Source organism: Hyla sarda, chromosome 12 (assembly GCF_029499605.1).
Source record: "Hyla sarda isolate aHylSar1 chromosome 12, aHylSar1.hap1, whole genome shotgun sequence".
NCBI classification, from domain to species: Eukaryota; Metazoa; Chordata; class Amphibia; order Anura; family Hylidae; genus Hyla; species Hyla sarda.
Genome location: NC_079200.1, coordinates 70,462,720 through 70,515,119, shown reverse-complemented (window position 1 = coordinate 70,515,119; position 52,400 = coordinate 70,462,720). Strand labels below are relative to the sequence as shown.

At 44.1% G+C, this 52,400-nt stretch overlaps 1 protein-coding gene across 1 annotated transcript; it reads right to left on the bottom strand.

Annotated features, from left to right (window-relative positions):
- Positions 1-27,012: 27,012 nt before the first annotated feature.
- CCM2L (CCM2 like scaffold protein) lies at positions 27,013-46,337 on the bottom strand. Its single transcript, XM_056549190.1, has 10 exons — positions 46,107-46,337; positions 45,838-46,005; positions 45,445-45,528; positions 41,918-42,101; positions 41,313-41,821; positions 40,926-41,058; positions 35,337-35,400; positions 35,095-35,242; positions 31,990-32,128; positions 27,013-28,663 (listed from the first exon to the last, which is right to left on the bottom strand). The coding sequence occupies exons 1-10, from the start codon at positions 46,134-46,136 to the stop codon at positions 28,395-28,397; spliced, it is 1,728 nt and encodes a 575-aa protein (XP_056405165.1). The 5' UTR covers positions 46,137-46,337; the 3' UTR covers positions 27,013-28,394.
- Between the last annotated feature and the right edge of the window lie 6,063 nt (positions 46,338-52,400).

The following is a 52,400-nucleotide window of genomic DNA, read 5'->3' as shown; positions in this document are numbered from 1 at the left end:
TATAATATGGGTAGATTTCTTAGCGTTTTTATGGTAACGGATTTTCTTAAGCGAAAGATTGCTCATTGTTGGATACAGTATTTTGGGAATTGCTTGTATGGCAATTCTGTAATCATCATTACACATCTTCTAATAGGCCACAAGTCCTTGTAGGATATTGCATTACCTGTGACTATTAAGAGATCTGGTGCAATATGCAGAAGGTAATGTTCATATAAGGCTTTGGATCTGCTCATGTGTGCAGTAGTAATAGGATGCCGAAATAAGATGCTTTATAATACAGAATGTAAAATCTGGGTCATCCCTGTCCTAAAAGTTAAATTGCAGTGGCTTGCTGGCTGTCGATGCCACATTGCCTGCAACCAATAGTTGTACAAGTTTTTTGCGTCATGATGTGCGTGTGTGGTTTTGCCTGCACAGGATGATTGGGACTGGTACTGGGAGCATTAGGATGCAAAACAGGTAAAAAAAATCTCTGGACAACCCATGTAACATCACCCACCCAGTGGCTCTTTTTTTTTTTTTTTGCATGGAAGACCCCTTTTAATTTTGCATATTAATCAAGCTTTAACATGTGGTGCCTCCGTACTTTAGATCTGTGCTGGGGCCCCTATAGCTTGCCTATAGGTACAGCATGTGGAAAAATCCAGGCTTTGGAGAAACTTGGTGTAAATAAGAAACCTGGGCTCTGCTCTGGGGGACACATTGCATATGCTTACACACCCTGCAGTATAGAAACGTAGGTATAGTAAACTGTTTTATTGCCCCTCATATCTGTTAGATTGTGTGGTGACGATCTCGGGTAATCCACAACCATGTACTTTAGTTTAGTTGAGTTGTACTTTAAATTAGAACAGGGTTTCCCAATCAGGGTGCCTCCAGCTGTAGTTTTGCAACAGCAGGAGGCACCCTGGTTGGGAAAAAGTTCAGAGTGACTGTCTGTCACAGGATCTGTTTAACTGGACCGAGGAAAATGTATTTTTGTCCTGGTATAATCCAGCTTGGGTTATGCACATAATAATGAAGAAAAAACCCGGCCCCAATGCATTAAAATAACAAACTGATACTGCTCTCCCCAGTCCCTCTGCATGGTTTTGACATTAGGACAGGTGTAGAAAGTAATTCAAGCATGTAATACTCTTGCTTGTTATGATTCCAAGCTGCACAGACACTGGTCCCAATGTTGGGTACCTAGATGGACACTAGATCATGACTATAGCCCAGTGTTTTCCCAACAGTGTCTATAGCTATTGCTCCCAGCCTGCCTGGGCAGCCTTCCACCTGCTGGGGAACCCCAGCGTTCTGATTATTTATATTCAGAATGCCAGCTGTGCTAGGCTTCAAGCAGCTGTGGTCGTCACCCCACCTCCATTAATGTCTATGGAATATATATTGAGGGGGTTTGACTGCTGTGGTCGCTCATAATCCAGCATGGAGCAGACTGCAACATGCATGCAGATTACTGGGGTGCCGGGCCAGAGATCATGGGGCCCTAGTGGCCAGACCCCCCTGCGATCAGACCTCTTATCCTCTATACTTTGGATAGGGTGTCTAGGGGCAGAATACCCCTTTTAAGAGAATTCTATATGTAGCAGATGTGCTGCGATCACAGATGTGTAGTAAGTGCTGATCTTAACAGCGAGGTGCTAGAAGCTTTATATAGACCATTTAGCTTTGTACTTTCACACTTTAAAAGGAGACCTATACAAGATAAATCTTATTGCAATACAAAACTCACTTAGGACGTATTCTATTTAGCCAGGGCTTAGTAATATGTTTCTTGCGGACAGTACAGCTCAAAGTTTGTCACCCACTTTTCTCAGAACCCTGACTGGCCTGATCATTAAGTGATACAACCATTGTCTGCACGTGTAGGCAGATTTGTTATTTAGGGCTCTGAAGATAGTCATTGCTGTATTGGTTGTTGCCCACTAACCGCTCTCAAACCCCTAAATGGCCTGTCTTTTGGAAGTGTGATTATACTTCTAAGGCGGGATTCAGACTGAAGAAGTTCCGGGTGTAATTACAGTTGCAAGAAAAAGTATATGGATTTCTGCACAGTTGGTCATAATGCAATCTGATCTTCATCTAAGTCACAACAATAGACATTCACAGTAGTGCTGGGCGATATACCGGTTCATACCGAATACCGGTTTGTTTTTTCCGTACAATATGAATTTTTCCCTATACCGCAATACCGGTCAGCCCCTTCGAATGAATGAATTATCAGCCGCATCGGCTGTCCTCACATCGGAAAACTAATCATAAGTGACCCGCGGGCGCTGCTCTGCTCCTCTACGCACCTCCCCCAATGAATTATCAGCCGCAGCACTGTGCGGACGTAGGGCGTACGGATACGCTCGTGGGATTTCCGGTCCCCGCCGCTAGCCGGTTATAGACCGGACCGGGATGCCTGCTGAAATCATTCAGCAGGCATCCCGGCACATTGCCATGCAAACCCCCCGCTCTGCCCACCCCTGGATGTGGGGCAGAACGGAAAGAGAAGATGCCGTGGGGACCGCCAATCGTCGGTGACATCAGTGGAGATCAGCGGCGCAGGTAGGGAGGCGACGGCGTGGAGCATCAAGGGAGGTGGCAGTAAAGCGATCTTTACTGCTGCCTTCCTAGTGGAAGCCAAACTGCCAAAGGCTGTCTGGGCATGCTGGGAGTTGTAGTTTTGCAACATCTGGAGGGTCACAGTTTGGAGACCACTATTACAGTTTGGAGACCACTATTACAGTTGCAAAACTACAACTCTCAGCATGCCTAGACTGCCCGGGCATGCTGGGAGTTGTAGTTCTGTAACATCTGTCCCTTCAGATTTTGCAATTTTCATGAAAATGATGAAAATTGCTGCTATACTTTGAAGCCCTCAAGTTTTCAAAAAGTAAAAATAGGTCCATTTTATGATGCCAACATAAAGTAGACATATGTAGACACATTTACTAATCTAGTCTATTCTGGGTATGCTTATAGACCAGCGTATGTGGTAGTCTCCTGTCTATTGTGCTCCTAATTTATCAAAGGTCTCACAGCCCTTGATAAATTCTGTGCTCAGACTTCAGGGTCTACAGTTTAAACTGCATTTAGACCTGCTCCAACATGGTCTGACACTTCAGCGTATTTTGGGCAGATGCGACTTGTCGCACAAAAGTTGCACTTGATAAATTCAGCACCAATGCATTTTCCAATGCATTTCCGTCTAAAATAGACTTGCATGCATCATGTTCTAAAAATCCTCTACAGCAAAAGTCGCAGAAAAGTCGCACATATTTAGACTGCGACTTTCTCTGCGACAAATTTAGACAGGAAAACACAGTCTAAATCGTTTGATAAATCTCCCCCATTGTATTTGTGAATCAATATAAAATTTATTTGGAATATCCATTTTCCTTTACAAGCAGAGAGTTTCAAAGTTAGAAAAATGCTAAATTTTCTAAATTTTTATGAAATTTGGGGATTTTTCACCAAGAAAGGATGCAGGTAATGACGAAAATAAATTAGAATATGTCACGAAAAAACAGTCTCAGCATGAGAATAATCAGTAAAAGCATCTTAGTTATTAATGCATAAAGTGACAGTGGTCAGAATTGCAAAAAAGAGCCGCGTCCTTAAGGTGAAAATGAGCTGCGTCCTTAACCTCTTAAGGACCCATGACGTACACGTACGTCATGAGTCCGCTCCTGATCTATAACGCGGGGCCACGGCGTGATAGCGGGTCAGGCCCGGCCTCTAACAACGGGCGGGACCTGTGGCAAATAGCGCGCGGCATTGATCGTGGTGCCGGACGCTATTAACCTTTTGAACGCCGCATCTAAAGTGAAAGTGAAAGCATGCCAGTTAGCTCAGGGAGCTGTTCGGGATAGCCGCGGCAATATCACGGCATCCCGAACAGCTTACAAGACAGCCGGAGGGTCCCTACCTGCCTCCTCACTGTCCGATCACAGAATGACTGCTCAGTGCCTGAGATCCAGACATGAGTAGTCAAGCGGCAGAATCATCGATCAGTGGTTTCTTATGAGAAACCAGTGATCTGTGTAAAAGATCAGTGTGTTCAGTGTTATAGGTCGCTATGGGAGCTATAACACTGCAAAAAGAAAGTGAATAAAGATCATTTAACCCCTCCCCTATTAAAAGTTTGAATTACACCCCTTTTCCCATAAAAAAAAACTGTGTAAATAAAAATAAACATATGTGGTATCACCGCGTGCGGAAATGTCCGAATTATAAAAATATATCGTTATTTAACCCCTTAAGGACGCAGGACGTAAATGTACGTCCTGGTGAGGTGGTACTTAACGCACCAGGACGTACATTTACGTCCTAAGCATAACCGCGGGCATCGGAACGATGCCCGTGTCATGCGCGGCTGATCCCGGCTGCTGATCGCAGCCAGGGACCCGCCGGCAATGGCCGACACCTGCGATCTCGCGGGCGTCCGCCATTAACCCCTCAGGTGCCGGGATCAATACAGATCCCGGCATCTGCGGCGGTTCGCGATTTAAATGAACGATCGGATCGCCCGCAGCGCTGCTGCGGGGATCCGATCATTCATAACGCCGCACGGAGGTCCCCTCTCCTTCCTCCGTGCGGCTCTCGGCATCTCCTGCTCTGGTCTGTGATCGAGCAGACCAGAGCAGGAGATGACCGATAATACTGATCTGTTCTATGTCCTATACATAGAACAGATCAGTATTAGCAATCATGGTATTGCTATGAATAGTCCCCTATGGGGACTATTCAAGTGTAAAAAAAAATGTAAAAGTAAAAGTAAAAAAAAAGTGAAAAATCCCCTCCCCCAATAAAAAAGTAAAACGTCAGTTTTTTCCTATTTTACCCCCAAAAAGCGTAAATTTTTTTTTTATATACATATTTGGTATCGCCGCATGTGTAAATGTCCGAACTATTAAAATAAAATGTTAATGATCCCGTACGGTGAACGGCGTGAACGAAAAAAAATAAAAAAAAGTCCAAAATTCCTACTTTTTTAATACATTTTATTTATATATATTTAAAAAGTTTTTTATATGCAAATGTGGTATCAAAAAAAAGTACAGATCATGGCGCAAAAAATGAGCCCTCATACCGCCGCTTATACGGAAAAATTAAAAAGTTAGAGGTCATCAAAATAAAGGGATTATAAACGTACTAATTTGGTTAAAAAGTTTGTGATTTTTTTTAAGCGCAACAATAATATAAAAGTATATAATAATGGGCATCATTTTAATCGTATTGACCCTCAGAATAAAGAACACATGTCACTTTTACCATAAATTGTATGGCGTGAAAACAAAACCTTCCAAAATTAGCAAAATTGCGTTTTTCGTTTTAATTTCCCCACAAAAAGTGTTTTTTGGTTGCGCCATACATTTTATGATATAATGAGTGATGTCATTACAAAGGACAACTGGTCGCGCAAAAAACAAGCACTCATACTAGTCTGTGGATGAAAATATAAAAGAGTTATGATTTTTAGAAGGCGAGGAGGAAAAAATGAAAACTTAAAAATTAAATTGTCTGAGTCCTTAAGGCCAAAATGGGCTGAGTCCTTAAGGGGTTAAACCGCACGGTCATTGGCGTACGCGCAAAAAAATTCCAAAGTCCAAAATAGTGCATTTTTGGTCACTTTTTATATCATGAAAAAATGAATAAAAAGCGATCAATAAGTCCTATCAATGCAGAAATGGTACCGATAAAAACTTCAGATCACGGCGCAAAAATGAGCCCTCATACCGCCCCATACGCGGAAAAAGTTATAGGGGTCAGAAGATTACAATTTTAAACGTATTAATTTTCCTGCATGTAATTATGATTTTTTCCAGAAGTACGACAAAATCAAACCTATATAAGTAGGGTATCATTTTAATCGTATGGACCTACAGAATAAAGGTAAGGTGTCATTTTTAACGAAAAATGTACTACGTAGAAACAGAAGCCCCCAAAATTTACAAAATGGTTTTTTTTTTTTCAATTTTGTCTCACAATGATTTTTTTTTCCTTTTCGCCATAGATTTTTGGGTAAAAGGACTGAAGTCATTACAAAGTAGAATTGGTGGCGTAAGAAATAAGCCATCATATGGATTTTTAGGTGCAACATTGAAAGAGTTATGATTTTTTAAAGGTGAGGAAAAAACGAAAAATGCTAAAACGGAAAACCCCCGGTCCTTAAGGGGTTAATAAAGGACATCTATACTGATGAATTTTACATATTCCTGCAAAAATAAAATAAACTGACTCTCCTTCCTACGTTCCCCCGTTGCTCCGGTATCTGCCTCACTGTTCTCAGCTGCGATCTTCATGCTGCTTCCTGGGGACGGGAACGTTACAGAGCCGTCGGCGTATCACCGGCCGCAGCGATGTCCCGCCTCGGCCGGCTGGCTCCTTACATGAGTGCGCTCAGCCTATCATGTCATGTAAGGAGCCATCCGGCTCCTTACATGACAGTGCGCTCAGCCTATCGCCGTAACGTTCCCATCCCCAGGAAGCAGCATGAAGATCGCAGTGGAGAACAGTGAGGCCCATACCGGCGGAACGTAGGAAAGTGAGTCACTTTATTTAGTTTGTTTTTGCAGCCCGGGCACAGGAATATGTAAAATTAATTAGTACAGATGTCCTTTATTAATCATTTCCTGCGCCGCAGCATGCAACTCATTCGTTTAAAGCACCAGCGGCTCAAAGGAGGACTTAGGGAGCAGCGCCCACGTGTCACATATGATTAGTTCCCCAGCATAGGGGGGGAATACCGTTAAATACCGCAGAGCCGCCATAACTTACAAAAATACCGTGATATACATTCTTGGTCATACCGCCCAGCACTAATTCACAGTCTGCTTAAACTAATAGCACACATAATTAAATGTTACCATGTAAACATTCACATTGCAGGTGGAAAAAGTATGTGAACCCTTGGATTTAAGGAGCATCCCATTTTCACCTTAAGGACTAGAGCATTTTTTGAACATCTGACACCTGTCACTTAAAGCATTAATAACTCTGGGATGCTTTTACTTATGAATTTGATTCTGAGATTGTTTTTTCGTGACATATTCTACTTTAACATAATGGTAAATTTTTGTTGATACTTGCATCATTTCTTGGTGAAAAATTCAAAAATTTCATGAAAAATGTTATTCATCATAAAGTTGACATGTTTTTACTTTTGGAAGACATCAGAGGGCTTCAAAGTTCAGCAGCAATTTTCAAATTTTTCAAAAATTTTTCAAAATTGGAATTTTTCAAGGACCAGTTCAGTTTCGAAGTGGATTTGAAGGGCCTTCATATTAGAAATACCCCATAAATTACCCCATTATAAAAACTGCACCCCTTAAAGTCTTCAAAATGACATTCAGAAAGTGTGTTAGCCCTTTAGGTGTTTCACCTGAATAGCAGCAAAGTGAAGGAGAAATTTCAAAATCTCAATTTTTTACACTAACATGTTCTTGTAGACCCAGTTTTTGAATTTTTACAAGGGGTAAAAGGAGAGAAATCTCTCTCCAAAATGTGTAACCCAATTTCTCTCAAGTAAGGAAATAACACAGAGTATGTGAAATGCTCCATGGGGGGCACTAGAGGGCTCTGAAGGGAAGGAGCGACAATGGGGGTTTGGAGAGTGAATTTTGCTGAAATGGTTTTTTGGGACGTATGTCACATTTAGGAAGCCCCTATGGTGCCAGAACAGAAAAAAAATAAACCACGTGGCATACTATTTTTGAAACGCCACCCTCATGGCATGTAACAAGGGGGGTACAGTGAGCCTTAACACCCCACAGGTGTTTGATAACTTTTCGGTAAATTTGGATGTGTAAATTTAAATAAATAAAAAATTTCACTAAAATGCAGTTTTTTTCACCAAATTAACTGTTTTTACAAGAGGTAATAGAAGAAATGGGGTTGCAACTTTTGGGGGGCATTTTGTCCTGAGTATGGAAATACCCCATGTGTGGACGTCAAGTGCACTGCAGGTGCTCTACAGTGCTCAGAAGAGAAGGAGCCACATTTGGCTTTTGGAAAGTAAATTTTGCGGAAATGGTTTTTGGCGGGCATGTCGCATTTAGGAAGCCCCCATGGTGCCACAACAGCAAAAAAAAATCCCCACATGGTGTACTGTTTGGGAAATAACACTCCTCAAGACACGTAACAAGGGGTGAAGTGAGCCTTTACACCCCACAGGTGTTTGACAAATTTCCACTAAAGTTGGACGTGAAAATGAAAAATGTAATTTATTTTTTTCACTAAAATGCTGGTGTTACCCCAAATTCTTCATTTTCATAAGGGGTAATAGAAGAAATGGGGTCAAAATTATGGGAGGCTTTTTCTCCTGAGTATGGAAATATCCCATATGTGGATGTAAAGGGCTCTGCGGGCAAACTACAATACTGCGCCGTTGGGCTTTTAGAGAGAGAATTTGTTTGGAATGGAAGTCAAGGCCATGTGCGTTTACAAAGCCCCCATGGTGCCAGAACAGTGGACCCTATTTTGGAAACTACACCCCTCACAGAATGTTATAAGGGGTGTGTGGAAACATTTACACCCCACTGGTTTCTTACAGATCTTTGTAACAGTGGGCTGTGCAAATGAAAATTTTAATTTTTCATTTTTACGGACGACCGTTCAAAAAATCTGTCTGTAAATGCTCACTGCACCCCTTTTAACATTCCGTGAGGGGTGTAGTTTCCAAAATGGGGTCACGTGGGGGGGGGTTCCACTGTTCTGGCACCATGGGGGCTTTGTAAACGCACATTTCCTTCAATCCAGACACTTTTTCTCTCCAAATGCCCAATGGCGCTCCTTCTCTTCTGAGCATTGTATTTCGCCCGTAGAGTACTTTACATCCACTTATGGGGTATTTTTATATAGTCCACAAAGTTTGTAGCCCAATTTTTTCTATCACCCCTTGTGAAAATGAAAAATTTGGGATTACACCATAATTTTAGTGAACATTTTTTCATTTTCATGTCCAACTTTAACGAAGATTCTTCAAACACCTGAGGGGGGGCTCACTATACCCCTTATTATGTTCCGTGAGGGGTGAAGTTTCCAAAATGGGGTCACATGTGGGTGTATTTTTTTTGCATTTATGTCAGAACCGCTGAAACGATCAGCCACCCCTGTGCAAGTCACCTCAAATGTACATGGCGCTCTCATTCCTGAGCCTTGTGCGTCCACAGATCATTTTACGTCCACATATGGGGTATTTCGTTACAAATTTTGGGGGTCCTAAATTTTAAACTTTTTTTCCTTTTACCTCTTGTGAAATGAAAAGTATGGGTCAACACCAGCATGTTAGTGTACATTTTTTTTATTTTTTTACAATAACATGCTGGAGTAGACCCCAACTTTACCTTTTCATAAGGGGTAAAAGGAGAACGCAATTTCTCCAGAGTACGGAAATACCCCATATGTGGCTCTAAACTGTTGCCTTGAAATACGACAGGGCTCTGAAGTGAGAGAGCGCCATGCACATTTGAGGCTTTATTAGGGATTTGCATAGGGGCGGACCCGGATGCAAGAATTACACTTGCCTCAGATACCAAAATTACCGTAATCCAGTGTTTCCCAAACAGGGTGCCTCCAGCTGTTTTGGAAACAGTGTCGTATGAGACATTTTTTTCTTTTTATTTGGGGGGACTCTGTAGGGGTATATGTAGTCTTCAACTTTTTTTTTTTTTTTTTTTTAGTGTAGTGTTTTTAGGGTACACTTACATGGACGGGGGTTTACAGCGAGTTTCCCACTGGGAGTTTGAGCTGCAGCTCTGTACATTCACATGGGGGGGTGGGTGTGCTAACCTCCAGCTGTTGCAAAACTACAATTACCAGCATTCCCATTGGCTGTCTATGCATGCTGGGGGTTGTAGTTATGCAAAAGCGGTAGGCACACTGGTTGCAAAACGCTGAGTTTGTTACTTAACTCAGTGTTTCGCAACCAGTGTGCCTCCAGCTGTTGCTAAACTACAACTCCCAGCATGCCCAGACAGCCAAAGGTCTTGTTGGGAGTTGTAGTTATGCAACAACTGGAGGAGAACAGTTTGAAGACCACTGTGTAGTGGTGTCCAAACTGTAGCCCTCCAGATGTTTTTAAAACTTCAACTCCAAGCATGCCCAGACTGTCCAGGCATGCTGGGAGTTGTAGTTCTGCAACATCTGAAGGGCTACAGTTTGGACACCACTGCACAGTGGTCTCCAAACTGTGGCCCTCCAGATGTTGCAAAACTACAACTCCCAGCATGTCCAGATGTCTGTCTGGGCATGCTGGAAGTTGTAGTTTGGCAACTCCTAGAATGCAGCAGTGAAGATCACGTACCACTGATCTTCACTGCGGCCTCCACCGCTGCCTGTCCTGCTGCGATCGCCAGTCCCTCGCCGCTCCAGCACCCGCCACCATCTTCCTCCCGCTCTGCCCGGATATCCAGGGCCGGGCAGAGCAGGGATTTCAACTTTAACCCCCCAACTGCCATTGGTCGGTCAGTCCTAACCGACCAGTGGCAGGGGATAGGGGGAGGTGGCACCCCTGCCACCTCACTCCTATCCTTTAGGATGATCAGGGCTGTCTGACAGCTCCGATCATCCCTATTTTCCGGGCTATCGGGTCATTAGAGACCCAATCAGCCCGGAATCTCCGATCCGACATGAGGGGGGTCTCAGGACCCCCCCCCCCCCAGGGGTTTGCACAGGGTGCCTGCTGAATGATTTCAGCAGGCTTCCCGGTCCAGTCCCCACCCAGCTCGCGGCGGGGACAGAAATTCCCATTGGCGTACAGGTACGTCCTTAACCTCTGCGCCCAGTCCCAGTATTTAAAACGGGGTCACGCCGTGACCCCGCATCATACCGGGTCGGTCCCGGCTCCTAATGATAGCCAGGACCCTGGGCTAATAGCGCACGGCACACTATTAATCCTTCATACGCGGCGATCAAAGTTGATCACCGTGTCCAAAACTAAAGTAAAATCTTCCCGGCAGCTCAGTCAGGCTGATTGGGATTATCGCGATAAAATCGCGATGTCCCAATCAGCTAGGACGCGAGCGGAGGCCCCCTTACCTTCCTCCGTTGCGTCCGATCGGCGTTTGATTGCTCCAAGCCTAAGCTACAGGCTTCAGCAATCGAGCCCCTAGAAAGCTGATCCATGCAAAGCTATGGATTTGTAGGGATCAGTGTAAAAGATCAGTGTGTGCAGTGTTATAGCCCCCTATGGGAGCTATAACACTGCAAAAAAAAAGTGGGGAAAAAATAAATGTCATTTAACACCTTCCCTAATAAAAGTTTGAATCACCCCCCTTTTCCCATAAAAAAAAGTGTAAATAAAAATAAACATATGTGGTATTGCTGCGTGCGTAAATGTCCGAACTATAAAAAAAATATTGTTAATTAAACTGCACGGTCAATGGCGTATGCGCAAAAAAATTCCAAAGTCAAAAATAGCGTATTTTTGGTCACTTTTTATATCATGAAAAAATTAATAAAAAGTGATAAAGTCCGATCAGTACAAAAAATGGTACCGATAAAAACTTCAGAACAAAAAATGAGCCCTCACACCGGCCCGTACCGGAAAAATAAAAAAGTTACAGGGGTCAGAAAATGAGAATTTTTAACGTATCAATTTTCCTGCATGTAGTTATGATTTTTTTTTCTAAAGTACGACAAAATCAAACCTATATAAGTAGGGTATCATTTTAACCGTATGGACCTACAGAATAAAGATAAGGTGTAATTTTTACCAAAAAATGCACTGCGTAGAAACGGAAGCCCCCAAAAGTTACAAAATGGCATTTTTCTTCAATTTTGTCGCACAATGAATCTTTTTTCCGTTTCGCTCTGGATTTTTTGGTAAAATGACTAATGTCACTGCAAAGTAGAATTGGTGGTGCAAAAGATAAACCATAATATGGATTTTTAGGTGCAAAATTGAAAGTGTTATGATTTTTAGAAGGTGATGAGGAAAAAATGAAAATGCAAAAACGGAAAAACGCTGAGTCCTTAAGGGTTTTTTCTGTTTTTGCACTTTTGTTTTTTCCTCCTTACCTTTAACCCCTTAAGGACCAAGGGCGTACAGGTACGCCCTTGGACCTGCTCTCCTGATATAACGCGGGGTTACACAGTAACCCCGCGTCATATCACGGCGGGCCCGGCGTCATAGTGAAGCCGGGACCCGCCTCTAATAGCGCGCAGTGCCGATCGCGGCACCGCGCGCTATTAACCCTTTAGCCGCGCGCTCAGAGCTGAGCCGCGCGGCTAAAAGTGAAACCGAAAGTGGCCGGCTAGCTCAGTCGGGCTGTTCGGGATAGCCGCGGCTAATCGCGGCATCCCGAACAGCTGACAGGACAGCGGGAGGGCCCCTACCTGCCTCCTCGCTATCCGATCGCCGAATGACTGCTCAGTGCCTGAGATCCAGGCCTGAGCAGTCATGCGGCAGAATCGTTGATCACTGGTTTCTTATGAGAAACCAGTGATCAGCATAGAAGATCAGTGTGTGCAGTGTTATAGGTCCCTATGGGAGCTATAACACTGCAAAAAAAAAGTGAAAAAAAAAGTGAATAAAGATCATTTAACTCCTCCCCTATTAAAAGTTTGAATCACCCCCCTTTTCCAATAAAAAAAAAAAACACAGTGTAAATAAAAATAAACATATGTGGTATCACCGCGTGCGGAAATGTCCGAATTATAAAAATATATCATTAATTAAACCGCTCGGTCAATGGCGTGCGCGCAAAAAAATTCCAAAGTCCAAAATAGTGCATTTTTGGTCACTTTTTATATCATTTAAAAATGAATAAAAAGCGATCAATAAGTCCTATCAATGCAAAAATTGTACCGTTAAAAACTTCAGATCACGGCGTAAAAAAATTAGCCCTCATACCGCCCCATACACGGAAAAATAAAAAAGTTATAGGGGTCAGAAGATGACAATTTTAAACGTATTAATTTTCCTGCATGTAGTTATGATTTTTTCCAGAAGTCCGAAAAAATCAAATCTATATAAGTAGGGTATCATTTTAATCGTATGGACCTAAAGAATAAAGATAAGGTGTCATTTTTACCGAAAAATGTACTACGTAGAAACGGAAGCCCCCAAAAGTTACAAAACTGCGTTTTTTTTTTCAATTTTGTCGCACAATGATTTTTTTTTCCGTTTCACCGTAGATTTTTGGGCAAAATGACTGACGTCATTACAAATTAGAATTGGTGGCGCAAAAAATAAGCCATCATATGGATTTTTAGGTGCAAAATTGAAAGAGTTATGATTTTTTAAGGGCAAGGAGCAAAAAACGAAAATGCAAAAACGGAAAAAACCCCGGTCCTTAAGGGGTTAAAAAATCAAGTCTTTCCATTTTGCTCCTAAAAATCCATATGATGGCTTATTTTTTGCACCACCAATTCTACTTTGTAATGACACCAGTCATTTTACCCAAAAATCTACGGCGAAACGGGAAAAAAACATCATTGTGCGACAAAATTTACAAAAAAATTCCATTTTGTAAATTTTGGGGGCTTCCGTTTCTACGCAGTAAATTTTTTGGTAAAAATGACACCTTCTCTTTATTCTGTAGCTCTATACGATTAAAATGATACCTTACTTATATAGGTTTGATTTTGTCTTGCTTCTGGAAAAAATCATAACTACATGCACGAAAATGTATACGTTTAAAATTGTCATCTTCTGACACCTATAACTTTTTTATTTTTCTGCGTAATGGGTGGTATGAGGGCTTATTTTTTGTGCCGTGATCTGAAGTTTGTATTGATCAGACTTTTTGATCGCTTTTTATTAATCTTTTCATGATATAAAAAGTGACCAAAAATACACTTTTTTTCTGCATACACGGTTTAATTAATATATTTTTATAATTCGGACATTTCCGCATGTGGCGATACCACATGTTTATTTACACTTTTCTTTAAATGGGAAAAGGGGGGTGATTAAAAGTTTTATTAGGGAAGGGGTTAAATGATCTTTATCAACTTTTTTTTTTGCAATGTTATAGCCCTGCGCACAGGGGCCTATAACACTGCACACACTGATCTTTTACATTAACAATTATTACCCCATAGGATAACATTGATCAATTATTCTGCCGCTTGACTGCTCATGCCTGGATCTCAGGCACTGAGCAGTCATTCGACGATCGGATACGCAGGAGGCAGGTAGGGGCCCTCCTTGTGTGTTCCAGCTGTTCGGGACACTGCGATTTTGCTGCGGTGGTCCCGAACAGCCGACTGAGCTAACCGGGACTAGTTTACTTTCACTTTAGACGCGTCTAAAGGGTTAATAGCGCGCTGCTGCACGTTATTAGCCACAGGTCCCGGCAATTGTTAGAGGCCGGGCCCGACCCGCTATGACGCGGGGTCACGCTGGGGCCACGTTATAGAAAGGGAGTGGACTCAGGGCGTACAGGTATGCCCTAAGTCCATAAGAGGTTAAATGGGCGCTGTCAGATACAAAAACTTTTGATATGTTGTAAAGCATGCAAGACCAATAGGTTTTGCAATTGCTTTCATTAGAAAATGTTCAGTATTTCATACTGAAAAAGCCAAACTACTGCCCCCTTGCCTGCTTGGACACATTCTAGTCCTACTGTGTCCATGCGTCATCACCTATGTCATGGACACACTTCCTTGATTGACAGCTGTGAGTGCAGGGCTCACACCTGGAGGAAAAATCCTCCCACTGTCAGCTTGTGTCCCGATACTGTCAGTGAGGACAAGCTGGGAGTTGTAGTTTTGTTTTTTGTTGGATCTGACGGGTACGCTTTAAGTACCAGGGTGCAAGGGTGTACCTGTAATCCCTTAGTCCCCAACAGGTTAATAACTGGTTGAACCTCCTTTGGCAGCAATAACTTCAACCAATAACTTCCTGTAGTTGCAGATCAGATGTGCACAACGGTCAGCAGTAATTTTTTTTTTTTCAAATTCAAGAACAATTTTATTGAGTTAAGCAGAAGTTTATACGTGCCAGAATAAAGAACATGAAAATAATGCAGTGGCCTAGTGGTCCACAATAGAATGGTAAAACATATAAAATAGAACATTAAGCTACTAAGCAGTAACCAATATACCATAAGAGCAATCAGATTGGGATAAAGGTATAAGCGAGAGACTTCCATTGCGTAGGCCAAAGTGCAAAAATAGTGGAGAGAAGGGATCAGGGTATGCAAGGGCAAGAGTGGTCTAAGCAAGCAAGAAAGAATTGAGAAAAGAGGAGGTACTTGGGCTAAACGAAATAGACCAGAAATACCTAGTAAAACAGAACAAAAAAGACAAAACAAAACACAATAAGAACAAGGGGGAGACAAATAGAGAGAAAAGGGGGGAGGGGAGGGAAGCACAAGGGAGGGAGACCAGACAAACCGACACAAGACAAAGGAAACCCAGCCAGGGCGGCAACCGTCTCAGGGGTGACCTCGGACGAGAGTGACAGGGAAGGCGGGCAGATCCATACACAAAGGCGTTAGCACACTGACCGGTAACCAGGAGAGGAGCAAAAGCTAGACCACGGGAGCCAAGTGGCGGACAGTCTGGTGACATCCTCAGGGGGTCAGGAGTAATTTTTGACCATTCGTCTTTTCAGAACTGTTTCAGTTCAGCAATATTCTTGGCATGTCTGGTGTGAATCGCTTTCTTGAGGTCAAGCCACAGCATCTCAATCTGGTTGAGGTCAGGACTCTGACTGGGTCAATCCAGAAGGCGTATTTTCTTCTGTTGAAGCCATTCTGTTGTTGATTTACTTCTATGCTTTGAGTTGTTGTCCTGTTGCAACACCCATCTTCTGTTGAGCTTCAGCTGGTGGACAGATGGCCTTAAGTTTTCTTGCAAAATGTCTTGATAAACTTGGGAATTCATTTTTCCTTCGATGATTGTAATCCGTCCATGCCCTGACGCAGCAAAGCAGCCCCAAACCATGATGCCCTCGCCACCATACACACAGTTGGAATGAGATTTTCATGTTGGTGTGCTGTGCCTGTATCCTCCCATGAAATCCATTCTTGTTTAGTGTTTTACATATTGTAGATTCGCTAACCGGGATGTCAACAGTTCTTAACTCCTTAAGGACCAAGGACGTACCGGTACGTCCTTGGTCCTGCTCTCCTGATATAACGCGGGGTTACACGGTAACCCTGCATCATATCACGGCGGGCCAGGCGTCATAGTGAAGCCGGGACCCGCCTCTAATAGCACAGCGCCGCTTGCTATTAACCCTTTAGCCGCGCGCTCAGAGCTGAGCCGCGCGGCTAAAACCGAAAGCGAAAGTTACCGGTTAACTCAGTGGGCTGTTCGGGATAGCCGCGGCGAAATCGCGGCATCCCGAACAGCTTACAGGACAGCGGGAGGGCCCCTACCTGCCTCCTCGCTGTCCGATCGCCGAATCACTGCTCAGTGCCTGAGATCCAGACATGAGCAGTCATGCGGCAGAATCGTCGATCACTGGTTTCCTATGAGAAACCAGTGATCAATGATGATCAGTGTGTGCAGTGTTATAGGTCCCTATGGGACCTATAACACTGCAAAAAAAAATTAAAAAAAAAAGTGAATAAAGATCATTTAATTCCTCCCCTATTAAGTTTGAATCACCCCCCTTTTCCCATAAAAAACCCAGTGTAAATAAAACTAAAAATAAACCTATATGGTGTCACCGCGTGCGGAAATGTCCGAATTATAAAAATATATCATTAATTAAACTGCTCGGTCAATGGCGTGCGCGCAAAAAAATTCCAAAGTCCAAAATAGTGCATTTTTGGTCACTTTTTATATAATTTAAAAATGAATAAAAAGCGATCAATAAGTCCTATCAATGCAAAAATGGTACCGTTAAAAACTTCAGGCGCAAAAAATGAGCCCTCATACCGCCCCAAACACGGAAAAATAAAAAAGTTATAGGGGTCAGAAGATGACAATTTTAAACGTATTAATTTTCCTGCATGTAGTTATGATTTTTTCCAGAAGTCCGACAAAATCAAACCTATATAAGTAAGGTATCATTTTAACCGTATGGAACTACAGAATAAAGATAAGGTGTCATTTTTACCGAAAAATGTACTACGTAGAAACGGAAGCCCCCAAAAGTTACAAAACGGCGGGAATTTTTCAATTTTGTCGCACAATGATTTTTTTTTCCGTTACAGCTGCCGGCAGCGGGTCTCCTGTTCAAGGCTTACTCCTATCATTGCGGCCAGGCGCAGTGTCCTGGATGCGTTCTTTATGGGCTGACCGGAGTTCTACAGCTGCAGGCTGCGGGTCTCCGGTCCCATGTGGCCAGCCACCCTTCAGTGGAGGCACACCAGCCTGCTTACTTCTCCCCATGCGGCCAGGCGCTTCCCCGGTGGGGAAGGAACAGGCCGCATCTTTCAGCCAGCTCCACAGCCCTCTTCCTGTAATGGCCACGCTCATGCGGCCGGGTGCCGCATCTTACCACAAGTTTCCCCCTCCCCTGTGCTTCTTCTAGTCTGAGGCCGGTGTGAGGTGTTTTTTTTGCACCCCCGTAGATCCATGCGTCCGCTCCTTCCCCAGCTCTCTGAACATTTCCAAAGCTAGAGCTGGGGCAAGGGGAGGAAGGAGGTACACGCCCCCTCCCTGAGCTCGGCTGGACGCAGATCTCCACGGCACGCCCCCTCCCTGAGGACATAGATCTCCACGGCAGGTCCCCTCCCTCATCTCCCCGAGCTGAGGACGTAGAGCAGTGCTCCCAATGAGCTCTATGTGTAAAGGGGGACATACTGCACGGGCTCTTTAGCCCATGCAGTATGTCCTCCTTTAGCCTGTACAGTATGTCCCCCTTTAGCCCGTGCAGTATGTCCCCCTTTAGCCTGTACAGTATGTCCCCCTTTACACATAGAGCTCATTGGGAGCACTGCTCTATGTCCTCAGCTCGGGGAGATGAGGGAGGGGACCTGCCGTGGAGATCTATGTCCTCAGGGAGAGGGCATGCCATAGAGATCTGCGTCCAGCCGAGCACAGGGAGGGGGCGTGTACCTCCTTCCTCCCCTTGCCCCAGCTCTAGCTTCGGAAATGTTCGGAGAGATGGGGGGAGGAGCGGACGCATGGATCTACGGGGGCGCAAAAAACCACCTCACACCGGCTCCGGTGTTCTTCTAGTGCGACCTCCCTTCTCGGCAGGCTGCGCTCTTAGTTTAAAAAAAAAAAAATTCACCACTGGTCACTCAGACCTCTTGTAGCCATCAATTGTATTGTGCCCTGGATTTTTCATTGCTTCTTGAGCTCCCCATTGTGGCAACCAAGTGCTATTACAGCCTTGGCCTGTCACATCTGTTTTTATCAGTTTAATATCTGCAGGGTTCCTTTTCTAGGGGTCCGCTTTATTCCTTCAGTCACCCTGTACGGTGGCCTGCTTTACACTATTTACATTGTCAGATGAGATATGCCTCTGGCGTATCTATTTTCTGCAGGGTTCTCACTCTACAGGGAACATATGCGCACCGACATGGCGGGTTACTGCCAGGGATTTCTCGATCCCTCGGAAACTGTTGGGGATATATTCAGTGTCTACCACTGAGTGCCGTGCCATGTCATGCCCATTGTGCCCAGGGCCAAATTCCAGTCCCTCCCTGCAGAGGCAAGACACTGGTCGAATGCCCTTGCAAGTTTTTGTTTTTTTGTATTCCTGGGGGACGCTAAGGATGCTCTGTCAGGTTCGCCGGTCACCCACCATGGGGGGGTGTTCCGGCGTGTCATACAATATGATTCCCTCCTCCACAGGCTGCCGCATCTGCCACTAGGGGTTTGGATCCTCCCATCTAGTGTGAGGTCTCCGTGGAAGTGTTCCCTGCGTGGGCATGGATTGGTCCTGATGCCGATATGCCGGACAGTAGTCTCGCCTGTCACTCCTCTCTCAGCTGCTGCATCCGCAGCTGACACTCTGGTACCCCCCTGACGATGCAAGGTGTCTGACAGAGTAGTAACATAGTTCATAAGGTTGAAAAAAGACCAGAGTCCATCAAGTTCAACCTATATCCCAAATGAGTCCCTACTGAGTTGATCCAGAGGAAGCCAAAAAACCCTCATACTCAAGGTAAAAATTCCTCCCCGACTCCAAATATGGCAGCCAGAATAAATCCTTGGATCAACCTTCTGTCCCTATACATCTAGTATACATAACCTGTAATGTTATTACTCTCCAAAAAATCATCCAGACCCCTTTTGAACTCTTTTACAGTTACCATGACCACCTCCTCAGGCAGAGTATTCCACAGTTTCACTGCTCTTACAGTAAAGAACCCCCATCTGTGCTGGTGTAGAAACCTTCTTTCCTCTAAATGTAGAGGATTCCCCTTGTTATAGACACAGTCCTGGGTATAAATAGATCATTGGAGAGATCTCTGTACAGTCCCCTGATATATTTATACATAGTTATTAGGTCTCTCCTAAGTCTTCTTTTTTCAAAACTAAATAACACTAATTCTGATAATCTTTCTGGGTACTGTAGTCCTCCCATTCCCCGTATTACTCTGGTTGCCCATCTTTGAACCCTCTTCAGCGCCACTATATTTTTCTTGTACAATGGTGCCCATTACTGTACACAGTATTCCATGTGTGGTCTGACTAGTGATTTGTACAGCGGTAAAATTATTTCCTTGTCGTGGGCATCTATACCCCTATGATTTTATTTGCCTTGGGAACAGCTGCCAGACACTGGTCATTAAAGCTAAATTTACTGTAAACTAAAACTCCCAAGTCCTTTTCCACATCAGTCGTCCCAAGTGTTCTCCCATTTAATACATAATCCCAGCCCAGATTTTTCCCTATGTGCATTACCTTACATTTCTCAGTGTTGAACCTCATCTGCCACTTCCCAGCCCAAACCTCCAACCTATCCAGATACATTTGTAACAGTGCACTGTCCTCTATTGTGTTTAACGCTTTACAGAGTTTAGTATCATCTACAAAGATTGTTACTTTACTATTCAACCCCTCTACAAGGTCATTAATGAATATATTAAATAGAACAGGACCCAAGACTGACCCCTGTGGTATCCCACTAGTAACAGTCACCCAATCAGAATAAGTTCCATTAATAACCACCCTCTTTCCTATCACTGAGCCAGTTACTTACCCACTTACACACATTCTCCCCCAGCCCCATCCTTCTAATTTTTTGTACCAACATTTTATGTGGCACTGTATCAAATGCTTTAGAAAATTCCAGATATACGACATCCAGCAATTCCCCCTGGTCCAGTCTGGAGCTCACCTCCTCATAAAAGCTCCAAAATAGCATCCCTTAGAAAACCCTCAAACAATTTACATACAACGGAGGTTAACCCCTTGCCCCAAAATGCCATTTCTAAATGGCGCTGTGGCACGGGAGGGTTATGAAGCTAGCTCAGGAGCTGAGCTCGCATCATACCTGCACGGTCCTGGCTGCTAGCAGCAGCCAGGACCCGAGGCTAATGCCAGACATCGCCGTTCAGGCAGATGTCCAGCATTAACTCTTTAGACGCATCCCTCAAAGTTGATCGCCGCGTCTGAAGTAAAAGCTTTCCGGCAGCTCAGTTGGATTGATCAGGACCATGGCGGTAAAATCGAAATGTCTCGATCAGCTAGGACGCAGCAGAAGGCTGTCTTACCTGCTTCCTGCGCGTCCGATCGGCGATTGATTGCTCCAAGCCTGAAATCCAGGCTTGAGCAATCAACCTCCGATAACACTGATCAATGCATTGCAATGCAATGGCAGTGATCAGTGTATTGAATCAATGTACTGCATGTTATAGTCACCTAGAGGGGACTATAACATTGCAAAAAAAATAAAAAGTCAATAAAGATGAAACCCCCCCCCCCCCTTTTCCCATAAAAACTGTGTAAATAAAAATGTGGTATCGCCGTGTGCATAAATGTCCAAACTATAAAAATATATCCTTAATTAAACCGCACGTTCAAATTCCAAAATAGCTTATTTTTGGTCACTTTTTATACCATAAAAAAATGAATAAAAAGCTATCAAAAAGTCAGATCAAAACAAAAATGGTACTGATAAAAACTTACGATAAACAGATCACGGTGCAAAAAATTAGCTCTCATACATCCCCATACGGAAAAATAAAAAAGTTATTGGGGTCAGAATAGGACAATTTTAAACATGTACATTTTCCTGCATGTAGTTATGATTTTTTTTTCAGAAGTATGACAAAATCAAACCTATATAAGTAGGGTATCATTTTAACTGTATGGACCTACAGAGTAAAGAGGTGTCATTTTTACAGAAAAATTTTCTGCGTAGAAACAGAAGCCCCCAACATTTCCAAAATGGTTTTTTCTTCCATTTTGTCGCACAATGATTTTTTTTCCATTTTGCCGTAGATTTTTAGGTGCAAAATTTAAAGGGTTATGATTTTTAAAAGGTAAGGAGTTAAAAAAAAGTAAGTGGGAAAAACGCTATGTCCTTTTGACCCCTTTTTAAATATTGGCACCGCATATGCCACGTGCCAGTCCTGGGAAACAGTCCCTGTCACTATATAGTCCCTGAATATAAAAATATGTCTATTACATAATTCCTTTAGAACACGGGGGTGAATGCCATCTGGACCTGGTGATTTGTCTATTTAGATTTTTTGTAGGCGGCACTGTACTTCTTCCTGTGTTAGACAGGTGACCTGTATTGGGGCGTTTACCTTTTCTAACTGTATTTCACCTGGCATTTCATTTTCCTCGGTGAATACAGTGGGGAAGAATTTGTTTAATATATTTGCTTTTTCCTGATCCCCTTCAATAATTTCCAGCTCATCATTTTTGAGTCTTTCTGTCTCTATTTTTGAGGCTTTTATCTGTTTTTTTTAAACATTTTCTCTATAGCTTTTTAATGCTTCTTCACTGCCATCCTGTTTTAGTAGTTTAAACCCTTAAGGACTCAGGGTTTTTCAGTTTTTGCACTTTCGTTTTTTTCTCCTTACCTTTTAAAAATCATAACCCTTTCAATTTTCCACCTAAAAATCCATATTATGGCTTATTTTTTGCGTCCCCAATTCTACTTTGCAGTGACAGTCATTTTACCCAAAAATTCACTGCAAAACGGAAAAAAGAAATAATTGTGCGACAAAATCGAAGAAAAAACGCCATTTTGTAATTATGGGGGCTTCCGTTTCTACGCAGTGCATATTTCGGTAAAAATGACACCTTATCATTATTCTGTAGGTCCATACGGTTAAAATGATACCCTACTTATATAGGTTTGATTTTGTCGCACTTCTGGAACAAATCATAACTACATGCAGGAAAATTTATCCGTTTAAAAATGTCATCTTCTGACCCCTATAACTTTTTTATTTTTCCACGTACAGGGCGGTATGAGGACTCCTTTTTTGCGCCGTGATCTGAAGTTTTTATCGGTATCATTTTTGTTTTGATCAGACTTTTTGATCACTTTTTATACTTAAGGACCAAGGGCGTACCTGTACGCCCGTGGGAATTTCTGTCCCCGCCGGGCGGGGACCGGGCCCGGGTGACTGCTGATATCTATCAGCAGGCACCCCGCGCAAATGCCCAGGGGGGTCATTAGACCCCCCCATGTCGGCGATCGGCGCAAATCGCAAGTGAATTCACACTTGCGATTTGCGCCGATCCCGGGTCATTACGGGTCTATAGTGACCCGGAATAGAAGGGGGATCGCAGATGTCCTAGACACCCACGATCCCCCTGTAGCGATAGGAGTGAGGTGGCAGAGGTGCCCCCCCCTCCTATCTCTGCTATTGGTGGTCTAGACGTGACCTCCAATAGCAGATCGGGGGCGGAGGGGTTTACTTTCGGTTTCCCCGTTCTGCCCACCCACAATAGGCGGGGCAGGACGGGGAAACCGACAGGGACCGGCGGCGAAGATCCACTTACCCATCGGCGACTGCAGCGGGCGACGATCAGCGGCGGCAGCGGGCGACGATCGGCGGAAGAAGAGGACGGCGACGCAGCTTCCTGGATCCGACGGAAGCCGGTGAGTTACTTAGCAACATCTGGAGGGCTACAGTCTGAGACCACTATAGTGGTCTCTAAACTGTAACCCTCCAGATGTTGCAAATCTACAACTCCCAGCATGCCCAGAGAGCTGTTTAGGCTTGCTAGGAGTTGCAGTTTTGCAACAGCCGGAGGTCTACAGTTTGAGACCACTGCAAAGTGATCTCTATACTGTGCACCTCCAGATCTTGCAAAACTACAACTCCCAGCATGCCCACACAGCAGTTTGCTGTCTGGGCATGCTGGGAGTTGTAGTTTTGCAACATCTGGAGGTCCACAGTTTGGAGACCACTATACAGTGGTCTCTAAACTATAGCTCTCCAGATGTTGCAAAACTGCAACTCCCACCAAGCCTAAACAGCTGTCTCTGCATGCTGGGAGTTGTAGTTGCGATCCCTCCAGCTGTTGCATAACTACATCTCCCAGCATGCCTTTCGGCGATCAGTACATGCTCTGAGTTGAAGTTTTGCAACAGCTGGAGGCACACTGGTTGGAAAATACTGAGTTAGATAACAGAACCTAACTGAAGGTTTTCCAACCAGTGTGCCTCCAGCTGTTGCAAAAGTACAACTCCCAGCATGCACGGTCTGTCAGTACATGCTGGGAGTTGTAGTTTTGAAACAGCTGAAGGTTTGCCCTCCCATGTGAACGTACAGGGTACATTCACACTGGCGGGTTTACAGTAAGTTTTCTGCTTCAAGTATGAGCTGCGGCAAATTTTTTGCCACAGTGCAAACTCCTAGCGGTAAATTCACTGTAAACCTCCGCCAGTGTGAACGTACCCTAAAAACACTACACTACACTCCACTAACACATAATAAAGGGTAAAACACTACATATACACCCCCTTACACTGTCCCCCCAATAAAAATAAAAAACGTATTGTACGGCAGTGTTTCCAAAACAGAGCCTCCAGCTGTTGCAAAACAACTCACAGAATTTCCGGACAGCCACTGACTTTCCAGGCATGCTAGGAGTTTAGCAACAGCTGGAGGCACCCTGTTTGGGAATCACTGGCGTAGAATACCACGTAGAATATTTTTATTTACACTGTTTTGTTTTTTTTATGGGAAAAGGGGGGTGATTCAAACTTTTATTAGGGAAGGGGTTAAATGACCTTTATTAACACTTTTTTTTACATTTTTTTTTGCAGTGTTATAGGTCCCATAGGGACAGCACACACTGATCTCTTACACAGATCACTGGCATGTATTAACACGCCTGTGATCAGTGTTATCGGCGCTTGACTGCTCCTGCCTGGATCTCAGGCACGGAGCAGTCATTCGTCGATCGCACACCGAGGAGGCAGGTAAGGGCCCTCCGGGTGTCCTGTAAGCTGTTCGGGACACCGCGATTTCACCGTGGCGGTCCCGAACAGCCCGACTGAGCAGACGGGATACTTTCACTTTTACTTTAGAAGCAGCGGTCAGCTTTGACCGCTGCTTCTAAAGGGTTAATAACGCACATTGCCGCGATCGGCGATGTGTGGTATTAGCTGCGGGTCCCGGCCGTTGATGACCGACGCGATGTGATGCGGGGTCGCAGCGTGACCCTGCTTCATATCGCGGGAGCCGGCACAGGACGTAAATATACGTCCTGCGTCATTAAGGGGTTAAATGCTTTATTTTTGTCATTTATTGCTCCCTTAACATTTTTATTAATCCATATTGGTTTTCTTTTATTTCTGACCCTTTTTTCCCCCATAAGGTATATACCTCTTACAGTGAGAATTTAAAATATTTTTAAAAGTCTCCCATTTAGTGTCAGTATTTTTGTTTTTGAGGACATTATCCCAATTTATATTGTTAAGGGCTTCTCTGAGTTGGTCAAACTTTGCCTTCCTAAAGTTCATTGTTTTTGTGGCCCCTCAAGAGATTCCCTTATTGAAGAACAAGCTATAATGTATTATATTATGATCACGATTTCCTAGGTGTCCTTCTACTTGCACATCAGTTACTCTGTCAGGTCTGTTGGTTAATATTAAGTCCAGTAGGACGCCCCCTCTGGTTGGGCCCCGCACCATTTAGGACAGAGATAATGGTCTTTAGCTATAGACAGAAACATGTTTCCTTTATGAGATTCACAGGTCTCAGTCTCCCAGTTTATATCAGGATAGTTAAAGTTCCTCCATTATTATCACCTCATTTTGATTTGCTGCCTTGTTTATTTGCCTCAGTAATTGACAAACTCCTCCCCCTTTCCGTTTTGTCTGATCCTTCCTGAATAGACTATAACCATGTATACCCACTATGTCATAATTCTCCTCAGACAATTTTCAACTCCAGTTAGCCAGTTGTATTGGTCAGACTTCTGGCATTAGCCAACATGCAATTCAATGGTGTATGTTTTTTCTTCCTATGAAGCGTATGCCTATTAACTATTCTAACCTCCTCCCTCCGCTCCACCCCCAGGTACATTAATAAGTCCCCCCCCCTCTCTATCTACACTATCTTCCCCCCCCCCCCCCCAAGTCCCTAGTTTAAACACTCCTCCACCCTTTTAGCCATCTTCTCCCCAAGAACAGCTGCACCCTCCCCATTGAGGTGCAGCACGTCCCTACGGTAGAGCCGGTAACCGACAGCGAAGTCGGCCCAGTTCTCCATGAACCCAAACCCCTCCTTCCTACACCAGCTTCTGAGCCACTTGTTTACCTCCCTAATCTCCTGCTGCCTCTCTGGTGTGGCTCATGGTACAGATAATATTTCAGAAAATATTACTTTGAAGGTCCTTGCTAGAGATGAGCGAATTTACAGTAAATTCGATTCGTCACGAACTTCTTGGCTCGGCAGTTGATGACTTTTCCTGCATAAATGAGTTCAGCTTTCAGGTGCTCCCGTGGGCTGGAAAAGGTGGATACAGTCCTAGGAGACTCTTTCCTAGGACTGTATACACCTTTTCCATTCCACCGGAGCACCTGAAAGCTGAACTAATTTATGCAGGATAAAGCATCAACTGCTGAGCCGAGAAGTTCGTGACGAATCAAATTTACTGTAAGTTCGCTCATCTCTAGTCCTTGCCTTAAGCTTGCGGCCTAAGTCCCTGAAATCATTTTTAAGGACACTCCACCTACCTCTTACTTTGTTATTGGTGCCAATATGTACCATGACCACTGGATCCTCTCCAGCCCCACCCAGCAACCTGTCAACCTGATCCACGATGTGCAGAACTCGTGCGCCAGGTAGACAACACACTGTTCGGTGATCCCGGTCTTTGTGACAGATCGCCCTGTCTGTCCCCCTAATGATTGAGTCCCCCACTACCAGTACCTGTCTGTCCTGCCCTGCACTCCTCCTTACTGGAGCAGACACCCCCAGGTCGGTCAGAGGCAGAGTCCTGCTGCAGCACTGCTAGCTTTGAAATGGCATCTGCCAACCGGGCAAACTTGTTGGGGTGTGCCAGATCAGGACTAGCCTCCCTGACACTTTTCCCTCTACTCCATTTTCTAACTGTAACTCAGCTAGCTGCCTGACTGTCCTGCACCTCCATCCCACTATCCTCCTCCACCTCTACCCCAGAGAGTACTTGCTCAGTGAGGAGACTCCTCTCCAAGTTGTCAATGCATCTCTGTTGCCAGTTGCTCCTCTTGATCCAGGATCTGGGCTTCCAAATGAACAACTCGCACACATCTCGCACAACAATATGCACCCTCAAACTGCTGTTCAAGGATTGCATACATTGCGCAAGATGTACACCGGACTGCATTTTCCAACATGGAGGCCATCTAGTTATGGGGATTTCATAAAGTAACACTTACAGCGATCTCAAACTCCTGTTTTAAAACTCTCTTTCAACTGCCTCTCTTCCAAAGCAACACTCAGACAGAGCACACTCAGCAACTGAGTCCCATACTAAGATTTAAGCTCCCGTGACCAATCTACCCCTCCCCCTAGAGGCAGAGTAGAGGAAATAAGTGAAAAGGCTGTTTAAAATTCTTAGTGATCCCTCTATGTGCAAATGTAAGTACTCACACAAGTCACTCTAGCTCCACAGATTCACTCCGCACAGCAGATATATCCTGTTTTACAACTCTCGTTCAACTGCCTCTCTTCCAAAGCAGAGAAAGAGAGGAATGCTTCCATGTGAAGAAACCCAAGGTCCAGTGTCGGGATGAGGCTGACAGAGATCGCACTCACCTACACACTTGATACACACTTGCATTCACTTTCCATGTAGCTGTATGAGAGGCCCTGCTGCAGAAAACATTCCCCAAACCATAACACTTCCTCCTTCACCTTTTACTGACTTCTTCACACACTTTGGGTTCAGTCTTTCCCCAGTTTGTCAATGAACATAATGTTTCCCATCAGACCCAAATAAATGAAACTTGCTTTCATCACTAAAATGAACTCTGGACCACTTCTCCCGTCCACACAACATGCTCCTCAGAAAAGGTGAGTCTAGCCTTTTGATTCTTTCTGCTAATGAGAGTGGTCCCTGCAGAATGGGCTTTCAGTATAAATGCTCTTAAACGTTGAGACGCTGTATGATGAGACAGATCTTTACCCTGTTCAGTACTGAACTGGTGAGCAATTCCAGCTGCAGTGTTGTAACGATAACCCATGGAGATTCTCCGCATTATCCTGTCCTATCTTCCATTTGTCTTTCGAGGGCAACCAGCCTTCTTGGGGGACTTGAATGAGTTTGCGATGTTGTGAAGAGGCAATATTCTAGATATCATAGACTTGGAACGGCCAACTTCTCTTGCTATGGCTGATAGGGTCACCCCTTTGGCCTTCTGCTGGGCAACCTGCTGCCAGAGGGTTTGTCACTTTGGAACAGCACACCATTTTTGCAAAGTCAGTGAAAACTGGAAAGTTAGGATGCCAGTTAAATAGGGTTTTGTCAGATGATTAAGGAAATTAGCACCAGTTGCCAGATTCACACCAATAACTTGGAGGCATCTGAAAGTGTTCTCTAATTTTGATCAGTGTTTTTTTTCCAATTATCTCTTACCTTTTTGTTCTGTGCTTTAAAATAAATACAATTTATGAGATAAGCTTAAAATGTTATTTTACCCATGTTAGGATATATTCACATAGGACTGCACTATGACCTTGACATTTAGGAAATTATGTGTTGTTCTCTAATTTTGATCTCCAGTGTACATTGCCGTCTAAGGGAACGGTAGTATCTGTGCGGTCCTAGCACAGACTACGATTCCTCAATATGGGCCTAGCTTAAATATCACTTAATTACAATGACGATTGATGGTTGTATCCTTAACCTAGAAAGGGCATTTGGTAGCTGCTGTGATGGATAGGTACGATTAAAAACAGCAGCACAGTTCATATGTGGTACTACAGTTTGCCCTATTTACTTCAGTAGAGCTAAGCTGAAATACCAGACAACCTGTGGGTAGTTAAGAAGAAAGCAGCACATTATTCTAGTCCAGTACAGCCTCAATATGGCCATAATTTGACATAAACCCTGGCCATTTTTAAAGCTGTTGTCGGTCACAGGAAATCATCATCATCTTCAGAATTATCATTGTCCCTTGCCAAAGCCTCTATATTGTGTGTGATGTCTGTGATCATACGGTTAAAGCGGTTAGACCCCGGTGAGCAACTGTCGTAGTTGCGCACAGCAGAGGCGGATGTGTTACTCATGCTGCGCTTGATCCTTCCAAAACTGTCCGTCAGGATTCCCCCATCTCGAATGCCGATGCTCTCTAAGAAGGTTTCAAAGTAGCTGATGTCCATATCCGGGATGAACGGCCTAAGTCCTACAAGAAGAAACATGAGAATGGTGACCTCAGATTATCATAATGTAATTGTCTTTTCTGGGTATTTGGGGCTCTGTGGCAGTATAGAAAGTTCAACCTAAAATGACCTGATATGAAAAGGAAGATATTAACTTAAAGGGGTATTACAGGATTCTATTTTCTTCAGCCTTTGAGCCCACAATGCTAAGTTATAATACTAGGGAAGCGGGGGAGAGAAAAAAAAACACACACACACAGGGGGCGCTCCCTGATGAGGTATTTCTACTGGTGTGCTCCCTCCACCACACTGCAGTGAGATACCGACCTAACTGTAATGGTGATGGTGATGAGAATGTAGTAAGATGCTGGCAGCGGCGCTCGAATAGTTATCGGACTTCAAGGCAAGAAGCAGATGAAGAATATGCAAGAGAACAAAACGGGTAAAAAAAAAAACTGTATTGGGAGGCGCTGCTCAAATTGCGGATATAAGGACAGACTCAGGCAGCACAGGACAACAAATATATTTGAGTATTTGGGGACAATGTGTTTCGGCATTTACTAATGCCTTCCTCAGGTCCACTTAACAGTTCCCAGGTTTTATTGGTGTTCAGTGTGCTGGGGTGCTGGTTTGGAGATCCTGCTCAGTAGCTGTGCTGCCTCGGTTAGACCAAACAGCACCCCAGCACACTGAACACCAATAAAACCTGGGAACTGTTAAGTGGACCTGAGGGAGGCATTATGGAATGCCGAAACGCGTTGTCCCCCAAATACTAAAATATATTTGTTATCCTGTGCCACCTAAATCTGTCCTTGTATTCGCAATTTGAGCAGCGACTCCCAATACAGTTTTATTTTTTTTACCCACTTCTTTCTCTTGAGAGTTATAATACTGTAATACGCTTCTGTTACCTCCATGTGCTGCCTTGTTCTTTTTTCATGCACAGGACCCACTCCCAGAAGTGCTATAGTGCTATTTTATTGTTGTCTTAGGCCTTTCCCAGCATTCCATGTGGCCAGAGACAATACGGCATAAGTCACATAAAATGACAATTTAGACATACCTTTTGCTGCTTTTTATCAGCATTAAATAGGCTAAAAAATGCTTTATTCAGTGGTCAGCAACAGTAAGGAAAGGCAAGGCTATGCCCGGGGGGGTGGGGGGGGGGGGGGTTGGGGGCCGCCACACCTATCCCCTGTATGTAAGCACTGGGACCACTGTGAGATTGACACACAGGTCCCAGCAACTGCACCCCTGATTATTTTTACGTGCGGGCGACGAGTGTTCAGAGCGGGCAAGCGCTCGCTCCCTCCGAGCACACACACACACAAAACTGTAGAATAAAAGTACAGTGCCCGTACTCCTGTTTTCTTCCGGCAAGGCGCTGTGATTACTAGAGGCAGAAAGCTTGCTCACTCTCTGCCTCTGGTATTACGCAGGAACACTGGGGCCATTGGGAGCGAGCTCTGGAAACTTGCCGCTCGCACGCAAAAAAATATCAGGGGCGCATGCGCTGAGACCTGTGTGTCAATCACACAGCCGGTCCCAGCGCTGACATACAGAGGATAGATGTGGCAGCCATGCAGCATAGATGTTGCTGACCACTGAATAAAGCATTTTTTAGCCTGATTAATGATGCTAAAAAAAAGCAGCAAAAGGTATGTCTAAATTGTCATTGTAAACAGCTGTGTCACCCTGGGAATAGTTTATGGGGGACAATTTCATGACAGGTGTGCTTTAAAGATAACCTATCATCACTTTTATGCTGCCCGAACCAAAACTCATCTGGGTGGTCCATGGTGGCTTCTCCCTGCACCACCAGTCTGAATAAATAGATTTCCTACTATACAAATTCTGGGCAGGCCCTTTGTGGTTAAAGGGGTACTCCGGCCCTAATACATCTTATCCCCTATCCAAAGGATAGGGGATAAGATGTCTGATCGCCGTCACGACCCCTCCCATAGACTTGCATTGAGGGGGCGGGGCGTGACGTGACGTCACATGGGGGCAGAGTCGTGACGTCACGATACTCCGGCCCTGTGGTCATCAAGCTGCACACTCAGAGCCTCCAGTGCTGCGGAGAGTTCGTAAAGGTGGGTGCTGAATGACAGATTGCGGGGGTCTCCAGCGGTGGGTAAGATGTATTAAGGCCTGAGTACCCCTTTAAGGCAGCATGAAAGTGATAAGTTCTCTTTAAAGGGAACCTGTCATCAGGTTTGCTCCTATGTGGGAGATTTATTAAAACCTGTGTAGAGGACGAGCGCTGCAGTTGCCCATAGCAACCAGATTGCTTTTTTCACAGTCCTCTTAAAAAATGAAAGAAGCAATCTGATCGGTTGCTATGGGCAACTTCACCGCTATTCCTCTACACGTTTTGATAAATCTCCCCTTATGTAACTAGCAGCAACACGTTATACACCATAATATAAGCTTCTTGCCTGGATGTCCTTTTGTCCATCAGAATTATTACAACTTGTCCTGCATGGTATGTAAATTAGCTCTTGATGTGCATGGCTTTCAGAACAATTCACTGCACCCTGGGCTGTAATCTGACTGACAGCCCGGGCAAAGCCAACATTTCAGCTATGCTCTGTGAACCTCAGAAGACTGCCCTGATGTCTTTAAAGCAGTGTACCACAGCAAAGGGCATGCCCAAAGACATAGCAGCATCTGGGTCTGTGAGAGAAGAGCGGTGATGCTGACCCGGCCTCTAGAGGTTCAGGGACCAGAATGGTTTTAAGGACATCCAGGCGTGGTAAGGAAAATAGTATTAAAAGGGAATCAGTCATCAGTGTTATCCGCACTAACCTGTTGGTACAGGCGTGTAGTTCGAGTGACACAGATGATGATACTTACCTATCCCCGATCCATGGTCCCATTTGCCATTATCCTCCTTATTCAGGCAGCAGGCTTGGTGCCTAGGCAGCGCTCCAGGAGCACACTGGTGTTACTGACGGTGACGTCAGTTTGCTCCTGGAGCACCACCCATGCACCAAGCTTGATGGAACCACGGATCGGGAATAGGTAAGTATCATTATCATCAGCGTTACCCACACTACCAGCCTCTACCAACAGGTTCCCTTTAAGATGAACCTGTTGCTGCTAGTTACATGACAGGTAATGATGACAGGTTTCTTTAAAACCACTGATTGTTTTAAATACAGCCATTCAGATGTTGCAAAATTACAATTCCCAGCAGATGAGATAGCTACAAAGCCACAGGTTGGGGAACAATGCCTTTAAAGTACCCAGCTACTTTGGGTTACAAAAGGGATATTATTCCAGAAATTTCCAAATGAGTTACCCCCTACAAACTATTCAATGTATTGTCGCCCAGTTGTGTTCTTACCCAGCAGCAGGAATTTCCTGTTCTCTCCGTACAGTTGGAGTAGCTCTCGGCAGTAGTCTTTTACATCCATCCCAAGACGATATTCCCGTAGTAGGCAAGCGAACCGATAAATCTCTGTAGGGGCCAGCTTGTTTCTCAACTAAAATACAGAAGACTTTATTATGTAGAATTTTTATTGTTTCACTCTAACTCATTCCAATTATTACATCATATCTTATACTCCAATTACATCCAAATCTGCATTCATGATTCATAGCATAAGCTCAAACAACCTGTAAGCTTACACCCCATCATGAATGCAGATTTGGTCTGATATCTCCAGATGCAAGTATGTAGGTCATAGCCTATTGTGGCCTGATGCAGGTATGTAGGTCATAGCCTATTGTGGCCAGGTGCAGGTATGTAGGTCATAGCCTATTGTGGCCTGATGCAGGTCATAGCCTATTGTGGCCTGATGCAGGTCATAGCCTATTGTGGCCTGATGCAGGTATGTAGGTCATAGCCTATTGTGGCCTGATGCAGGTATGTAGGTCATAGCCTATTGTGGCCAGATGCAGGTATGTAGGTCATAGCCTATTGTGGCCAGGTGCAGGTATGTAGGTCATAGCCTATTGTGGCCAGATGCAGGTATGTAGGTCATAGCCTATTGTGGCCAGATGCAGGTATGTAGGTCATAGCCTATTGTGGCCAGGTGCAGGTATGTAGGTCATAGCCTATTGTGGCCAGATGCAGGTATGTAGGTCATAGCCTATTGTGGCCAGATGCAGGTATGTAGGTCATAGCCTATTGTGGCCAGATGCAGGTATGTAGGTCATAGCCTATTGTGGCCAGATGCAGGTATGTAGGTCATAGCCTATTGTGGCCAGATGCAGGTATGTAGGTCATAGCCTATTGTGGCCTGATGCAAGTATGTAGGTCATAGCCTATTGTGGCCAGGTGCAGGTATGTAGGTCATAGCCTATTGTGGCCAGGTGCAGGTATGTAGGTCATAGCCTATTGTGGCCAGATGCAGGTATGTAGGTCATAGCCTATTGTGGCCAGATGCAGGTATGTAGGTCATAGCCTATTGTGGCCTGATGCAGGTATGTAGGTCATAGCCTATTGTGGCCTGATGCAGGTCATAGCCTATTGTGGCCAGATGCAGGTATGTAGGTCATAGCCTATTGTGGCCAGATGCAGGTATGTAGGTCATAGCCTATTGTGGCCTGATGCAGGTATGTAGGTCATAGCCTATTGTGGCCTGATGCAGGTCATAGCCTATTGTGGCCAGATGCAGGTATGTAGGTCATAGCCTATTGTACACTATTCAGTGTGGAATACTGTGTAACTTGTTGGGGAAAAAGTTTTCTCCTATTATAAAAATAAACAATATCTTATTTAACTGGGTTCAGGAGAGCAGAAAAGACAGCCACCGCCTCTTTATTATGGCCTGGCCCCACTGCGGGTCTAATGACCTGAACTGAAAGCTTCATAGATCCCTATGATGGGGTCAGGATGGCCGAATAGACCCATGTGAGGCCAGGATTTGTGGACACGTGCTTCTCTGAACCGGGAACTGGGCTGAGTACTTCTGATTGCCACAACCATGCCTGGTCAGGCTCTGTTTTACAGATAGTTGTGGGTAGTGTTGAGCGGCATAGGCCATATTCGAATTTGCGAATATTCACGAATATATGGACGAATATTCGTCATATATTCGCGAATATTCGCATATTCGTAATATTCCCGTTTTATTTTCGCATATGCGCAAATTCGCGTATGCGAAAATTAACATATTCGAAAATTAGCATATACAAAATTAGCATAAACAATAATTCGCATATGCGAAAATTCGCACACCAGTCTCACACAGTAGTATTAGAGCCTTCTTTACACCACACAAGCTGGAAGCAGAGAGGGGTGATGACTGTGATGTGTGCTGTGAAAAAACAAACAAACGAATATTCGTAATTACGAATATATAGCGCTATATTCGCGAATATTCGCGAATATGCGATATTCGCGAATAAAATTCGTATTGCGAATATTCGCGAGCAACACTAGTTGTGGGTGGCCCACATCTATCAGACATGTCCTATGGATATGCCATAACTGTAAAGGGGTACTCCACTGGACAACTTTTTTTTTTTTTTTTTAATCAACTGGTGCCAGAAAGTTAAACATATTTGTAAATTACTTCTATTTAAAAATCTTAATCCTTCCAGTACTTATCAGCTGCTATGTTCTCCACAGGAAGTTCTTTTCTTTGAATTTCCTTTCTGTCTGACCACAGTGCTCTCTGCTGACACCTCTGTCCATTTTAGGAACTGTCCAGAGCAGGAGAGGTTTGCTATGGGGATTTGCTTGTACTCTGGACAGTTTCTAAAATGGACAGAGGTGTCAGCAGAGAGCACTGTGGTCAGACAGAAAATAAATTCAAAAAGAAATGAACTTCCTTTGGATCATAATGGCAGCTGATAAGTACTGGAAGGATTAAGGATTATTAATCTGTTTAACTTTCTGGCACCAATTGATTTAAAAAAAATTATATATGTTTTCCAGTGAAGTACCCCTTTAAAGGGGTACTCCCCTGTCCAGCGTTCAAACTGTTTTTGTGCTGGGGGAGGGTTGGCCATGCCCCTTGTGGGAGGGGGCATGAAGGTAGTCTTGCATTGAGGGGGTGTGGCCATGTCACAAGGGGCATGGCCAACCCCCCTACGAAAACTGCATTCAGAACATTTACTTCTGAATGCTGGCCAGTGGAGTATCCCTTTAAATGGGAAGATTTTGAATGCAGCTCAGGCTGTGATTGTAGTAGAACAAAGAAACTTCATACATGACCTATAGTGACTATGACCTATGGCAGTTGTCTTCAACCTGGGGACCTCCAGATGTTGCAAAACTACAACTCCCAGCATGCCCGGACAGCCGTTGGCTGTCCGGGCATGCTGGGAGTTGTAGTTTTGCAACATCTGGAGGTCCCTAGGTTGAAGACCACTGACCTATGGGCTTACATCTGCAGTGTAACTGCAACTCACAACATGGATTTCAAGGATCATGGATATGTAGTCCCTCCAGCACCTGATAAACCACAAGATGTATCATCAGAGACACAAAAGTACTCACAGTTATCATGTAGTCCTGAAGCTGCTCCAGGGCGACACCATTCTGGTCCCCATCACTGACTCCAGACGCTAGGCTCTGCTCAGACACAGCAAAAGAGGGGGACGATTCTCCGCTGTACCGCACCTCAAAAGTATCATGGGAGCCATTACTGACAACAGGGAAAGATTACGGAGGAGGATAGAAGGTTGGGTTGGAGTGCTTCTTGAATAATATATTACTATTTAAGGATTATATTGACTTACAAAGAGCTGCAGCAGCTGAAGTCAGTATCATATGAAAAAGTCCCCTCTGTATGCGAGCTGTCACCTAAAATAAGAATGGAAATCATACACATAAATAGGCAAACTGCATCAGACCTATCATCATTTATAGACTAAGGCTGTGTTCACAGGGCATTTAATTAGTGTTACCAAATTTTACTGCTCTGTATTACAAAATTGCATTAAAAAATAGCACAAATTTACAGAGATTTGCCTCCCGACCATGCGATTATGCAAACTGGGGTAAAATTGCACAGTTTTTACTGTGATTTCAGAAAATAGCGGGTTAAATTTGGGGGGCGGGGGTACTGCTAATTAAATGTCACATGTGAACACCGCCTATAGCAACCATAAATGGATTAGGAGATATGGGGCAAAAAAAACAAAAAAAAAAACATCCAGACTAATTATAGCACATAGCATACTGTAGGTAGCACATAGCATACTGTAGGTAGCACATAGCATACTGTAGGTAGCACATAGCATACTGTAGGTAGCACATAGCATACTGTAGGTAGCACATAGCATACTGCACATAGCATAACACTATATGGAACTTCTTTGGGAACACTATAGACACTCATATAACTAAACTCATATTACTAAAATTTACTTACCAAAATTTTGCCTTTTTAAGAGTCCATAGCACATGAACAATAAGGCTAACTTATTGCATTCCCCCCCAGGCAGAAGAAACAAATATGAAAAATTAAATTAAAAATAAAAATGTACCTATCAATGGGCTCCATTACACTGTGATGTGTGCAGAAATACTATATTTTTAATAGGACAGGATGCTGTGCTGCCTTCAGACTCATGGAAAGGAACTATTTCAGATGTAAATTTTAGCTTTCCATATCGTCCTATGACACCACAGGAACAATAGGGAAACAAAAACAGTAAGGCTAGGCTCACACTATGGAATTTCCGCCTGCAATTCCGCTTTGAAATTGCAGGCAGAAATTCCGCTGACTAAAATATATAGTGTAGAGCAGTGGTCTCGAACCTGCGAACCTCCAGATGTTGCAAAACTACAACTCCCAGCATGCTGGGAGTTGTAGTTTTGCAACATCTGGAGGTCCGCAGGTTGGAGACCACTGGTGTAGAGAATTGGTTTCTTCCGTTCACAAATTCACACTTCGGAATTTGTGAACGGAAAATCCGCTTGGAAATTTCCGCCTGAAGAATGGCGTTGCTCATTCTTCAGGCGGAAATACTCGCAGAACACATTGCAGTCTATTGGAGACTTAGTGTCCGCGCGGTCCTAGCGCCGACTGATTCAGCCGGCACTGGCCGCACTCGGAATCTCCGGGCGAAAATTTTCTGTCCGGAGATTCCGTAGTGTGAAACCTAGCCTAACAGAACTGACGGTGGAAAATTGTCTAGAATACGCCGCTTCCAACACTTTCTGCCATAAGTCATTTCCTTGTTCGTGATGACATCAAGTCTGTAGTATTTTATGTATGTTGGCGGAGTTGATCACGTGGCTTCATGACAAATTTGATCTAAAGTGGAGAAAGGCCTTGTATGGCAGTGTTTTTCAACCAGGGTGCTTCCAGCTGTTGCAGAACTACAACTCCCAGCATGCCCACACAGCCTTCGGCTGTCTGGGCATGCTGGGAGATGTAGTTATGCAACAGCTGGAGGCACCCTGGTTGGGAAACACTGTTGTATGGTAAAGCATTCAGAGATCACTCCTTGGATCCATTTGGAATGGGTGGGGGCCTTAGAAGCTGCCTTAAAGGGGTACTCCCGTTGAAAAAACTTTTTTTTTTTTTTTTTTTATCAATTGGTGCCAGAAAGTTAAACAGACTTGTAAATGACTTCTATTAAAAAATCTTAATCCTTCCAGCACTTTTTAGGGCCTATATACTACAGAGAAAATGCTTATCTTTTTAGATTTCTCTGATGTCATGACCACAGTGCTCTCTGCTGACCTCTGCTGTCCATTTTAGGAACTGTCCAGAGCAGCATATGTTTGCTATGAGGATTTTCTCCTGCTCTGGACAGTTTCTAAAATGGACAGCAGAGGTCAGCAGAGAGCACTGTGGTCATGACATCAGAGAAATCTAAAAAGTTAAGCATTTCCTCTGTAGTATAAAACCCCTAAAAAGTGCTGGAAGGAATAAGATTTTTTAATAGAAGTAATTTACAAATCTGTTTAACTTTCTGGCACCAGTTGATTTAAAAAAAAAACATTTGAGGCCTAAATTGGTGATTTGCACAGGAGTGGCTGATTTTACAGCGGTTCTGACATAAATGCAAAAAGGAACACACCCACATGTGACCCCATTTTGGGAACTACACCCCTCACGGAACGTGATAAAGGGTATAGTGAGCCTTAACAACCCACAGGTGTTTGACAATTTTCGGTAAAGTTGGATGAGAAAATGAAATAAAAAAAAGAATTTCACTAAATTGCTGGTGTTACCCTAAATTTTTCATTTTCACGAGGTAAAATAGGGAAAAAAGCCCCCCTAAATTTGTAACACCAGAGTAAGAACATACCCCATTATGTGGATGTAAAGTGCTCTGCTAGCACACTACAATGCTCAGAAGAGAAGGAGCGCCATTGGGAGAGAAAATTTGTCAGGCGACGTGTTTTTACAAAGCCCCCATGGTGCCAGAACATGTGACCCCATTTTCGAAACTAACGTAATAAGGGGTGCAGTGAGCATTTATACCCCACTGGCGTTTCACAGATCTTTGTAACAGTGGACAGTGAAAATGAAAAATTTTATTTTTCATTTGCTCAGCCCACTGTTCCAAAGATCTGTCAAACGCCAGTGTGGTGCAAATACTCACTGCATCACTTATTAAATACTGTGAGAGGTGTAGTTTCCAAAATGTGGTCACATGTGGGGGGGGGGGGGGGGTCCACTGTTCTAGCACCATGGGGGCTTTGTAAATGCACATGGCCCCTGACTTCTATTCCAAACAAATTCTCTCTTCAAAAGCTCAATGGCGCTCCTCCTCTTCTGAGCATTGTAGTTCGCCCGCAGAGCTCTTTACATCCACATATGGGGTATTTCCATACTCAGAAGAGATGGGGGTTACAAAATTTCTTTTCTTTTTTTCTCCTATTACCCCTTGTAAAAATGTAAAATTTGGGGAAAAAACAGCATTTTTTTTTTTTTGCTTTTCTGGCACCATAGGGGCTTCCTAAATGTGACATTTGCCCTCTAGTGCACCCACAGAGCACTTTACATACACATGAGGTATTTCCTTCCTTACTCGAGAGAAATTGGGTTACAAATTTTGGGGGATTTCTCTCCTTTTACCCCTTATAAAAATTCAAAAAATGGCTCTGCAAGGACATGTTAGTGTAAAAAATATGAAGATTTTGAATTTTCTCCTTCACTTTGCTGCTATTCCTATGAAACACCTAAAGGGTTAACAATCTTTCTGAATGTCAATTTGAATGCTTTGAGGGGTGCAGTTTCTATAATTGGGTTATTTCTCACAGAAAAGCCCCTAAAATCCACTTCAAACTTAACTCATCCCTGAAAATTGCTGCTATACTTTGAAGCCCTCTGATGTCTTCAAAAAGTTAAAACATGTCAACTTTATGATGCAAACATAAAGTAGACATATTGTATTTGTGAATCAATATATAATTTATTTGGAATGTCACAAAAAAAAAAACTCTCTCTGAATCAGAATAAAAGATAAAAGCATCCCAGAGTTATTAATGCATAAAGTGACAGTGGTCAGAATTGCAAAAAAGAGTCCTTAAGGTGAAAATGGGCTGAGTCCCTATAGGGTTAAATGGGCACTGTCAGATACAAAAACTTTTGATATGTTGTAAAGCATGCAAAACCAATAGGTTTTCAATAGAAAATGTTCAGCATTTCATACGGAAAAAGCCAGTCAAACAACTGCCCCCCCCCTGCCTGCTTGGACACATGCTAGTCCTGCTGTGTCCATGCGTCATCACCTATGTCATGGACACACTTCCTTGATTGACAGCTGTGAGCGGAGGGCTCAGACCTCCCACTGCCAGCTTGTGTCCCGCTACTGTCAGTGAGGACAAGCTGGGAGTTATAGTTATGCTAAGGGAAATGTGAGCAGACAGCATACTGAGGGAGGGGGCTGAGACTGCACAGTGAGGCCACCCCCCCCCCCCCCCCCCCTTTGAGAGGAATTCAGACTAGTGAGCTAAATTAAATATGTAATAATAAAAATTTTTTAAAAAGATGCTAGACACATAAAAATTAGATGTACATGGTCAGGATTAGGTACTGGGTGATATATAAAAAAACTGTTTTTTGTTGGATCTGACGGGTACGCTTTAAGCACAATATAGAAGTATGTTAAGCAAATACTGCTACATAGTATAACCATGTGTATGATACACTGTTATTTGGACAATGTGTCGCAGTATAATTTTGGCACTGCTGTTTAGACCCCTAATGGTATCACTTAAGCCAATGTTTCCCAAACAAAATGCCTCCAGCTGTTGCAAAATTACAACTCTCAACTTGCTGCTATACTTAGTTTTGCAACAGCTGGAGGCGCTTTGGTTGGGAAACACTGGCTTAAGAACAAGATGACATGGGCATGATATGGTGGTATTATTTAGGCACGGTCACTTGGACATGAGTATTAGGATGTTACGAAGCTACAATATGGCATTTTGGTATGGGCATGTTATACAGCTATTATTTGAGGACTAAATATAGTCACACTTTGGAGGTATTACTGAAGCACTGTATGGCAATTTTATTTGGATATACAGTGGTCCCTCAACATACGATGGTAATCCGTTCCAAACGGACCATCGTTTGTTGAAACCATCGCATGTTGGCTGTCCGGACATTCTGGGTGTTGTAGTTTTGCAACATCTGGAGGTCCGCAGGTTGAAGACCACTGTTAGAGGAAGTTGTACTCACCTGTCCCCGCCCCTCCGGACCGTCACCGCTCGTCACCACTGCCCGGGATGTCGCCGTCCATCGCTGCCGCCGCGTCCCCGAGGTGTCCCCGACGCTCCGGCAAGGCCTCTGCTTCCCTGCCAGCCGCGTGCTCCGTTGCTGCCATCACGTTGTTATGCACGCCGCTCCTATTGGATGACGGGACGGTGTGCACAGCGACGTGATGACGACGATGGAGAGCGCCGACGATGCTGGGGAACCCAAAGAGGACGCGCCGGAGCCCCGAGGACAGATAAGAGGCATCACCGGAGCTCACGGGGCACCATAAACGGCTATCCGGCAGCAGCTGAAGCAGTTAGCGCTGCCGGACAGCCGTTTATGCGATGGCCCTGACATAAAAAAGCATCGTATGTTGATGCTGCCTTCAACATGCGATGGCCTCTGAGAGGCCATCGTATGTTGAAATGATCGTATGTCAGGACCATTGTAGGTCGGGGGGTCACTGTGTTATTATTTGGGCATTATTCTTGAGCTCAGGAAATCCACTGCCTGGGTGTTCCCACCACCATACTAGGATCCTATAGTCTTTGACTGAAAATGTGCACTATGTAGGTGTCACTATGACCACCACTAGAGCCATCTGAGACCTCTAATAAAACATTTGGGGGCCCCACATCCCTGCCCATTGCCCACATCTTACAACGTGATAGCCATGGCCTCTCTGGAGGGGACATATAATGATAGCCAGCCCGGTCCACACATTCAATGCTTTGATCTCCGTAGATGATCTGGAAAACTTGGCAGATAAGTGCACAAGATTCTTCTGCTGCATCCTGTAAAATAAATGACAAGATTAAATGCATGGTGCAATATTCTCCAGTCATACCAAGGGCTGCAAATAACATTTTCCCGGCTTCCTACTGTTTTGCTGTCTCTACACAGCATGCTTTCCAATGACATTTCATGAATTACCTAGATGCACAGCATTATGGGAGCTGTCAGTGTTCGCATGAAGCTTTTTAAATGAAACTTTGGTTTCATCTATAGTATAAAACAGGATTTCAATGTAAGCTCAGAATCCACTTACCCTGTTCTCCACAGCCAGGATTATCAAGTTGCAGTAGGCATCTGGACTTGGCTCTTTGGGATCCAAAGGATTCTGTCCTGGTCGTCTCTCCCAGCTGCCCCCACAGGGCTGGCGTCTCTCCCAGCTGCCCCCACAGGGCTGGCGTCTTTCCCAGCTGCCCCCACAGGGCTGGCGTCTCTCCCAGCTCCCACCACAGGGCTGTCGTCTCTCCCAGCTACCACTGAATGTCATTCTTCTTTCCCAATTGCCACAAGCCTGACCTCTACGACTCTTCTCCCAGCTTCCAGTCTCTTGCTTAGCTCCACTCCTCTCCAAACTACCCCCACCCTTGGTTCGTCCTTCTGACGATTTGTGTGCCATCTTCCAGTCCAAACTACAGATAGTATGCCGCCTCTCCATAGCACCACCTATGGGCTTGGAGCCAACCCCACCTTGAATCCTGTCAATCTTTCCAACTGGAGGTTTTCTTTCCAAGCTACCAGAGGCTGGAACAGGGTCCAATCCGAGCCCTAAAGGAAAGACCATGACATCGAGACGACACCAAAATGTATACAAAGCTTATAACATTCACTGTAAATGCCCAGGAGAAAAAATCTGATCCTCACCTGTCTTCAGGACCAGCAAATGAAGAGCATCGTCCCTCACATAGGAAGCGGCAGCAATCTCATGTGTGGGGATCCGTAGAATCAGCTCCTCATTGTCTCTCCAGGTCAGTAAGAGGCTTCGAGCTGACAGACTGAGGATACTGTCCTGCTCCGGGGTGCAGTGGAGAGGGAGCTCCTTGAGTTGCTGCAAAAAAGGAAAAATCTATCAATTCTCAAATTACAACAATGATTGTTCTACATGTAGGCACTTGTAAAAAAAAATTATATACATACAGGCAAGTATTACAGTAGTTAATATTTTTGTACATAGGAGGCAGTATTACAGTAGTTATATTCTTGTTCATAGGGGGGCAGTATTATAGTAGTTCTATTCTTGTTCATAGGGGGCAGTATTATAGTAGTTCTATTCTTGTTCATAGGGGGCAGTATTATAGTAGTTCTATTCTTGTTCATAGGGGGCAGTATTATAGTAGTTCTATTCTTGTTCATAGGGAGCAGTATTACAGTAGTTATATTCTTGTTCATAGGGGGGCAGTATTATAGTAGTTCTATTCTTGTTCATAGGGGGCAGTATTATAGTAGTTCTATGCTTGTTCATAGGAGGCAGTATTATAGTAGTTATATTCTTGTTCATAGGGGGCAGTATTATAGTAGTTATATTCTTGTATATAGGAGATAGTATTATAGTAGTTATATTCTTGTACATAGGGGGCAGTATTATAGTAGTTATATTCTTGTTCATAGGGCGCAGTATTATAGTAGTTATATTCTTGACATAAGGGGCAGAGTTATAGTAGTTATATTCTTGTTCATAGGGGGAAGCATTGAATTAGATATATTCTTGTACAAATGAGGCAGTATTATAGTACATAATACTATATATACATTATACAGGCCAATCGCAGCGGGTGTCAGGAGTGACATCCACTGTGATATGTCCCTAACTGCAGGTACTACTGCTCCCAACATGGAGCACACTCAGCTCCATGCTGGGAGTAGTAGTACCTGCATTAATAGACAGATCGCAGCAAGTGTCACTCCTGACACCTGTAGGATCCTCCTGATGTGAATTTCGGGACCCAGCTGTGCTCACGGCTACAGAGCCGGGAGAACAGCTGATGCTGAGCAATAGATATACGTCTTATATCTACTGACCAGCAAGAACTTATAGTGAGCCTGCAAAGTGTATACAGTATACACATTCCTGGCTCATTTAACCGCTTGCTGAGCTGTGCGCTATGCGCCAGCCCAGCAAGGAAGGAGTTAACTTACACTGCTGGACTGCTAGGTTAACCCTTTGGGTGGTATACAGAATATACAGCTATCTATAGATAGCTGTATATAGTGTATACAGAAGAGGAGATCTCCTTACCTCCCTCGCTCCTTGTCCCTCCTGGGTCGGTGTAGCTCTGCCCTCTACTGATGGGGCGGAGCTACAGACGGGAGGCAGAGTGGCAAGTCTGAGGCTCTGTTCACCTTGTACGTTTTGTATAATGTGAACAGACCCTTCTGCCATCGTCTTCCCAGACAGGGAGACTTCAGCTGTTACAAAACTACAACTTCCAGCATGCCCAGACAGCCAAAGGCTGTCTGGGCATGCTGGGAGTTGTATTTTTGCAACAATTGGAGGCTCTCTGCTTGGGAAGACATTGCATTTTGGGTGCTCTCCCCAGCGGAGAGCGCCAAAAATGTCCTAACCCATTTTTTGTGTTTCTTTTCTTCTTCTCATTTCAGATCTGTGTATGCAGAGGATTGCGGCGGATTCAGGAAAAATGCCAGAAAAAACGCCAGAAAGACTGCCAAAACGCAGGAAAAAGCTGTGGCAGTTTTACTAGCAGTTTTTCCTGGTGGGAAAAAACCTTAGTGGAATCATAGCCTTATATTAGTTATACTTGTAATGCCTTAATGGGTGTGGACCCGCAGTGCCAGCAGTGGGAGCAGAATCTAAGTGTTCTCCTGGTTTTAACCCTCTTTCCCGCTCCAGGATGCGGAGGAGGAGCTGTCTGTGCAGTTCGGCCGAGGTAAGCAGCGGAATGCGGTACACGCTGGTGGCTGCTAACCGCCAGCATTACAATATTCTTATACATAGGAGGCAGTATTAGGGCCCGACCACACTGCCATTACTCTTGCAGCAGAATCCCATTCTTTTCAAAGTGATTCTGCTGCTCTCTTCATACTACGGAATCACCGCAACAGAATTCCACAAGCAAAAATCATGTCTGCCAAAAGAATGAACATGTTTGTTCTTTGGGAGGAATTCTGCCGGGCTGCATTGCCATCTATAGATATAGTGCTCGTCCGTGCAGTCCTGTAGCCAAAGTATTCGGTGGTGCCTGCTGCAGAAATTCAGCTGTCACGTTTGGGCCACTTCCTGCTTCTACACGTTCATCTTGCTGTACTCAATAGCACAGCAAAATAAACATGTAGGAGTAGGAATTGACCCCATCCTAGTCAGCAGCTGACTAAGTTTGGTCCATTAAAGTAAATACATAGGAGGTTATATTATAGAAGTTCTATTCTTGCACATAGGAGCAGCATTTCAGTGGTTACGATCTTGTACATAGGAAGCAGTCTCTTAGTAGTTGTATACAGTGGTCCCTCAAGTTACAATATTAATTGGTTCCAGGACGACCATTGTATGTTGAAACCATTGTATGTTGAGACCAGAACTCTATGGAAACCTGGTAATTGGTTCTGAAGCCACCAAAATGTCATCCAAAAAATAGGAAAAAGTGAGGAATAAAGAAAAATAAGTAGATAACTAATACAAATAAAGCAAATCCTTACATATAAAAGTAATAAAGATCTGCTGGGAGCTGTAAATCACTGTCTATGTCAGCGTTTCACAACCAGGGTGCCTCCAGATGTTGCAAAACAACAACTCCCAGCATGCCCAGACAGCCGTTGGCTGTCCGGACATGCTGGGAGTTGTAGCTTTGCAACAGCTGGAGGCACCCTGGATGGGTAACAATGGATTAAGTAGAGGACTGGAGCTTCTTTAGGGTCCTGTACAGTACACACGGTGTCCCAAATGGAGCCACCCTTACTTGGTGTCCAAAAGGAGCAGCTAACCCTGGCACAGGTAAGGAGTAGTACAGAACTTGTAGTTCCTCCCTGTACTGTACGGAGCGCTACCAGACAGCCAGTCAGTGCATGCACTTCAGTAATACAGGTGATTTACCAGTAAAAATGCCCATTCTGATTGGTCAGTTCCTCCAGTTGTGACACATTTCACAGATCTGGACTGTCTGTACATTGTATGTTGAGTCTGGTTTCAAGTTACAATGGTCCAGAAAAAACATTGTATGTTGAAACTATTGTATGTTGAGGCCATTGTAAGTTGAGGGATCACTGTACCTGTACATAGCAGACAGTATACTAGAAGGTCTTGTAAAGTAATGCTCATACACAGTACAAAAAGTATACAACTTAGCACAGTGGAATTACTCTGCTGAGAACATAAAGTCCATTCTACATCCTGAGGTATGTATTTAGGAATACTTCTTATAGGGTGTGGAAATTGTTACCCTTGCTGTATCCAGAAGCTGCAAAATTTCATCTCGACTTGATGGATTTAGAGAGGCCACAACCCATGTCAGGTGACCTAAAAACTGTGAAGAAGATTGACACTGTAAAACAGAATAGTTTTTTCTCCCATGTACTAACTATAGCAGAGAGCAGCATTACCATGAAGGCCTTTACAACAACACTAACAGAGGCTGCACTGAGCATTTACCAAGAAATACCTTACTGCAGGACCCTCACAATCGACTAATCGCAATGGGACCAGGACCATGGAAATGGGTTGGGTGGACAACTCCTTTAAATATTTGCATTGGTTCATTCGCTTTGATATATAACCATATTCCCTGCCTGTCTATGTTCAGATTGACCCTGCTTCTCATGTGCCATCTTCTTACCTTTACTTCCTTCTCTATATAATCATGCAGAAGAATTTGGGGATCCAGCAGGAAGTCAGGAGGCATCACTGGCACTGAATGGAGTGGTCGGCGGTAGCTACTGTTTTTGACCGCAGAGCGCCGGTTAGATTTAAGGGACACTAATCGTTTGATAGGTGACACCAGGGCCTGGCAGGAGAGAAGCAGAAAAGGAACAGCAATGGGCCCTATGATACACGGGCCAAGATGACCCTGACTACACAGATCCACAGGGACATTACACTTTGTACCTTCTTTCCCTTCTTGGTCTGTTGCTCCATGTTGCTGCTTTCTTCCAATCTCTTCCAGTTACCCCGCACTTATTCTATAGATCCCCTTACTAAGCTTCATGCATGCTCCCGGTCTCCCAGTTCCCCGGCTCTGCCTCCTCTTCCTCTCCATTGTTATTTTCCTACAGAGGAAACTCCACCAGATTCAGGGACAGAGCTCAGTTCCTGTCTCTGTCCAGTGTGATAAGAAAGCAGCTGGTTGGATCAATAGGCAGGAAAAGGACAGTGCAATTCACATGACTGCCTCTAGGTGACAGCACACCACAGTCTAACCAGGGTGTATAACATGGGACAAACTGAACCTACAGTCATAGACCCGAATGAGAGGCTGCTCTGCTAACTCTTAATATATTGAGTGTGTAAGTATATATATATGCAGCAAATGCAGAAATTACACTTGTACCCACCGGTCTCGTGATTTTCAGTATTCCGGATTATCTGTGATGCTGGGAGTGATATTGATGAGGGCGCTCATAGGCTAACAGCCGTTTTCGCGCACAGCAGTGCGCTCCTTCCGGCATCAATATCACTCCCAGCATCATGGATAATCCGGAATACTGAAAATCACAAGATCGGTGAGTGCAAGTGTAGTTTCTCCATTTGCTGCATATGTACACTATAAGCTATTCACACTTAGCACCCCGGCAGTGAAAAGTATAAGAAAGCAGCTACGGCCACAACACCGCACATAGAAATATATTTTCTGCTAATCCATAAAGACATTCAATAGAGCTGTGCCCTCCAAATCTTCTACATGTATATGTAGATGAGCAAACTTACAGTAAATTTGATTCGTCACGAACTTCTCGGCTCGGCAGTTGATGACTTATCCTCCATAAATTAGTTCAGCTTTCAGGTGCTCCGGTGGGCTGGAAAAGGTGGATACAGTCCTAGGAGACTCTTTCCTAGGACTGTATCCACCTTTTCCAGCCCACCGAAGCACCTGAAAACTGAACTCATTTATGCAGGAAAAGTCATCAACTGCCGAGCCGAGAAGTTCGTGACGAATCGAATTTACTGTAAGTTCGCTCACCTCTAATATATATATATATATATATATATATACATACACATACACACATATATATATCAGATCAGGTACTCTTACAAGTTTTAAGGGGCTGTCCAGCCACCAACACTTACCGATTATCCACAGGGTAAAGGATTAGGTATATGGTCCCTGGGGGAAATCTTAAAATTGCGGGTCCATAGTCTACCAGAGTGAAACAGCAGTTATGCATTTCTTGCTGCTCCATTCACTTTCTATGTGAGTGCCGAACAGGTGACTGTGCACCCCAATGGAGGTCTGATCACTTGTCCTGTGAAAAGGGGATGCCTGTCGTGATGAGACAAGCCCCTTAGGGATTTATACAAGAAGTAATAAATATGGTCGGTTTCCTTTACAATCAGTGCTGTACCTGCTTACAGGTTGTGTGGTATTGCAGCTTCTTCACTTTAATGGAGCTTAACTGTAATACCAGTAACAACCTGCGTATAGGTGTGGCGGTGTGTCTGGAGGAAAACAGCCATGCTTTTCAAATCCTGTATAACCCCCTTTAAAGCAACCATATTGCTATAATCTTATGGATGTTTATTGCAGCAGCACAACACAGAGAACAATGTGGTACCAGCCATATGCTCCTCTTTGGGGCCTGGATCCCCCATGTACCGCCATATGGATAAACGCCTCAGCACATTTCTACTTGGCATCTCCATCTTTCACAGCATCAGGGCTGCACAATATGATTTTTGCATTGTGTCTCTATGTAGAAATTTTTTTTAGTTGGGAGATTTTGGGAAAGGGAGGCCCTACCTTTCTCCATACGATCTGCAGAGATGATGCTAATGAAAACCTACATCAAGGTATGGGAGAAAGTGTTCCTTAAAGGGGTACTCCGGTGAAAACCTTTTTTCTTTTAAATCAACTGGTGGCAGAAAGTTAAACATATTTGTAAATTACTTCTATAAAAAAATCTTAATCCTTCCAGTACTTATTAGCTTCTGAATACTACAGAGGAAATTCCTTTCTTTCTGGAACACTGATGACATCACGAGCACAGTGCTCTCTGCTGACATCTCTGTCCATTTTAGCAGCCATGCATAGCAGATGTATGCTAAGGGCAGCATGGTGGCTCAGTGGTTAGCACTGCTGCCTTGCCGTGCTGGGGACTTGGGTTCAAATCCCACTAAGGACAACAATAAATAAAGCGTTATTATTATTATAATAACATCAGCAGAGAGAACTGTGGTCATGATGTCATCAGAGAGCATTCCAAAAAGAAAAGACTTTCCTCTGTAGTATTCAGCAGCGAATAAGTACAGGAAGGATTAATATTTTTTAATAGAAGTAATTTACAAATATGTTTAACTTTCTGCCACCAGTTGATTTAAAAGAAAAAAAAGGTTTTCACCAGAGTACCCCTTTAAGCACTAGGGACCAGTAGTCATTTTTATCTACACAGGTATACAGAGCTGGAGGTGGGCTAGCTGTATGTAAATAGACCATTCATAAAGCATGGCTTTGCCACTTTATACTGGACTTCATGCTTCAATTACTTACCATTTGCAAGATCTCTGTTTACTGCCAGTGAATGGGAACATTATTATCTACATATGCTGAAATGCCCTACAGACATAATACTTCTCCCAGGGTTTGTTACAGTGCTATTCAGTCTAGACAAGTCTCTGAAATTTTACCTGAACGTACACATTGCAACTAAATAAGTGGAGAAATTGTGCTGCCAATGCGCTAAGGTGCCATGAAGGGGCCGCAGTACTACACCAGCAATGTGTCCTCTTCATTTTCACAACCAGAGGGTATCCCAAAAAGATGGTTTATGAGATAGGCGAGCAGAGATTTCACTTCATATCGCACAATCATCGCTCGCAGGAGACATGAAGTAAAAACTCTGCTCACAAAAGAAAGTTTGCAGAGGAGGAGGATCAGCACACGGGAGGACGGAGTTTACTCTGAAAATCCAGCCTGGACATTGGGAACAAATCAAGTGCACCAAGCCACTTAATTAGCATAATCACAAAACCAGGAATTATTGGATCCAGGAATCAGCAAATGGTAAATACCATTGTCATCAGTATTACCCGCTCTACAAGCCTATACCAAGAGGTTAGTACAGGTTATGCAGATGATAGATTCCCTGTAAAGCGTAGCTGTCAGATCCCACCAAAAATACAAAACTGCTATCTGTTACTCAGTACCTAATCCTGATCATATACATATTATTTTTTTATGTCTCCAGCACCCATATTTCAATAAAAAATTGCATATTAAAGATGCTCACTGTCTTTTCAATCCTCTCTTGTGCAGGGGACAGGTCCCTCTCTTGCCTGCACTGTGCATGACTCTGCTTTCTCCCTCACTCTGCTCTGACGCACTGGTCAGCCAATCACTACACTCTCTGGTTTTATGCTGTACATGTTAGGCTGGGTCCACACTACGTTTTGTCCCATACGGGAGCGCATACGGCAGGGGGGAGCTAAAAGCTTGCGCTCCCGTATGTGACCGTATGCGCTCCCGTATGTCATTCATTTCAATGAGCCGGCCGGAGTGAAACGTTCGGTCCGGTCGGCTCATTTTTACGCCGTATGCGCTTTTACAACCGGACCTAAAATCGTGGTTGACCACAGTTTTAGGTCCGGTTGTAAAAGCGCATACGGCGCAAAAATGAGCCGACCGGACCGAACGTTTCACTCCGGTCGGCTCATTGAAATGAATGACATACGGGAGCGCATACGGTCACATACGGGAGCGCAAGCTTTTAGCTCCCCCCTGCCGTATGCGCTCCCGTATGGGACAAAACGTAGTGTGGACCCAGCCATACACAGAGAGGAGGAATGGTTATTGGCTGTACTCTACCACCAAAGACAAAATAATGAGTGTATAACTTACATCTTCCTAAATTAGTGCAAAGGTTTAGTGCTAAAAGTACATTGGTTTTTTATGCACACATTTTCTACATGTTCCTATCTCATTCATGTGTGTCATCCTTTGGCAGTCCTGTAATGCTGGGACTTGTAGTTTTGGAATAGTTGGAGGTATAGTGTTTGGATAAAGTGAAAGATGTACAACGAACATATAAGGTAAAAACATAGGAATACATAAAGTAACACATTGGTTTTCGTTCTTGAGATAAAATTAAGCACTTATTTACCCACAGATTATAGAAACTCCTCTGTAGAACATTGTACTTATTAAAGTCTCATACAGCACTGTTGCTTCATGTATATCTACTGGACACCTGTTAGAGTGGTGAACAGGGTCCTTCCTACTCCTTTAGCATATAAGTGCAGTATAGAGCAACAGTATCAAATAACCACTCAATTCCATTTTCTGCACCAGTGTCCCACACCGTATAACATATTGCTCTATACTATGCTATGGCATAGTGTTGGAGAAAATGCACTGAACTGAACAGGCTGCAATCTGTTGAGATGGTCATTTACACAGTATAGTACTACATTGCATTTTGGGTGCACTTGGGTAAAAACTGCAGCAGCACAACAAGCAAGGGGTTACACTAAGCACTGAACTGCTACTGTTGCTTCTGAATCTGAAGGGGGGGGGGGGATCACACTGTAACACTGTGGAAAGTAGTAGGTACACTGGTATTTACACAAAGGACAGCTGCCCTGAGCTTTATGGGTGATGAGAGGGAAGACTTAATTTACCTTTGAGGATCTGTGTAAATCAGCAGCAAGCAGACTGGCTCAGTTTGCAGGTACACAGCCTAGGCTTTCTCCATCTCTCTCTCTTGCACATGGTTAGCCCCATACCAACTTTATGTAATTTGTCCTGATCTAGCTGCTACTAGAGACAAATTTTTCCTGACAACAGACAGTGGGCCGCAGATTGCAGGGAAGTGAGGCATCTAGTAGCCAACACTTTAGAACTGTGTTTCTGTGGTAAATAGTTATTTTTGGTTAACAAAGTGATTTAAGCCCCTTGGATTGACACAACTGCCCTGTTCACACAAAATCTTTTGGAAGCCTTCCTAGGGTTGGCAGAAGGGCCACTACGATGCTTAAAGGGGTACTCCGGTGGAATTTTTTTTTTTAAATCAACTGGTGCCAGGAAGTTAAACAGATTTGTAAATTACTTCTATAAAAAAAAAATCTTAATCCTTCTAGTACTTAATAGCTGCTGAATACTAGAGGAAATTCTTTTCTTTTTGGACCATATTGCTCTCTGCTACATCACGACCACAGTGCTCTCTGCTGACATTTCTGTCCATTTTAGGAACTGTCCAGAGCAGCATATGTTTGCTATGGGGATTTTCTCCTACTCTGGACAGTTCTTAAAATGAACAGAGATGTCAGCAGAGAGCACTGTGCTCATGATTCAGCAGAGAGGAGTTCCAAAAAGAAAAGAATGTCCTCTATAGTATTCAGCAGCTAATAAGTACTGGAAGGATTAAGATTTTTTAGTAGAAGTAATTTACAAATCTGTTTACCGTATATACTCGAGTATAAGCCGACCCGAGTATAAGCCGAGACCCCTAATTTCAACCCAAAATCCCAGGAAAAGTTATTGACTCGAGTATAAGCCTAGGGTGGGAAATACCTCATCCCCCCCTGTCATCATCCAGACCCGTCATTAACATCCTCATCATCATCCCACACATCCCCCCTTCATCATCCCCTTATCATCCCACACATCCCCCCTTCATCATCCCCTTGTCATCATCCCGCACATCCCCCCTTCATCATCCCCTTATCATCCCACACATCCCCCTTCATCATCCCCTTGTAATCATCCCACACCCCCCCTTCATCATCCCCTTGTCATCATCCCCACCCCCCTTCATCATCCCCACACCCCCCCTTCATCATCCTCTTCTCATCATTCGCCCTCAGTGGTCTTCAACCTGCGGACCTCCAGAGGTTTCAAAACTACAACTCCCAGCAAGCCCGGGCAGCCATCGGCTGTCCGGGCTTGCTGGGAGTTGTAGTTTTGAAACCTCCGGAGGTCAGCAGGTTGAAGACCACTGCGGCCTTCAACATCATCCAGCCCCCTCTCACCCCCTTTAGTTGTGAGTACTCACCTCCGCTCGGCGCTGGTCCGGTCCTGCAGGGCTGTCCGGTGAGGAGGTGGTCCGGTGAGGAGGTGGTCCGGGCTGCTATCTTCACCGGGGGCGCCTCTTCTCCGCGCTTCCGGCCCGGAATAGAGGCGTTGCCTTGACAATGACGCAGAAGTATGTTGGCAATGAACGCACCTCTGCGTCGTTGTCACGGCAACGT

Bases quoted from the DNA above. Each gene is read 5' to 3' on its own strand.
- CCM2L (XM_056549190.1), bottom strand. From the start codon at position 46,136: ATGGAGCAACAGACCAAGAAGGGAAAGAAG. The intron at 35,243-35,336 runs GTAAGTCAATAT...CCCTGTTGTCAG, and splicing joins TTCAGCTGCTGCAGCTCTTT to TAATGGCTCCCATGATACTT. The intron at 28,664-31,989 runs GTAAGAACACAA...TTCTTCTTGTAG, and splicing joins CAGGAAATTCCTGCTGCTGG to GACTTAGGCCGTTCATCCCG.